Source organism: Artemia franciscana, chromosome 15, assembly GCF_032884065.1.
Source record: "Artemia franciscana chromosome 15, ASM3288406v1, whole genome shotgun sequence".
NCBI classification, from domain to species: domain Eukaryota; kingdom Metazoa; phylum Arthropoda; class Branchiopoda; order Anostraca; family Artemiidae; genus Artemia; species Artemia franciscana.
In genome coordinates, this window is record NC_088877.1 from 17060851 (window position 1) to 17132939 (window position 72089).

The window sequence follows — 72089 nt, forward strand, 5'->3', positions numbered from 1 at the left end:
TGTTTAGGGGACGATCGACGAGAGATTTTACGACACCTCTTTTAACTTGTGGGGGGTGGTTTGATTCAAAGTGTAAATATCTATTGTTTTGTGTTGGTTTTCTGTAAATAGTAAAATTGAGTTCATCTAAGTTACGAATAATTAGAACATCTAGGAATGAGATTTTATTTGCAATTTCAATTTCTAGGGTAAACTGTAAATTCCTGTCATATGTATTAAGGTGATCTAAAAAAAACCCTGAAGTTCATTTTCCCCATAGTTCCAAAGTGAAATTACGTCATCCATGTAACGTTTCATCCATGTAAGACCATGTTCATCCATGTAAGACATGTTTCAAAAAATATGAATTTAATGCCCGATTTTCAATACGCTCTACATAAATTTTCGCCAGTAACCCGGAGAGAGGCGCAACCATGGGTAAGCCATTTATTTGTTGGTAGAAAGAATTACAGAATTGGAAATACATTGAATACTTGTTACAAAGTTTAACCAAGGTCATTATTTAATCCTCTTCCATAACTCCCTAGCGGATTCTTCACACGCTAAAAAGAAGGTTTGAGAGAATTTCGGTGAGAATTGCTGCCACATCTACTTTATAGCCTAGACCTAATCCCAGCTCTTCCACCTGAGAAATGACACCAAAAGTAAGGATAAATGGCACCAAAAGTACCATTTTTAGTGCCATATGGTATGTAGAAAAAATATTTAAAACTACGTAGATATGGGCAATAGCTTCTAAATAAGCCATTAAACATCTCTCTATGATATTCTGGTAACCTGCCAGTCCTGGTCGGAAAAAAATATAAACAAAAAAAAAACCGAAAAAAAAAGTACCATCAATGCAAAAAAGTGAGTTTCCTTCTTGTTCAAGGAGGGAGACTGTAATTTCCCTTTAGAGGGTTTTTGACGAGGGACTTCGGGTTCTTTTTAGATATCACCATAAATTTGTTTTTCAAATAACTTTTACTTTAAGATGAACCGAAATAATTGTTACCATCCCTGAATCAGTGTCAGACGGGATTTTTCTCACAAGACATCTTTTTCAAAACGGGTTTGGATCTTTTGGTTGCTATGGGCTGTGGTTCACCTTTACTAGCCTGCAGCTACTGCTGCAGCCATGGTGGCACTTACAGGTGGTAGAATTTATAAAAAAAAAAAAAAACAAGTGGATATGAGCAATAGCTTTCAAAAGAGAGACTAGACATCTTTCTATGATTGTCTGGTAACCCTTTACCCCTGGAAGAAAAAAAGAGACACATCAGTGCTACCCATGCAAAAAAGTAGTTTTCCTTGTTGTTCTAAGTAGAAATGCACTTTTCTTTTACAAGGCTTTCGACCATGTTAATTCCCATAATGCATTTTTAATGCACTCACGGCATTTTCAAGGGGTTTTAGTTTCTTTTCGAAATCAACCATGAAGTTATTTTCGCAATAAACTTTTACTTCTAAGATTAACCGAAATAATTATTCCCATTCCTGAATCAGTGTTTACTCATAAGGCAGCTTTTTCAAAACACGTTTTTTTCAACTTTTGGTTACTATGGGCTGCGGTTCGCTCTTCACTAGGTTGCAGCTACTGCTGTAACCATGATATAGGACCTAAATATGATACAAAAGAAAGTTTTGCCGATTGGATCGAAGCTTTTAAGAAGTGTTGCCTGGACTAAATGAGCCAAATATTTTTTTGGGAATGAGAAAGACGTAAATCCGTCCAAAAGGGGACAAAAATAATAAGTGTAAAAAGTAATGTAAAATTGCTTATAATGTAAGAAAAGCTAGCTAGGAGGCATTGTCCCCCAAAAATCGGGCCCAAAAATGACCAAGGGTATTTTTCTTATCGTCTTTAAGCTTATATTCGTAAGTTCTTGAATCAACAGAACCCAAACGCACAAGAAAAAAGAGACAATAAAAATACTGGCTCCCCCAAAAAGGGCCGAATTTTTTTTTCCAAACGATTCGAAAGCTATACCCAGTTGTTTCTGCGCCAAAGAAATAAATGAAGACCAAAACAATAATTGGGGGCAGAGGCAGCCAAAATCTGGAACCAGTTTTTTTTCCAAATTGGCTTGAAAATTATTTCTGAAAGTCCTTGCGTCAAGGGGCCTCCATTTTTCAAAAAATGACAGTTCCCAGGAAAATAGGGCTAATTTTTTTTTTTTATTCTAAATGTCATAGAGATTCAAAATGCAAGTCCTTGGCCAAGTGGACCCTCCCAAATAAAAGTGGAGCCTGAAAAGGTCCATGATTGTTTTTAATCAGCTCAAAAAACTTCTCCTTTAGTCCTCGGACTAGTAGGACCCCAGTGACAAGAAGAAATAGAAACAAAAATTGGTTTCCCCTAAAATACCAAATATTTGCGTTTGGAACAGTTTAAGCCTCTAAGTTCTTGGGATAAGGGTCCTAATATACAAACAGTTAGATTGGGTGCATCGAACCCTTAAGATAAACAAAAACGTGGATTAAGCTACGTGTATGTTCAAGAATGTCAACAGGATCGAAATCAGATTGACTTTAGCCCTATAGTAAATCAAAAATTGTGAAGAGGGAATAACATCCGCCTTCCCTCCAGTTTTTATAGTAAAAATTGTACTAAAATATCATTACGCAATGCCATTACTGATCGATCATTTTGACAAAATATTCCAATTTTGCCCACAATTTAAGTTACAACCCGAAAGTTTGGTTCTTAAGCAGAAATAATGAAAAACCTTACAAAGAATGCCACAATTGACAGATAACAAAAATATGGCAACAAAAAAATCAACAGGGATAAATTTTAAAACTAGTGTTTTCCAGAAAAGCTGTTCAAAGAAAAGCATTGAGCAAGGTTAAAAACTATAATGAGAAAAAGTTAGGTCAGATAATAATTCAAAACTAACAGCAAAAGAAATTGACACAAGTAAGAACTGGACTCCCCATTAGCCTCCCAAGGCCAGAGCACCATTTGCACTTTACTGAAAACACAATATATTCTAACAGATTCTGTCTTATCGCTTTAACAATAATAATAATAATAATAATAATAATAATAATAATAATAATAATAATAATAATAATAATAACAATAATAATGAAAAACCAGGAATGAATATCAGTGCATTCAACAATCAACCCTGTTTCATTAGTATGACATGCAATAGACTTCTGTCCATAGTTTCTTATTTTTAAACATTTTTAAATATGTTCAATCTCTTCCAAAGGTAAAGAAAACCAACTGGTAAATCATTCATTGATTGTTAACTCAAAATATTGCTTCAACAAGCAAAACAGATTGCTTCAAAAATTGCCAATGTTCATTTTTCAAGTTGCTAATGCAATAATGTGTGAATTCAATAGAATAAATATTAGGAGTTTTGACAAATTTTTATTAGGAAGTTAATTTAAATATTAGGGCAATCAAAATGACAAAACTAGGTTGAAAGTCACAAATGTAATTTTTCCAGAAAATATTATTTCTTTCCCATAAGAAATAATCTTTTCTGTTCTTCCTATCATTGTTCTTGTTGACGTTTTGACAAAATATATCATTGAAAATACGTGTTGTTTTCATTAAACTGCAAGTGATATTCAAGCCTATCAAAAGCAATCAGAGGGGATAGCCCCACTCTTAACTTTACCCTTAACACTCTTAATTATTAGCTAGCTCTTAACTGTAAACCCAGCCTTGTGATGCTATTTTGTTGTTATGTTGATGTTGATATTGTGGCAAGTACAAAACACAGTGCTCGAGAAGCTCAGCAAAGCTCTAATAAAAGTCTGGCCTTTAGAAAGTTTAGAAAGCGGCAACCCTGAAACTGTTTCAGGTAATTTCTGTTCGTTTAATTTTTACTTGATCACTCATCTTAGTTTCTTCTCCTTTTAGGATTCATCTATTAATCCATAGCAGTATGCGTTATTTCTATGTTTCATACGATTAAAAGTATTCGTTCTAAATTTTTATTTGTTCGTTTATCCGCTACTAGTAATTTCTGTTCGCTTTAAGTTTGAATTATATGACTTTAGTTCTTTTCGTTTAGCTTTTAATATGACTCTTTACTTTTCTTTGAGATTTTTTTTTGGATAGCTTTTTTAATAATTCACATAAAAGAATTAAGCTGCCCCACACTTGACTGTCAATCGTAGGCAGCGCAATAGAGCTGCCTAATTAAAGAGTGATTTGGGTGCAGTATATTATTTATGAAAAAAAGGACCAAGGGGCTTGGCATCGAAGGAATTGTCGTAGAAACGTCGAAAGGTTCTGCCGATTAAAAAATGAAAGTTCTAGTGCCTTTTTTGAGTCAAAAGTGATCGGAGGGCAACCAGCCTCGCTTCAACCCATCCACGTCCAATCAAAATTTGCATCATCCAATCAACATCCAATCAAAATTCTTAGATATCCATTTTATTTAGCATAGTTGAAAGTTCCAGTAATTGTGTATTTGGGGATGATAACTGCCCCCCCCCCCACAACCCTCGGGGAAAGGGATATAAGTTATACTAGTTGTCTAGTATTAATATATAAGGTTTTTATGGAAGGAATGGCCGCATACACTTTGGAGGGGGCTCATTTGGTTAAAAATCAGAAGCACTAGCGCGTCCTGTAAGAATCAAAAGCTATCAAAGGGCTCCTAACCCCCCCCCTCCACGTCATCTTTTCCCCAAATGTATCCGATAGAAATTTTGAGAAAGCCATTTTGATCAAAAAATAGTCCAAACATCATATAAAAGGCCCTCAGGGTTGATACAACCCCCCAGAGCCCGGGGGCAAGGCATGTAAATCATTTCCCGGGGCCATATAAGTTTTTCTTCATGGGGTGGTCGTATAAACTTTGGAGGAGGCTCAGCTGGTTATAAACTGAAAGTTTTTGCTCCATTTTCCAAAGTAAAAGGTGATAGGAGGGCAACTAGCCCCCTGCCGCGCCCTCTTTTCCACAAATGGATCTGATCGAAATTTTTCGGATAGCAATCTTGTTCAAAATAGTCCAAAGATCATTTAACAATATCTCAAGGGTTGACACAGCCTCCCAGATCCCGGGGGCAAGGTTTGTAAGTTATGCCCAGGGGGATAAGGTTTTTATTGAAATTGAAACTTCTAATGCTTTTGTTAAAAGTCAAAAGTGATTGGAGGGCAGCCAGCCCTCCCCTCCCATCACTTCCCAAAACACATCGAATAAAAATTTTGAGATAGCTGTTTTGTTCAACCGAGTTGGAATCCGGTCATGTCCCGGGAACATTTGAGGTTTTTCTGGAAGGATTTTCTGAATTTTCAGATAGCTATTTTGTTCAAAATGGTCCGAAGGTCATTTAACAATGCCTCCAGGGTTGATACAGCCCCCCAGATCTCGGGGGAAGGTTTGTAAGTTATGCCCCGGGGGGATAAGTTTTTAATTGAAATTGACAGTTCTAGTGCTCGTATTAAGAGTCAAAAGCGATTGGAGGGCAACCAGCCCCCCCCCCCCACCCATCATTTTCCAAAACATATCTAATCGAAATTTTGAGACAGTTATTTTGTTCAGTATAGTTGGAATGTCCAGCAGCTCACCCCCTCAAGCCTTTGGGGCAAGGGCTGTAAATTAGGCAATTCGTCCATTGTTTACGTATAGTATATGTTATTGATAAGGTGGACATGTTTGACCTGTACTTTCCAAAAAAAAGGTATTCAGATGAGCCACTCATAGAATGTTAAGGGGAGTGCTGAGCAAAATCAAAAAACGTTATGTGCATACGGGTTGTCAAAAAGGTGTAACTAATTAATGCCTGAGTATATTAATTTGGAGCTTTCAGGATAAGGGAGACGATCAATTGACCAACAAGGCAATATTTGCACACTACTACTACTACTACTTCCAATGCTGCCGCTACTATTCTTACTACTACTTCTACTGCTACCACCACTACTCCTACTACTACTACTGCCATTACTACCACTAATACGACTGCTTCTGTAGCGAGTACTACCAAGGCTGAGAATATTGAAATGAGTATCTGAGGAAATGTTGAGGAGAAAGTTGAACTAAATCAAAAGATACTATGTACATACAGATGGTCAAAAGGGTGTATCAGCATTTCGAACTGCTTACTATATCAGGATGAAACTTCGGTTGCATCATGAGGAGGGGGATGTTCAACTGACCAAAAGCCAACATTAACATACAGCTACTGCTATTGGTGAACTGGATTTGGGATCCTTTGTCTAAGAGGACGAGGGCTCGAATCCTAGTGTACCCAATTATTTAGTTTGCGACGGGGGTCAGTGGCGTGACTCTGTGAGCTCAGCCAGAGTCGACCCAGCTCTAAATGGGTACCTGGAGAAATCTGGGAAAGTCAAACAGGAACGGTGTGTGAAAGCACATGATGATGGCCCCTAACGCTCAATTGCACTTCCTGGCTGAAGGGCCTAGAAACGGGGATCAGCACCGTCGGTAGGGACTGTAAAGTCTAATGCTATATTCTTTACCATCTCTTTTTTTTACTGCTATCATTACTACTGTCACTACTACTATTATAACACTACTACAGCTACTACTGCACTTGCTACTACCGCTGCTACGATTGTACTAGTACTAATAAGGCTAAGTGTATAAAAGTGATAATTTGATAGAATGTTGAGCCCAATTTTAACTAAATTAAAACACACTATATGCATGCCGATTGTCAAAAGGGCGTATCTAAAGAATGGATTTGGGTATTAAGCTGGGACTTTCAGATTGCTTAGAAGGGAACCTCAATTAACCAAAAGGTAATATGTGCATGTTACTACTAATACTAATACCATTATCACTTTGACTGCTGCTAATGCTAATACTAAATTACTCCAAATACTGCTTCAATTTCTACTACTTGTAAGGCAAAAAGTATTAAGAGGAAAAGGGCACATAGGCAATATTTTTGGAACGGCTTACCGTGTTAAGATGAAACTTCCAGGGTATCATGAGAGGGTGGGGGGGGTGTTCACCTGACCAAAAGTTAACGTATACATGCTACTGCTGCTGTTAATACTACTTCTTCTACTGTACTATTACTACTACTACTACTACTACAATAATATTAGTGTTTCTACTTCTCCTACTACTGTCATTACTACTATAATAATAGTATTATTAAGGCTAAGTGAATAAAGGTGAAAATTTGAGAGAATATTGAGGGGAAATTTGAATTAAACAAAAATGAACTATGTGCATGCAGATTTTTAAAAATGTGTCTCTCAAGAATGTGCTGGGGTGTTAAGTTGGGACTTTCAGAAAACACTTAAAGGTATTAATTTGGTATTAAGATGAAACTTTCAGCACCATTTGAGGGGGATGTCGAAAAAAAACATAACGAACTATAAGCATGTAGATTATCAAAAGGCTGGCACAGCAATATTTCCAGAACGACTTATGTTGGACCTTTCAGGGTAAGTTGTGACGGATTTTGAACTAGCCAGAAAACACTATGTGGGTACTATTAATGCTACTACTATGACTACTGTAACTAGTGACGCTAAGGGTATTAAAGTGAAACTTTTAGGGAACGTTTATGGAAGGGGGGTTCAATTAAACGAAAAAACTATATTCATGCAGGTTTTCAAAAGGGTATGTAAGTAATATCATAGGCAACGGAGTGCTATCATAGATATCAATACCATAGAAACTTTTAAAGGTACTAATCCAATTAGATATTAAAAGTTCTAGTGCTATTTTTAAGAGTCATATGTGATTGGAGGGTAAGCAGCCCTCTTGTCAAGCCTGTTAATTTTCCAAACACACCCAGTCAAAATTTTAAGATCACCATTTTGTTCAGAATACTTGAACGGTCCAGTAGCTATATCTCTAGGGATATTGGATATGTCAATCCCCCAAAGTTATGCAATTTGCCCATTATGCTTTAAAACTAAATCAAAAGGCACTTTATGTATTCTGGCTGCCAGTAAGACATCTCAGCAATATCCCAAAGACGACAGAAACTGTCAGTTGAAACTGTCAGGATTGCTACTACTTCTGCTTCTACAATTTAACTAAATCAAAAGAGTGTAAATGTATCCAAGTTGTCAAAGAGCATTCATGCACTTTTTTGAAATGGTGTTAAGTTTTATTTTTCAGGTAAATTTGAGGAGGTATAAAACTAAATTAAACAATACTAGTTGTGTCCAAATTTTCCAAAGGGTGTGTGTTGTTACAAATTGTTGAAAGTTTTTCTCCAATATACAAGTAGCGAGCCAAACTATGGATTCTTACAGTAAAAACGAAAAAACTTCAAATGTTATTTTCCTTCTCCATGAAAAAGACAATGTCAATAAGAAACGAAAAGAAATTAATTTAAAATTTTTTTCCACAAAATTAGTTTTTAAAGAAAAACAAAGAGCTCTAGCAAAAACTAAAATGAGCAGGGCTGTCACCCCACCCCCTTGCCTTCTGAAGACAAGAACATAAATTGTAATTTACTTTTAAAAAAAGAATGTAGATTGACAGCTAATATACATATACTGATATTTATTCCTTAAAGTCTTAATAGTTCTTGATTTATTAAAGTTAAAAAAGAGAAAACATTTAAAATTTATGTTGTTTTCAGTAAAGTCCAAATTATGTTCTAATCTTAAGAAGGCAAGGGGTGGGTCAGCCATACTCATGTTAATTTCTGCTCGTTTTGAGTTTGACTCGGCTATTTATTATAATTTATGTTCGTTGTGGGTCTCATTTATTCATAGACGGTGATTTGTGGTCGTTTTACACCTGGAAGACTAGTTGACTTTATTTCTGCTATTTTTTTGTTTAATGGAGCTCTTTACTTTTCTTTGAAAACCTCATTAATTAATATTTTTACAAGGTCATTGGTCTTATTAAGTGTCTAGTTACTGTTACAAGAGTTGCAAGTTATGAAATTTGAGATGATTGTCACATGAAAATGCGTTCCGACAATGCATCTTTGAAAACGTCAGTACAATCGCTTCGCAATCCACTACACCTGCATCCAATTACACACACCGCCGTTAAACATAAGAAGAATCGTTTGTTCATTCATGTCACTGACTGTAATATATTTTCTCGGGTAATTACATTGTAAGCAGTTGAACATCAAAATTTGTGCAAGGTAACAAGCAAATGAATCTACAAACTTACTACTAAAATTATTTTCGTCCAACCAAATTTCTGTTCAGTCACTCTGTTGGCTTTATGTCTTTCATTAGATTTAGACATGTTTTACCCAGGGGGTAGATACTCTTTTTGAGGTGAAAGAGTTCATACTCGGTTGTCCAGTTTCTGCAAGAATTATCAGCAAAAAAAAGGAAAAAAGTGTTCCCATTTATATTTATCATGTACGGTTACCCACCGTATTGTCTTGGCGTGTGTGGTCTGTGAAATTATTAGATACTCCCTTTAGAGTTAACGTCATTGGAAAAATAGCATTTCTCACCAGTTTTGAGGTAACCTTGCTACTCCAAATTGAAATTGCATAAAATTTTGTTATTTTCCATTCAATGTGCTTTGAGACGCAGAGTTATCTGCCGTAGGGTCTTCTGACCAGAGCCTCTCATGTAGCATAAAACCATATTCATATTTCTGAGAGATTCTCTACCAAAACGTGAACAGGGACGCCCATGACGATAGGGGGCAACTGCCCCCTGTAGATTGTGAAGAGTACTCCTTTTTTATTTCCATTGAAAAAGAGGCAAAATGTACCCTCCTTAGATTTTGAAAAATACCATTTTTTCTTCATTAAAAATACTAGAAGAAATCCTTGCCTTCCAGTGTTTTCGTGAATTGGCACCCCTGGACGTAAATACTGTTTAGAAAAAAAAGAAGAAGAAAAAAAGATTAATTTCCGGTAAAGCAGTCCATAAAAGCAATATCATTGCCAATGAGCGCCTGGCAACAATGATTTTGACAATATTAAAAGTTGTTACGACATGGTATTTATGTTATTGTGAATAGATCGGTATAAATTTTAACAGGGTCAAAATAAGTGACCCCCCCCCTTTCTTTTACCATAATTGGCAAAGAACTTTACTGGACTATACCTGAGGTATAAGAAATGCCAGTTGCCCTAGAGGTATTGCTCCATCTTAATATATATATATATATATATATATATATATATATATATATATGCTTTTATTTTCTTCCTTTAACCATACAACGGAAAGAACCTTCGACTTGGAACACGAAATATAAATATTATTAACGAGCAAAATATTTGACAATAATATGGCAAGTAAAGAATCAACTAAAAAGTGACATGGAATCAATAAGGGTTACAACCAGGAACTCACGTAGGGGGAGAGGGTTTCCAACTCTTTGACCCTCAAGATATCTGTTGTTTTTTCTTTAATTTCCATTGTAGACACTTTTTTCGGAGTTGTGCCTCCCCCTACCCTGAAAAATATGTCGGTTTTCAGAAGCACAGTCATGTTTATGTGTCTAATTATTATCTCCATTCTTCCTATGTATGCTTCGGTTCTGACTACCTCCTGTATCTGGTTCAATTGCCATGCCTTAAGCTTACCATTCGTATCTTGTGGTGAACACGAAATAACGTAATACATAGCCCCTTGTTTGAGTTTAGTTTGTCATGATTTATAATCACAATATTAAAAGTCTGCACTGAGCTATGGCAGCTAGACTAACTGTTAATCATTAAGAGATTGTTAAAAATTCATAAGATAATTTCAATTAAGGCACAAACTAAAATTCTCCCGGTGGAGGGGAAGAAGGTTTCTAAGAAGTGAATGAAAATTTTGACGAAAAAATCGTATTTTTAGTAAAAAGGTCGGAAATTTGTGGGCCATGATAGGTTTATTCAAAAACCTGAAACGCAGTTAAAGAGTATAAAAGTATTTGCCTTTATTATTGAGGCCAAACAGAGTCTTTGCAGCTAAAAAAAAATCCACCTCCATCACCATCCCAAAAAAAAAACAGGCAAAATTCAAGAACTATTCCATCGACAGAAATCCTTCTTTAAATACAAGAGCGTAGCCAAGGGTTTTTCCTAGGGTGCGACCGGCCAGCTATTAGGGCTATGGGGCAAATCTACTGACTTTGTTTGGATTTAGCTTCATAATCGCTTTTGAGTATTTTTCTTGGGAACAATATTTTTTGGGATAGGGGGGACTCTACACCTCTATCCTTCTACTACGTCAATGACAATATGCATTAGCTAGCGCATCTTCTTGGCAGTTTTCCTCTACTGGTTGTTTTTAGAAAGCTAATAGATTTAGCAAATGGGCAGCTTTTGTGGCACTCCAACTTGAAGGACAGTAACATGAATGCAGGTATTGGCCACTTGAAAGATGGTATGAAAGTAGAATGTTGGCAAAACCTTTTCACGAGACTGATTCATAACTATTAACTGTATTAATGACAGCTCCGTTTGTCAAAACGGATAAACTATCGATCCCTGTTGATCGATAACCATCTATTGTTGCTCTTGTTGTTTCTGCGTCTTTTCTTATTTTGTCTTAGAGCCTTAAGCGTCACATTATAGCTCCCACTCTCCAATGAGTTCGGTGAGTAGGTAAACAAAATTATTCATAAAAATTAGTCGCGGAGCGTCACGGTTTTCCCGATATTATACCGAAGCGTCGATCTCAAGCCCAGTAAATAAAGCCCAGCCACTTAATAGAGTCAGATGCCACATCCCTCTGAAGAAGTACTTTCCCTGGTTGTGTCTCGCTCAGAGTAGTTGCATGTTATATTATAAAAGAAAAAAACAAACGAGTTTTGTCATTTAAAACTCGTTATATGAGTTAAAAGCTTAATAAGGTGGATTAGTTTTTCTCGAAATGTTTCTTGTTCCTTGAATGTCTCTTTGCTTAGAGGACAGTTTTGTCAATTGGAAGGAGAGCATTTGTCCCCCCCCCCCTTAGAACCTACGTTTTCGTTAATTCGCATCACTATTGGAGAAACCTCCCAGCTTTTACAGTCAACAGTGAAACCAAATTATCTAGTTCAAGAATCCCCCTCCTATGTCACTATGGCATCCTATTGGGAAATTATTGCCGTATTTACAATCTTTTTTTTTTACTTTTTTAAGAGGCTCCTATTGGTTTTGCGTTAAGGACTGAAAAAGCAAAGAGCCTCTACATTCACTTCTACTAATATTCCAAAGAGGATGCAATTAGGATGGTTACAAGGGGGCATTTGCCCGTACCAGACTTTAAAAAGCACATTTATTATCTTCATCAAAGGAATGAAAAAGTTTTTGCTCTCCTCCCGAAATTTTCGTGAGTTCGTCCCCTCAATTCCTGAAAATGCTTTGCGAAACCAAATATGTTAAATGCCTTGGTTTAAGTGGTTTAAATGCCTATTATCCATTTTTACATAACACGATGGTGCTGTTGAAGAAATAACGCAAAATCCACCCTTTCAAATATCTGGACTCTGAAGAATAAGCGTTATTTTTTAAACATAAGCCATTATGTCTAGTCTGGTTTATTTTTTTTTTTCAAAAAGAAAATGTAGGCCTGCTCTTAAAAAAAAAAAAAAAAAAAAAAAAAAAAAAAAAAAAAAAAAAAAAAAAAAAAAATCTGTCATATTTTTCTTATTAAATTTATCTTAAAATTAATGAAGCAAATGTGAATGAAACAATGTTTCAGAAACTTCCCTACCACAGCTTTTATGTCGCCATTTCCTATTACAGCTTTTATGTCGCCACTTTAAGGTGAAATTGATAAAGCAAATGTGAAGCAAACACTGTTTCAGAAACTTCCCTACAGCAGCTTTTATGTGGTCATTTTAAGGTCAAATTAATAAAGCAAATGTGAACGAAACAATGTTTCAGAAACTTCCCTACCACAGCTTTTATGCGCCATTTTAAGGTCAAATTAATAAAGCAAATGTGAAGCAACCACTGTTTCAGAAACTTCTCTACCACAGCTTTTATGTCGCCATTTTATGCTCAAATTAATAAAGCAAATGTGAAGTAAACAATGTTTCAGAAACTTCCCTACCACAGCTTTTTTGTCGCCATTTTAAGGTCAAATTAATAAAGCAAATGTGAACGAAACAATGTTTAAGAGACTTCCCTACCACAGCTTTTATGTCGCCATTTTAAGGTCAAATTAATAAAGCAAACACTGTTTCAGAAACTTCCCAACCACAGATTTTATGTCGCCATTTTAAGCTCAAATTAATAAAGCAAATGTGAGGGAAACAATGTTTCAGAAACTTCCCTACCACAGGTTTTATGTCGCTATTTTAAGGTCAAATTAATAAAGCAAATGTGAAGCAACCACTGTTTCAGAAACTTCCCTACCACAGGTTTTATGTCGCTATTTTAAGGTCAAATCAATAAAGCAAATGTGAAGCAAACACTGTTTCAGAAACTTCCCCGCCGCAGCTTTTATGTCGCCATTTTAAGGTCAAATCAATAAAGCAAATGTGTGAAGCAAACACTGTTTCAGGAACTTCCCCGCCGCAGCTTTTATGTCGCCATTTTAAGGTCAAATCAATAAAGCAAATGTGTGAAGCAAACACTGTTTCAGAAACTTCCCCGCCGCAGCTTTTATGCCGCCATTTTAAGGTCAAATTAATAAATCAAATGTGAAGCAAACGCTGTGTCAGAAACTTCCCTCCCGCAGCTTTTATGTCGCCATTTTAAGGTCAAATCAATAAAGCAAATGTGTGAAGCAAACACTGTTTCAGGAACTTCCCTACCGCAGCTTTTATGTGGTCATTTTAAGGTCAAATTAATAAAGCAAATGTGAACGAAACAATGTTTCAGAAACTTCCCTACCACAGCTTTTATGCGCCATTTTAAGGTCAAATTAATAAAGCAAATGTGAAGCAACCACTGTTTCAGAAACTTCTCTACCACAGCTTTTATGTCGCCATTTTATGCTCAAATTAATAAAGCAAATGTGAAGTAAACAATGTTTCAGAAACTTCCCTACCACAGCTTTTTTGTCGCCATTTTAAGGTCAAATTAATAAAGCAAATGTGAACGAAACAATGTTTAAGAGACTTCCCTACCACAGCTTTTATGTCGCCATTTTAAGGTCAAATTAATAAAGCAAACACTGTTTCAGAAACTTCCCAACCACAGATTTTATGTCGCCATTTTAAGCTCAAATTAATAAAGCAAATGTGAGGGAAACAATGTTTCAGAAACTTCCCTACCACAGGTTTTATGTCGCTATTTTAAGGTCAAATTAATAAAGCAAATGTGAAGCAACCACTGTTTCAGAAACTTCCCTACCACAGGTTTTATGTCGCTATTTTAAGGTCAAATTAATAAAGCAAATGTGAAGCAAACACTGTTTCAGAAACTTCCCTCCTGCAGCTTTTATGTCGCCATTTTGAGGTCGAATTAATAAAGCAAATGTGAAGCAAACACTATTTCAGGAACTTCCCCGCCGCAGCTTTTATGTCGCCATTTTAAGGTCAAATCAATAAAGCAAATGTGTGAAGCAAACACTGTTTCAGAAACTTCCCCGCCGCAGCTTTTATGCCGCCATTTTAAGGTCAAATTAATAAATCAAATGTGAAGCAAACGCTGTGTCAGAAACTTCCCTCCCGCAGCTTTTATGTCGCCATTTTAAGGTCAAATCAATAAAGCAAATGTGTGAAGCAAACACTGCTTTAGAAACTTCTCTACCACAGATTTTATGTCGCCATTTTAAGGTCAAATTAATAAAGCAAACACTGTTTCAGAAACTTCCCAACCACAGATTTTATGTCGCCATTTTAAGCTCAAATTAATAAAGCAAATGTGAACGAAACAATGTTTCAGAAACTTCCCTACCACAGCTTTTATGCGCCATTTTAAGGTCAAATTAATAAAGCAAATGTGAAGCAACCACTGTTTCAGAAACTTCCCTACCACAGCTTTTATGTCGCCATTTTAAGGTCAAATCAATAAAGCAAATGTGTGAAGCAAACACTGTTTCAGAAACTTCCCCGCCGCAGCTTTTATGTCACCATTTTAAGGTCAAATTAATAAATCAAATGTGAAGCAAACGCTGTGTCAGAAACTTCCCTCCTGCAGCTTTTATGTCGCCATTTTAAGGTCAAATTAATAAAGCAACTGTGAAGCAAACACTGCTTTAGAAACTTCCCTACCACAGATTTTATGTCGCCAATTTAAGGTCAAATTAATAAAGCAAACACTGTTTCAGAAACTTCCCTACCACAGATTTTATGTCGCCATTTTAAGCTCAAATTAATAAAGCAAGTGTGAAGGAAACAATGTTTCAGAAACTTCCCTACCACAGGTTTTATGTCGCCATTTTAAGGTCAAATTAATAAAGCAAATGTGTGAAGCAAACACTGTTTCAGAAACTTCCCCGCCGCAGCTTTTATGTCGCCATTTTAAGGTCAAATCAATAAAGCAAATGTGTGAAGCAAACACTGTTTCAGAAACTTCCCCTCCGCAGCTTTTATGTCGCCATTTTGAGGTCGAATTAATAAAGTAAATGTGAAGCAAACACTGTTTCAGGAACTTCTTCACCGCAAATTTTATGTCGCCATTTTAAGGTCAAATCAATAAAGCAAATGTGTGAAGCAAACACTGTTTCAGAAACTTCCCTACCACAGCTTTTATGTCGCCAGTTTAAGATCAAATTAATAAATCAAATGTGAAGCAAACACTGTTTAAGAAACTTCCCTATCATAGCTTTCATGCCATTTAATCCACGTTTAATCGTAACGATTTTTCTCGATAAGACTGAGCTACATCCAAACCACGGAGGAGGGGTTCAAGCCCTCGGGTTAGTAGGTTCGTATAAATACAAGTAAAAACTCCACAAGATTAACTTGCACCCAAGCCACAGAGAGTACAACATGTACATGTCCTTCGTTGAGCTCAATTCCAGTAATCGGTGACTGGCTGGTAAATATCATCATTATAAATGAATAATTAAAAAATAAAACTTTTCGAAAAAGAAATTTTTCAAAGAAAAGTAAGGGGCCGTATTAAACTTGTGACCATCAGAAATAAACTTATATAATAATTCAAACTGAAAACGACCAGAAATTACTAATAAAGAATAAATGAAATCTAAAACGAACAAAAATCAAAATAAACGACCATAGAAAACAGAGATAGCAGTTACTAATGTAGATGAATAAATGGATCTTAAAAAGAGTAAAAATAAAAATGAATATTCAAATCAAGCTTAAAAAGAGCAAAAATACCAAAAAATATGGAATATGAAGGAGGCTATTTTCCCCCTTCCTGAAAGTCTAAAATCTGCTGCGTCATATGTTTTATCATTTACTGTCATGTATTTTTTTATGGAAGCCATGATCAATCAGTTCATGGTAACAAATCGCAAATAGACAGCGACCCTCGCCTATAGTGGCCTGAATTGTAAAAACGGGATTTCTATAATAACAAGGCCCTATGTGTGGAAATAGGGATGACAATGTGGGTCATCTGATGGGTGAACAAAGAATTGAAAGCTGCGAAAAAAATAGCACGGAGACTAGAGAGTGTAGGCTTGATGAGAGACAGCTCGTGAGTATTGTTAGGGATGAGTTAAAGTGCTGAAAGGTTAAGAAGATTTCTCAGGCTAGCATTGAGCAATAGGAATAGATTTATCTAATTTGTGCAATCTTTTTTCTTGTGTAGTTTGATTTAATTATAATGTAAGTTCTCATTTCGTATTGTCATAGTCATGTGGCTTTTAGAGCATTAAAAGTTATTATCATTATTGTTATATATTGAAAAAGTGAACTTCTATGACAAGTCCCAATGTATAAGAATCTTTAAAAGGTTAAAGCCAACCCTTTTGAATTAAGCCCCTATTGAAATCGAAAAATTGAGAACTGCCAATTGCCCCATTTTGTGCGGCAGTGCTGTCAATAGTAGTATTGGCCAAACAATATTGCATAATAGCCCAACATGTTTTAAGAGGGGGGCTATTCGATTTGCTAATTAGGGAAGGGATTAAAAGACTAAAAATTATATTTCAGGCAAAAATTTTCCAGCTTTTAGTAAAAGGCCATTCAGGTATTTATATGACCCTAAATAACTTTAAAACGAGCACAAATTAATTCAAAACAAGCTTCTTAAATAATATCAAAGAGCAACATTTGAAAACAAAAACAAAGAGAAGCTATCCTTCATAAGGTATATGAGGAGGCTGATTTTGCAGTTTTAATGCCTTTATTTTATTCGATTTTTTTCTTTTAAATATAATTTAGCAAAGAATCCAAGTCGTTTGAACTGCAGGAACCCATTGAACTTAGACCACTTTTCACAGTGATTCTAAAATAATTATATTTTCCACATATTGCTTAGTATTTCCCCCAAAGAGAAAAAGAGATATTACAGTTTTATAACATATGCATTAAAAAGTATGTTTTAATTCCATTGGTTTATGTTTGTGACTCATTTTCATGAAATAGCCACACTATTCCGGTAATGTGGAAATCACAAAAAGAAGTCAAATATTTCCTATTTTCTACCCGATGTTGTATTTACCCTTTCCTGATACATCAAAGTTGGAGCCATTTCTGCCGATTCCTCCGTCCAGTTGTACAGGAAGAGAAAATTAAAGATAAAATTCCACAGCGCAGCATAAAAAGACAAACCTTAAAACCATATCTATAATAGAAGAGTTCTTCTAAATCTCACGTCTTTATGAAACGACTGTGTTTCTCTATGATTTGTCCGACCATTGTTTGATTCCACCTATGAACTAACTAAACTCCAACGCATTGCCATTAAGGCCGCATCAAGGGGAGAGGGGTTCAACCCCCCAAATTTTTTTGAATCGCAAAAACGTACAGAAATACATAAACAATTTTTTAATGGTTTTTAATTTTTTGCCCCCCCCCCCCCCCCCCGAACAAAAATATAGATACACTTTGGATTTCTATAGAAGGTGGCTTTGAGAGTTTTTCTCTTCTCCTCATTAAGTCTCATATATATATATATATATATATATATATATATATATATATATATATATATATATATATATATATATATATATATATATATATATATATATATATATCTATATATATAAAAATAAGTTGTCTGTCTGTCTGTGGATGGATCAGGTGACGTCACCTGAAAAAACTGGATCAGGTGACAAAACTGAAAACTGAAAAAACTAAAAAAAGGCAAAAACTACAAAAAAAACTAAAAACTAATAAAAAAAATAAAAAAGCTAAAAAACTAAAAAAACTAAAAAAAGGCAAAAACTACAAAAAAAACTAAAAACTAATAAAAAAGCTAAAAAACTAAAAAAACTAAAATAAGGCAAAAACTACAAAAAAAACTAAAAACTAATAAAAAAAATAAAAAAGCTAAAAAACTAAAAAAACTAAAAAAACTAAAAAAAGGAAACTAAAAAAACTAAAAACTAAAAAAAAACTAAAAAAAAGGAAAAAACTGAAAAATAAGCTAAAATAAAGGTAAAAACCAATAAAAAACTGAAAAAACTAAAAAAAGGCAAAAACTACAAAAAAAAACTAAAAACTAATAAAAAAAGTAAAAAAGCTAAAAAACTAAAAAAACTAAAAAAAACTAAAAAAAGGTAAAAAACTAAAAAAAATAAAAAATAAAAAAAACTAAAAAAAAGGAAAAAACTGAAAAATAAGCTAAAATAAAGGTAAAAACCAATAAAAAACTAAAAAGAAAAAAAGAAAAAACAAAAAAAAATTTTCATCTAAAAAACTAAAAAAAAACTAAAAAAGGTAAAAACTAAAAGAACTAAAAAAGAAAAAAATAAATGACGACACTCAAAGAGAAAGCGACCAGGACAAAAGGAATGTTCGATTAGCAATCAACAAAGCACCGGGACACAGGGAGTATAAATGAAAAAAGCTAAAAAACTAAAAAAACTAAAAAAAGGCAAAAACTACAAAAAAAACTAAAAACTAATAAAAAAAATAAAAAAGCTAAAAAACTAAAAAAACTAAAAAAACTAAAAAAAGGTAAAAAACTAAAAAAACTAAAAACTAAAAAAACTAAAAAAAAGGAAAAAACTGAAAAATAAGCTAAAATAAAGGTAAAAACCAATAAAAAACTAAAAAAAAAACTGAAAAAACTAAAAAAAGGCAAAAACTACAAAAAAAACTAAAAACTAATAAAAAAAGTAAAAAAGCTAAAAAACTAAAAAAAAATAAAAAAACTAAAAAAAGGTAAAAAACTAAAAAAAATAAAAAATAAAAAAAAGGAAAAAACTGAAAAATAAGCTAAAATAAAGGTAAAAACCAATAAAAAACTAAAAAGAAAAAAAGGAAAAAACTAAAAAAAATTTTCATCTAAAAAACTAAAAAAAACTAAAAAAGGTAAAAACTAAAAGAACTAAAAAAGAAAAAAATAAATGACGACACTCAAAGAGAAAGCGACCAGGACAAAAGGAATGTTCGATTAGCAATCAACAAAGCACCGGGACACAGGGAGTATAAATGACGACCAGGACATAAGTAAAAAAAAAAACTAACAAAACTAAAAAGAAGGTAAAAACTACAAAAAAACTAAAAAGAAAAAAAAACTAAAAACTAATAAAAAAACTAAAAAATCTAAAAATCTAAATAAACTAAAAAAGAAAAAAAAAGGAAAAAAATAAAGGAGAAAAACAAAACTAAAAAACGAATGTATATACAGACCGGGACACCGGGATAAAAATGACGACCGGGACACAGGGAATATAAATGACGACCGGGACACAGGGACACAACTACAACGGGGACACCGGGGGAAACAGGGGGATATAAATGACGACCGGGACACCGGGACAGGGAATGGTCGATTAGCAATCACCATCAACAAAGCTCAAGGGCAATCATTAGAATCATGAGGTATAGATCTGAATACAGATTGTTTTCCCATGGACCATTATATGTTGCATGTTCAAGAGTCGGTAAACCTGACAATCTATTTATATGCAAAGACAATGGGACAGCAAAGAATGTTGTATATTCGCAAGTTTTACGTAGTTAAAACCATATATATATATATATATATATATATATATATATATATATATATATATATATATATATATATATATATATATATATATATATATATATATATATATCTATATTCACAGGTGGGACATAGGGACACAACTACAATGGCGCGTAACTATTATGGCGCGTAACGACTTACGCGCGCGGGGGGGCTTGGGGGGGGGGGGCGAAGCGCCCCCACCAACTAGGTGTTGGGGTTGCGCGAAGCGCCACCCCAACAGCTAGTATATATATATATATATATATATATATATATATATATATATATATATATATATATATATATATACCGATTGCCTTATCATTATATTGAGATTCCAATAAAAATGGATGGAACTCGCAGTAAAGACTGCTGCGCTTTGCTCTAAATTTCACGGTCGCAATTTTTACCGACTGGCCAAATATATTGGCGAAGACACTCCCTGTCGACAAAATGACGCCTCTACATATTAATCAATAGTCGTCACTTCTGCTTGTCGAATTTGAACCAGATTCTCTGATCAAGTTTATAGTAAATTTACACCCCTCCCCCCTTACAGATTAAAATTACAAGAAAACTACTGGTGTTTTCAATCCTCAAGTTGATAGCCCCTAACCATACACGCGATGGACATAGGCAGCTAATAAACTTGACCCAAATCCAGCTCAAAAAGCATTTGGTGGAAGACATGATGCTTAACTCAATTGGCTGTTGCATTAGGGCCACGTCCAATTCAATAAAACGAAATTGCCTCATAAACTTAAACCTGCAATAAAGAATCTGTTTCCATCTGTCCAAAATTCAATTTATTACGAAAATTACAACTTAACACGACAATAAAAACATATTTCTCACAAAACAGGAGGTAGATACGTAATTACATATTCCATTTGATTTTCACTATAGCACTGCTATGGTGGCGATATATAGAATATCAAATATTCTAAAATACACTTTTGCAATTCAACATATCGAAGGTCGGTTATAAAACTTCGCTTTTTTATGTTGAGCAAGCGTTAACGCTAACTATTTATATGAAAATACTAAATTGTAAAAAGTAACTTTCACAAGTATAGAAGATACAGACTAAAGAAACTGGATCTATAAGGTTTGTCCCCCCCCCCCATTTTCCTTGAAAGATATTCTTATGATACATACCTGAGACTACATGACATCTAAAAAGAAGATTTTAGAGAGATGACTTTTTTATTCTTTGAGCACTACCGTATATGCCTTAATGTGATACCTTACTATCAAAAAGGTGCATCTATATCTTGACGAGTTAGTTATGAGATACAGAATATTGCATGATTTAAAATGCGGTTTCCACATTTTCCAAGATGAATATAAATCAGTTTTATTTTGAAAACATAGGCTATTTTATGCAAAAAGGATAACTTTATTCAAGTTACAAGTCAACAGCTTTGATAAATTTTTCAATTTATGAAAGCAGTAGCCTAAATGTGATTCATGTATTTTTTTTAACCTATATTATAGAACACGCTAATTTTATTAATATTTACCCCAAATACCATTATGTTTTGCTTAAACTTGCTTTCTTTATACGATTTCAACAAAAAAAGTGAACATTTTTGAAGCATTATTTAATTTCTTGGTTTCAATATCTGTCAGACCCCATAGAAACCTTCTTACATTTAATCTTTTATAGCGCAATTTTTCCTCATTATTCAAAGCTGATAATAGCTTTTTACATAAACCTGAAAATATTGAGCAAGGCACGTACCCATTTGAATTAAGAACCTTCATATACGTGTTAGTTTTAGTTTTAGTCAAATTTAAAATTTTGTCTTCACTTTAATGACTTTACCTTTGTTTAATTTGCCTTTACTTCGAATCAAGGGGGCCTGAAGGATTTTTTTTTTTTTTTTTTTTTTTTAATGGAACAACAAACCTGCAAAATTATTCTAAGCGTGGAAATCGTTGGATACGAAAATTGACAGAGAAGGGTCTCTTTTTACAAAAATTTACATCTGTCTATATTTTTGTCCTCGAAGGGTAGAGCGAATGTCTGTCCCCCCATCTTCTTGCGGCTGCCCCTAACTCAAATAACATTTTAAGTTTTAAATTACTTTATCAGTTTCCTCGCTGGAGCCAGTATTATGAATGGTAAAATGCTGTTTATAATACAAAATTACTGTTTCTAGCAATACAAAAGGGACTGTTAACAGTGTTCCAATGATTTCTTCGATAAATTCTTTAAAATGTGTCATTAAGTACCCCTCAGGCCCGGCTGCATTCGTGCATCTATAAAACATCCTTAATAACTTTCTGTATTCATTTCTCAAAGATGAAACACATTTCAGTAAGTTGAAGTAGATAAGACACTTTCAAGGATAAAATTTCAAGACTCCACAATGAATTTGATAAAAGGCTCTAAGTAACCGACCTTCGATATGCATTTCTCTTCACTTTTTAAATAATTTGTACCATTTAATTATCATTTACACGGAATTATAATTTCAATAACAGGCAGCTTAAAATCAGAAATATTATGAAAAACAAAAGATAATGATTGTCCCAGTGTCAATACGTTTAAAAAATATCAACAACTAACTAAATAAATCTCAAACAATATTCATAAAATTTTAGAAGTGTAACGTTATTGTTATGACTATTAAGTGCAACTAGTGTTTAAGTCATTGAAACCGAAATCGAACAAAAAAGTATTTAGCTTTCAGAACGTTGGCCGATCTAAATCAAAACACATTCTCTGAAAAAGCATACTTTGAGTTAAGCCACCAGTCGTTTTTCACTTGTGTATTTTTTTTCAGGCACTTTCAAATGGTACAAATTTCTGACCTCAATCCCGATTACGAGCAAGGCACGTAAACAGAGACGGAATACTAAGATCTCAACGATTTTTTTTCTATATTTTTCATGTCTCATCAGTACTAAGATTTCTTTTCGGAAAAACGACAAACTGGAAACCGCTTGAGAAAGTGAGCTAAAGCTTCTTCTTGTGAACTAGTCGAGCTAGTGAGTGAACGACACACTAGCTCTTTGAACTCACTAGATAGCCCCGTTGTAATCTTCCCGTCCTTCGAAGCATAATGTTCCCTATCATTTTTATGCAACTTAGTAAAATACCTACAGATGCATAATTTAGGTTAAAACATCTGTTAAAATTATTTTATATTTTATTGATTCAGTATTTCAGTAGAGCCTTAGAGGGTGGGACTAAGCTGCTGAGAATATGCTCCGCTGGAACGAAGACACTAATAAAGATCCGGTGTAATGGAACCATTAGTTTATTGTTGAAAAACTCACCGTTAATAGATCATGTGTTTTGTCTTGATAGCCACTTATGCTGCACATTTCTAAGAAAAGAGAAATGACCAGATTCTTCAAAATACTATAAAGTGAAAAAGACAGCACAGAAACTAGTTAAAAAGGGAAAATAGGAAGACATTTCACAATTTACCCCCTCTTCCAACTTTCGGAATAGGGCGTTATAAGGAATGTTATATATGTTAATAATAAATCTGATTTTCTATGGTTTTATTACCATAATACACGTAGGAAAAACTGCACCTATAAACTAAAAAAAATGAAAAATATTTCAACAAAATGACACAAGGTCTAAAAATATTGCCAGGAAGTACATTTAGGGCAAGAAAAATCGAGTTTTTAATATTCGGCACAAACTCCCAGGTACCCAATTTAGTTCTTGGCACAAAAATAATTATCAAAGTTAACAAGCTCGTAAAGGAACTGATGAGATTCACTAATTACACCATAAACTGATCACAAGGCTGAAAATAGTTGCTCCTTATTAAGCTGCAGGATATCTGCGGCTGCAGATTAAGCTGCAGGCCGCTGCGGAACTACGTCTCTCCTCTTCTATTCACTAAGGTGAGTGGATCTTCCGCTTTTGCGTTATATGAGTAGCGATATGTTTATGCATATGATCTTTTCGAATAAATCCTTTTTGACAAACTCGACAAATATATGGCTTTAAACCAGTATGCACGCACATGTGTCTATTTAGATCTGTTTTATGATTGAACTGCTTTGGGCATTGATGGCACTTATATGGCTTATTGCCAACATGTTTAGACTGGTGATATTTGTAGTTTTCTTCATCGCAAAATCGTTTACCGCATATTCCACATTTGAAGGGTCGATCTCCAACGTGGTAACTGTTGCAGTGTTGTGTGAGGTAGCAAGTGCGATTGAAAGTTTTGTCACAATATGAGCAGCGATATTTCACTTCACCCCCTCCAGTGATGGCGCTGACATCAGCCTCAGTAAGGGAGTTCAAAAAGATGTTGGCTGGGAAGCGTTCAGGGCTGGCAGGTTCACTGTGGGTTGATAAAACCTGTTAGAAAATTAGTATATGAAAATAATGGAAACATGATACATAAAAAACACTCAACAAAACAATTTCACTTTTTAAATTATCCTCTTCTCATATTGATATTATCTGTTATTCAGACTACAGAGGCGCTAAAAAATTATTATATACATATATATATATATAACCTATATTTTATGAAGATTTACTACACCCTATGTAGATATGAGTGTAAACTATATTTTCTATAATATAGGGCATGACACTGTATCAGACATTGGTTTCCAAGAGAGCGGAATTAAGTAAAACTATAGCAAACCTAATACTTTGCGCATATATTCACCCTTTGGCGTTCATTAAACTGAGGATAAAATAAAGATAAACCAAAACCAAAATTTAAAGGAACAACAAATAATATTAACAGCTTTTTCGTCCCTTTCCCTCCACTCTAAGCGTTTTCCAAGATTTTAAGTCCCCCCAACTCCCCCAAATGTCACTGGATCCGGTCGGGATTTAAAAGAAGAGCTCTGAGACACGATATCCTTCCAACAATCAAATTTCATTAAGATCCGATCACTCCTTCGTAAGTTAAAAATACCTCATTTTTTCTAATTTTTCTGAATTAACTTCCTTCCCTCCAACTCCTTCAAAGAGAGCGGATCCGCTCCGGTTATGTCAATCACGTATCTAGGACTTGTGGTTATTTTCCCACCAAGTTTCATCCCGATCCCTCAACTCTAAGCGTTTTCCGAGATTTTAGGTTCCCCCCTCAATTCCCCCCAATGTCACCAGATCCAGTCAGGATTTAAAATAAGAGCTCTGAGACACGATATTCTTCTAAACTTCAAATTTCATTAAGATCCGATCACTCCTTCGTAGGTTAAAAATACCTCTCTTTTTCATTTTCAGAATTAACCCCCCAACTCCCCCAAACAGAGCAGATCCGTTCCAGTTATGTCAATCACGTATCTAGGACTTCTGCTTATTTTCCCTACCAAGTTTCATCCCGATCCCTCCATTCTAAGTGTTTTCCAAGATTTCCCCCCAATTTCAGCGGATCTGGTCGGGATTTAAAATAAGAGCTCTGAGACACGATATCCTTCCAAACATAAAATTTCATTAAGATCTGATCACCCGTTCGTAAGTTAAAAATACTTCATTTTTTCTATTTTTTTCGAATTAACCGACCCCCCCACCACCCCAGATGGTCAAATCATGAAAACGACTATTTCTAATTTAATCTGGTCCGGTCCCTGATACGCCTGCCAAATTCCATCGTCCTAGCTTACCTGGAAGTGCCTAAAGTAGCAAAACCGGGACAGACAGACCGACAGAATTTGCGATTGCTATATGTCACTTTGTTAATACCAAGTGCCATAAAAAACGATCAAAAACGGGGTATTCGTTAGTATTGTCGTTGGCAGTTCAATTTTGTTTGGATTCTATGCAAATCGCGGATATTGGCGAATAGCTCACTTTACTGTTCGTTAGGTATTTGATTTTAATTCTTTTAATTTTTGGTCTTTTATTGAATTTTATTTAATTTTTTAGGCGGTTTTTCTTCATTGGTTTTGTTTTACTTTCCGCACTTGGTTTTTGGCTTTTGTTTTTTCCTTGATCTTATTAGTTTGGTCGCGCTGAAGAAGAGAGGCGGTCGTACTCTCGAAACATTCGCTTTCTGTGTTTGCTTCAGTATTTTCATTTGGTCTTTAAAATCCCGTTTTTGATCGTTTTCTTTCTTTGAATTGTTATATTATTAAGTTACACACAAAAAAGCCAAAAAATGCTAGATTCCCAACCGAATCAGGCGGATTATACTCCTTAAGCAGCAAATACTAGCGTATCATTGAAACTCCTATAGTTTTCAAAAAAGTTTTCCTATAGTTTTATTAATAACCCTTCGGTAGCGTATATATTGATGCTATGCTTGGCAATATGGTACCCGAGGTTTAACCCCGCTGACGCAAAGTTGGGCTATAGGCTTGTCCCTGAAGAAAAGCAACTAAAACCTCAATTTGATGCCCTACGAGTCATCAATGGCCTAGGAGGATCTTTATAAATTCTTATTTTTTGGCGCCTAATTAATATATAACAACAGCGAAGGAAGTTTTACCTGATGATTCACTGTTAAAAGACGTCAGACATAGGACCGATATAATTCCAACAATACTGAACATTATACTGCGCAGTGCATATTTGGGTAATTACGTGTTATAGCAACCACACTTTATTCTTGATCTGTAATGAAACCGGTTTAATGTGTCCATTCGGAGATAATCAGCTTAGCCTGAGCGAGATAAACGGTAACTGCGGCTATTTTGTAATTAAATATTTAATATATATAGGTGTTTAGGCTAGGTATTTAATATAATGCGTTCTGGACGGTCTGCTCTCCATAATTTTCTGTTGTATTTTCCATAATTGTGTTACTAAAAGTATTATATTTTCATAATATTTTGGAATATTTCATTAGAATTAACCTAACTTACTTCTTTGATGTGGTCGCTATTACAAGTAAGTACCCATATTGGTTCTGGCATGACAACTGACAGCAAAAAACAGATAAAAAAAAAAAACTAAAAAAAAAGCCATGATACAATGTATTTCGGTCTCTGGATTTTTGAACAGAAATTTTCAAAAAAACCCAACTGCGTAAAAAGGCTTCAATTTTAATTGTATTTCAATGAGCCTATTACAATAACATAGTTCCGGTTTCTGTACTTTTTAGTAATTTCCCTTAGGTATTTTGTTCTTTTCATCTGCATAATTAGAAACATTTGTGTTACGGAACAAAAGGCAAAATGACATGGTCACTCTAAATTATGCTTCCTTTCGATCAAATTTTGTAAAGTTAAGGTGATTTAAAATCAACTTAAATCAAATAAAGTCAAATAAATGATAAAATTCTGAAAAAATTAGTGAATCTTGCTCATATCTTGTTAGTACACTACGTAACAAATTAATATGAAACGAAGATAACGATGGCAGAACCTTGTCACATTTCCCCATCTTCTCATTTGTCAAAAAGAAATCATGGCAATTTTGGTAGTTTTGGAACTAAATTAATTTACTCATAAGATTCTTTTTTCCCCGCTTTTCAACGCTAAATGACTAAAATACTAAATATGCGAAAATCACTTGATCGAGACCAATTTAAGGCAAATGTTTTTAAACATAAGCAAAAAGAGGTACTTGTCAAGTTATCCCAACCACACTCAAGTTCTTGATCTGAGATAAACAGGTTTCTCTGTCTGCATTCGAAGATAATTAGCGTAGTCTCAGTGAGATAAACTACAATATATCTATATTTTAATTAAATATTTAACATATAGAGTTGGTTAGGTTAGGTGTTTAATCCAATGCCATCTGGGCGGCCTGTTTTCCATAATTCTCTATTGTAGTTTTCATAATTTTGTTTCTAAACTATTATACATTTTCATCATATTTTGGTATATTTCATTATGATTAACCCAACTTCAGTTCTTGAGTGTGGTCGGGATAACTGACAAGTATCAAAAAGATAACTTGTTGGGAGTGCACATCCCCCTAAAGGGGGTACACAAAAAACTTAAAATTTTAGATGGGAAACAATAAATCGTAACGTTTTTTGAACAAATATAGAAAAAGAATTGTTTATTGACAAAAACACTTTATCTAAAAGTTTGAAATCTAAAAATTAGAGCTTCAGATGGATGAAGGCATGTTTTGCAAGCCAAAAACTTTATAAGTATGAAAAACAAATTTCAATGCAAGGTTGTCCGTCGTCAAAAACTATCTAATTATTTCACCCTTTGGAGTTTTAGACCTCATTTTCTGTGAGTAAGGGAGAGAACATCGGATACAGCTTCAAACTAGCTCTAGAATCACACTGGCAAGGCATGATAGACGGGGGAACATAAAGAGTAAGAAAATTCAAATAAGGAAAATGTTCTTTTTCTTCATGATTAACCGATATAGATAGCACCAATTTCAACCAATCAAATGGTTCATAGAATTTTCTTACAGACAAAAAAAAAATTCTGATTGGCCTAAATTACCACTAGCTAAATCCCATTAATAAAAATATCATTATGAATGGGGCATTATGGGGCGGCTTAAAATTTTGAATGACTCGATGACTTAATTCATACATGTGTTGGAATTGGCGTATTACTAATTGATTCAAAGTTGCTTTTTCTTAGTTTTGTAGAAGTTTTTACAGGAATAGGCTATTTCCGAAAAAACACTACTACCTTCCTTTTTGTGTATATCCACAAAACATAACATTCATGTAGCATACATAAATCAACGAAACAAAAAACGTAGCTGAACTAAGAAAAAAATTACTAATTATGAAAATACATCGACTATGGAAGCTCTCTTGGCGCGATGGAATAGCGCATTCGGGTGCAAAAGGCTGACAGCCTTCATCCGAATAGAGGGCCTTCGAGTCTCTCCTCGGCCATTTTTTCCTTAACTGTTTCAAGTTCTATTTTGAATTGTAAATCAAAGTAATTGCTTATAGATACAGTATGCCGTTCCAGTACTTAAACTTCCCTTAAGTTTTTTGGGTATTCTTCCGAACAAAAACTGGTCTCATCGAAAATTAAAGTTAGTGACATGTATCACTCGAATCTACACTTACAACTTTTGTCAATCATATTCTTATTTTTTGTGCATATTTTTAGTATAGTAAAAAAAAAAAACAAGATAGAGGGATTTTATTAGACATAAAAACCAAGAAGTCATTGCTCGTTTGCTCGTGAAATGAGATAATATCATTTGCAAAGAGAGCGAGAAAATGAAAAAGAAATTCAAAAGAAAGAAAAGAAACAAAAAAACAAACGTGGAAGCGGAATAGAAAAAACAAATAATCCTGACTTACCAGCCAAACAAACAAATTAAAAACTAACTGGTGATTTTAAAATGACTGTTGTGCGAACAAAATTATAATTATATTATAGACTTTTCAATCTTAATTCCAATTTGAAAGTTTTAACTTTGGATAACTTAATATACTTTGTAGCCTATGCTTTTCTCATCTATCTGCGCCACATATTAGACTCTTAAAAACATTATTAAAGTCTCGCTTTATAACAAAACAATATTTAGTAACGATTTACACAAAACACAGTTGATGGATGATAGGGAACAGCAAAAGCGTATATTACATAGTAAGGTATTTGTCCTTGTTGGGTAAGTATATAACCTATTCGGGTCTATGCTTCAACCTCAATTACTAAGCAACTAAATTAAACTTCAAGGAGTCAAATAGGATTTATGTAAATAGAACAAAATAAATAAATGAGAACAAAATAATGAAAGTTGTTCTTGGGACAAATAAAGCAGGGACTTTGACTTCAGAGCCTTACCTTGTCAAAGCACAAGACATATGTAGCCAAACTGAACGAATGGACTGAATCACTAATGAACAGCAAAATTTCTAAAATAATCTTACCTACGTGAACTTACAGAGGTAGACGACTCTCCGTCACTACTTCCACTGGCTCTTCCAAACATCGGCTTTTCACCAATATCCAACGTATTATTATTATTAAAGCCTAAGCTGGCTTCATCATAAGGCCCCGCTCCTCTAGTACCTTCCGAGGGCGGGGCCTGAGAGTTTGGGGGAAGCGCTGAATAAGAAAAATTAGGAACATCTTGATTGTAGGTACTTGAAAATGGAGGATAAATCGGACCCGAAGCGAACGACGCTAAGCTGCGAAGGGGTTGAGTGGGCCCTGAAGTGTACTGACTAGCTTGTGACTGAAAATGAGGTAGGTCAGAATATGATGGAGGTCCATTGGATGGTGATTGGTTTGAGGCAGGGACAGTCATAGAGGTTGAATTTGTTCCATTAGTCGTACTATTCGTAGATGTATTTTCAGTTGAAAATGGGGTAACTTGCGAGAATTCAGAATTATTAGAACCTAAAAAATTTGAAGGGCCGTTTCCGTTGGTCCCTGTAAAGCCAGCTGAATTGCTAGTGGTAACTGAAAAATTTGAGGTACTTCCAACATTTCCTTTGAAACTATTTTGGCTACTGCTGTGGAATTGACCCTGCTGCGGCATTGACTGAAAGTCTTGACGGAAATGCCCCGGTGACATTAGCCCTTGAGATGCAGTAGCAGGAGGTGTCCCTTGAGAATCTTCGTAGAACTGACCACTGACGTCACCTGAGCTAGTTGATGACTCGGGACTTCCGGGAGCAGGACTCGAAGAGGTTTGAGGTAATGATGTTGTATCAGCAGCTTTCATTTTGTTCTTTTCTGAAAAGGAAAATGAATCATTGATAAAAATGAGGATCCAAATTAGTGCTTCCAATTTCCTAGATTTTTGCGGGGATTTCACGGAGATTATATGCCTCGCCCCAATAAAACTCGTCCCTTCCTTGATTCCCCAAAATCATCTATCTTTTCGAATCTTAATGAGAACAAAAAACAATATTATTACACATAGAGGGCAACAACTATTATCAGCGTGACATTATGCCCATTATGACATATGCCCATACGTTTTCGTAAAGCAAGGATATACATCAAAACAACTAGACCGAAAGAGCATACTATGGTAACTACTAAATTTTCAAGTTTGAATTATTTATATTTTTAGAAACAAGCAAGTGGTTGCAGGATTACCGCGGACATAATCATACTCTCTGGACACATTTTGAACTATTAGGTAATAAGAATTCAACAAGGCCAAGAGGAGTACATTTATTATAAATATAGGACATATATGGTTCATAGAGTAGGCTTGTGTCGAAAACAGCGTATATCCTAGCACGGAATATTGCTATTGATAGGTATAACAAGCCTATTCCAAAAAATATACTCTATCCAAATTTAAGTGGTAATGTAACAAGGGCTCTCTAACCCCTTAAGGCATCTGGCCTTTATGAGTCGTGAACACATTCCGTAAGAGTAGTATACTTCTTATAATATGGTTCAATTTTTTAAATTCATTTTTTTTAATTTATAAAATATCACATTTGAAAAAGCTATAGGTCGAAAGTTATTTTAATTTTACTGAAAGCACTATATTTGCTATACGGTTACGTATGCACATAATTAAACCAAACATACAGGAGACTATGGGGATGAAGTATAAAGCTGAGGCTTTTGTGCGTCAAGAATAGACATTGTTGACATAGGGGGGGGGGGTTATTATCCTGCGGATGTCCAATATTTACACAAGTCGGTCGAACACACAAAACAATGCGTAATTTTTGTTTTGAATTATCAGATAAACCATATCTATATATATAAAAATAAGTTGTCTGTGGATGGATGGATGGATGTGTCAGGTGACGTCACCTGAAAAAACTGGATCAGGTGACGTCAAAACTGAAAAAACTAAAAAAAGGCAAAAACTACAAAAAAAAACTAAAAACTAATAAAAAAAATAAAAAAGCTAAAAAACTAAAAAAACTATAAAGGTAAAAACCAATAAAAAACTAAAAAAAAAACTGAAAAAACTAAAAAAAGGCAAAAACTACAAAAAAAACTAAAAACTAATAAAAAAAGTAAAAAAGCTAAAAAACTAAAAAAACTAAAAAAAGGTAAAAAACTAAAAAAAATAAAAAATAAAAAAAAACTAAAAAAAAGGAAAAAACTGAAAAATAAGCTAAAATAAAGGTAAAAACCAAAAAAAAACTAAAAAGAAAAAAAGGAAAAAACTAATAAATGACGACACTCAAAGAGAAAGCGACCAGGACAAAAGGAATGTTCGATTAGCAATCAACAAAGCACCGGGACACAGGGAGTATAAATGACGACCAGGACATAAGTAAAAAAAAAAACTATCTATATATATAAAAATAAGTTGTCAAACTAAAAAAAGGCAAAAACTACAAAAAAAACTAAAAACTAATAAAAAAGCTAAAAAACTAAAAAAACTAAAAAAAAGGCAAAAACTACAAAAAAAACTAAAAACTAATAAAAAAAATAAAAAAGCTAAAAAACTAAAAAAACTAAAAAAACTAAAAAAAGGTAAAAAACTAAAAAAACTAAAAAAACTAAAAACTAAAAAAAACTAAAAAAAAGGAAAAAACTGAAAAATAAGCTAAAATAAAGGTAAAAACCAATAAAAAACTAAAAAAAAAACTGAAAAAACTAAAAAAAGGCAAAAACTACAAAAAAACTAAAAACTAATAAAAAAAGTAAAAAAGCTAAAAAACTAAAAAAACTAAAAAAACTAAAAAAACTAAAAAAAGGTAAAAAACTAAAAAAAATAAAAAATAAAAAAAAACTGAAAAAAAGGAAAAAACTGAAAAATAAGCTAACATAAAGGTAAAAACCAATAAAAACTAAAAAGAAAAAAAGGAAAAAACTAAAAAAAATTTTCATCTAAAAAACTAAAAAAAACTAAAAAAGGTAAAAACTAAAAGAACTAAAAAAGAAAAAAATAAATGACGACACTCAAAGAGAAAGCGACCAGGACAAAAGGAATGTTCGATTAGCAATCAACAAAGCACCGGGACATAGGGAGTATAAATGACGACCAGGACATAAGTAAAAAAAAAATTAACAAAACTAAAAAGAAGGTAAAAACTACAAAAAAACTAAAAAGAAAAAAAAATAAAAACTAATAAAAAAACTAAAAAATCTAAAAATCTAAATAAACTAAAAAAGAAAAAAAAGGAAAAAAATAAAGGAGAAAAACAAAACTAAAAAACGAATGTATATACAGACCGGTACACCGGGATACAAATGACGACCGGGACACAGGGAATATAAATGACGACCGGGACACAGGGACACAACTACAACGGGGACACCGGGGGAAACAGGGGGATATAAATGACGACCGGGACAAAAAAACTAAAAAGAAAAAAAAACTAAAAACTAATAAAAAAACTAAAAAATCTAAAAATCTAAATAAGCTAAAAAAGAAAAAAAAAGGAAAAAAATAAAGGAGAAAAACAAAACTAAAAAACGAATGTATATACAGACCGGGACACCGGGATACAAATGACGACCGGGACACAGGGAATATAAATGACGACCGGGACACAGGGACACAACTACAACGGGGACACCGGAGGAAACAGGGGGATGTAAATGACGACCGGGACACCGGGACAGGGAATGGTCGATTAGCAATCACCATCAACAAAGCTCAAGGGCAATCATTAGAATCATGAGGTATAGATCTGAATACAGATTGTTTTCCCATGGACCATTATATGTTGCATGTTCAAGAGTCGGTAAACCTGACAATCTATTTATATGCAAAGACAATGGGACAGCAAAGAATGTTGTATATTCGCAAGTTTTACGTAGTTAAAACCATATATATATATATATCTATCTATATTCACAGGTGGGACATAGGGACACAACTACAATGGCGCGTAACTATTATGGCGCGTAACGACTTACGCGCGCGGGGGGGCTTGGGGGGGGCGCGAAGCGCCCCCACCAACTAGGTGTTGGGGTGGCGCGAAGCGCCACCCCAACAGCTAGTATATATATATATATATATATATATATATATATATATATATATATATATATATATATATATATATATATATATATATATATATATATATATATATATATATATATATATACATATATATATACATATATATATATACATATATATATATACATATACATATATATATATATATATATATATATATATATATATATATATATATATATATATATATATATATATATATATATATATATATATATATCTCCTGACGAATATACTAATCAAAAAAGGCCATACAAACTTCAGCCTAAAATCACAAGACAGAGCAGAGGAGATAAAAAGCAAACGCAGAGGACCTTTTGCCAGCTAAAACCCCGGAAAAGCCAATTCTTAAGCTAGTATTAATATATGCTGACTATTAAATTTAAGACTGTATTTTGAAACAGGCTATTTGATGAATTTGAGACCTTTTTCCTGGGAGCTAAATGTATCATGTTACCACTGGGGCAGTGTTTGCACTTTCTAATCGTTCTCAATAAATGGCTACACAAAGAAGTTTGCACGATGTCACATTAGGCCCAAGGTATAAAACTACAACAATACTTGAGCGCCATGCGATCGGTTTCAGCTCTTGAAAAAGGCAACAGATCTGAGAATCTGTAACCAAGTCAGTGTCCCTTCAATTTTCTAAAAGAATCCATTCTCCAGGACGAATATATAAAAAAAAAAACAAGAAACAATTCACGAGACACATAGGTCTTCACTCAGTCGAAGGGACACAGATCATACATAGGTCACTCACTCAGTCAATTGCGTTGAACTTGATTAGAGAAGTAACTGCTGCTTGAAATTCAGCCTACTAAACCTAGTCTAATTCAAAAGAACAATGAAGTTATAGTATAAAACTGCAGAATTAATGAATCGAAGACGGAGACGCGTCCTTTGGAGGAACCGTAGGTATTGTTACCGCCGTAGAGATTCTATTATTATATTCCCCATCTAAAATTCGAATCATGGCAACGCTCTTATTAGGTCTTGAAAACTCTTCTTAATATACCGGAATACCATTTTCTGTAGTTGCCTCACGACAACATCAAACGAAAAAAAAAACAAGTTGTAACCCCTACAATTTCAAATTAAACAAAACATTAACATCAAACATTTATCATTTGGCTTCGACTGCCCCCTTTGGAACCCCACATTTTTCATTATTTTTATAATTGAGCATGTGGGAATAAATCCACTTAGGTACCATCCAATTACGTTCCACGACTGACATTGGAGCCGCTTTTCTTTTCGCATAAACTACCCAAATTCTAGGAAGTCACAACATTAAAAAAAACTAGTTTGGCAACTTACTTCTCGTTGGGTACTGCAATGCTGGGTCGGGTAATCCACTAGCTTTTACGGCATTCTGATGGATGTTTGTAGAATAATGCCGTTTCAAATGTCCACTAGAAGTGAATCCCTTATTGCACGCTGCGCAGTAGAAAGCTTTGGGACGAACATCCCTGCTGGAAGTGCTGGTTGGCATTTGTCCCTGGATCATAATGGAGCTTGGAAATCCTGGAACTAAAAATTTTGTTGATGTCTTCTTCAAAATATGCAAAGAAAATGTAACACTTTTTATATTCAACTGCACATAGGAGGAGGGACTAGTAAAGACGAAAGTAAAACAGTTCAAAATAGGGATGAAACCTTTTAACTGACAGTGAACAGATATAAAAATTTTTAACTGGATATTTCGAACACATATACAGTGTTCATCATCAGCAGTAAAATCAGCAGTAAGTTTTTTTTTAGTTTTACTGATGATGATGAACACTGTATATGTGTTAGAAATACTCAGTTAAATAATTTTATATCTGTTCACAGTCAATTAAAATGTTTCATCCCTATTTTGAACTGTTTTACTTTCGTCATGGAAAGGCAGTGTGGTCTTCGAAGTTATCTACGACTTGTAAAGAGTGATCAGGAATATATCCCGATGGGAAGTTTCGACAAATATGACCGGAAAATGTGTTTGTCTGACATTTCAGAGCCTTTACCTTAAAACACTAGTTGTGTGAACCACTGTCTGCACAGATAACGTTAGCGTAAAATCTGTCTGAATCAAAGGAAATATCTAAAGCGTGTGATAAGTAAATACAGTAAAATATTCAATAGGTCAAAGCACTCGACACAAACTGAAAAGGACATGTTGATTTTTGAATGAACTTGTACTGTTTTAAATAAGAACATTTATGATTGCTAGTAATGGTCATCTACAATGAAATGCTGGTTCCAGCTATATGGGGCAAGCTCTTACAGGTCAACACTTTTCTAAGATTAAACAAAAAGATCCTTAGCATATAAAGCGAGACTAAGTCTCCCAGATATAAGAGATCGTAGCGATTATTCAGTTGTTTTGCAAGAAAGTCGTAGACAACTTTCTACCATGGCAAAAAAAGCACGTTAAATGGGAGCCATCCCATACATCTGTTCTAGCACTAAAAAGAGAAGCCCTAAGCTTCTGATATTTTGACATACTGATAAACTGACTTATTTGAGATACACTGAATTACATACAGGCAATGTTAGTTTAATTCTGGCTCAATAATTACAACACTAAAAGCAGGGCCCATTTTTTTAGGTCACACAACCGTCGTGCTTAGACACAAAAAAGAGTACATAGCGACCTATTATCAAGGTTGCGGCATCAGACGCACCCTAGTAAAGAACGAACTCTAGCCCATCGTACGCGAAAATTTAAAAGTGTCTTTAAAAAAAAAAACTCCCAAGTGAAGAAGAAATGTGATTTGAAGCTGATTAAGGAATGATAACATTTATTTCGATTGGTCTTAATGGTGAAAGTTTATTGCGAAAACACGTTTATGGAATCTTGAAGAAAATTCCTTAAAGCCAGGGCTGTATCTAGAGAGGTACCCGATTCGAACCCTTCTCCTTCCGAGATTTCGCAGGGGAAGCAGTGACACGTCTCCTTTTTTTGTGCCAAAGCGTCCTCTGGAGGGGCATTATACACTGGTTGCAAATGTAGCATAATTATTTTCACTTTTACAAGAAATAAGGGAGAACAACCATTACTGGGAGAAAAAATGTCTATGTAACTCTAGCCTAAAGAAAATCATAGACAATTGGATGTACCCTAATATATGTACATGAAGCAGTTATTCAGCTACATGATGTAAATTTTGCAAATTTTGGGCGCGGCGTCCCGTCCTAAAGTAGAAGAGCTGTACGGATCATCACGAAAACAGCATTATAATTTATAAGCCCATTACAGAAATTCTAAACTCAACAAGGTATCTAAGTTCGGTTTTCATTTGGGCCTCTTCGGACCTAACGAAAAGGAAATCACCCAATGAAAGAATGAGAAAGTGGTTTTCATCTAATTTTCAGAGTACTGGTCTTCCAATTGGCTCACTCAATTGACATTTCGTCATGTAAAATTCCAAATGAAAACGAAAATAAGTTCATCAACAAGACGGCTCAATACCGTTTACTGAAAAGCCCATAACTACCACCCCTACCCCCCTATACAAAATGGATGACAGACTGTAAAAGTTCAACACAATTCATTTTTAGAATAGGTTTATATACAGGAATCTAATAAAATTTAAACGAACAACCAAATTTTACAGAAAACGAGGATGAAATGACAAAGGTTCAAATGAGCCAAATCAATCTCTCCTGACAAAATTGAACCTCAAACTTCAAAGGAAGAAGATGTAAACAACCAAATTTAAATTTGTGGGTGACAGAAAAATTATGTAGTCAAGCTCAGTTGCTCATTAAATGGACATACACAGAATGTGGTACACACTTTTGGATAAAGTTACAACCCCATTTTTATAAATCTCCAGAGACTAAGCTTATACGGCTGTCAATCCAGCTTTTAAAAGGTGTCAGAAATTCCGTTACTTGCCAACAAACATTCATAAGCAGACCTGGTAGGCCTGATTGTTTATGCGTTTGCTGCTTGGTCGATGTCTTTACTCTGTTGCTTAGACGTATATACTTGTTTACTGCCTCTGATCAAATAAAAGAATCAAGCAAATTGAATTTACAAATCAAATTAATTTCATATTCAACTCGACTGTTTGGAATCAAAAAACCTTTCCTTTAAGAGCACTTTTTTTAATTAGAAATTATTGAAAGATACAAGATAGAAATAAAACGAAGGCTAATACCGAACATGGCATGCTTAAAGGTCGCAAGCACACAATTTAGAATTTGGAGCTCATTTCTACACGTATAAACAAGATAGGAATGTTGGGAGCGGGAGGTGGGCCATGAGTTCTTGTCCGCCGGAGTCTGGTGATTTTCTAAAACATTTGCGGATTTAGTTTTTTTAGGTAGTTCCCTTTTTTCGAACTTATCCTCTGAACCTTAAATTCAACCCTGAAACAAGCCTGACTGATATCAAGGCTTCAGTATCTGAAGCCTTATCTACAATAATACAAAATTTGGGTTTTTACCAAACTGCCAAGATCATTGATAGTTGTTAACATATATGCAAAGGGAGGAAAATATACAAAATTTATTTTATATTTATAGATGGATGCACAGTCTCTGAAACATCTATAATTATTTGCAAATCATGAAAGACTATGAGACGTGTGTAAGTCGAGGGGCGCTCACTTTCCACCACCTGGTGTAAATGTCCGAAGACCACGTGCCCCATTTAGCCCCCCCCCCACTTGGCTTACTTTCTGCCATATGAGTGGATTTACAATAGACCCACTCAGTTGAGTTACAGTCCAGTGAAATCAATTGGAACTTTGGCTTCCCATGATTTGTATGTCCACTATATTAAAAAAAAAACAGCTTTTTTGACATTTTCATTGAAAATTGATTTTATTATAAAACATTAAACTGTTCTCTAGATTTTGAAAAATAAACTAGCCTCTCCCTCTAATTCTATAAATTCACGCACCTCCTACAGTCACAGGGGTAAATAAGGACTGATGAAAACACTTCTTTTTGAGACGCTTGTGTTTTGAAATGAGGGTAAGTGGAGAATATCTACCCTTTCAAGGCGTTACCAATCAATTTAGAAGTATCAGAACCAAATATAAGCATCAAGATTTGACTAATTTAAAACTGTGAAAAGTACACATTAACATAGCTGCACACTAGAGGCGATGCTCCCCTCACCCTTTTGCAATTGCTCTGATAGATATCCAACAAAACACTTCTTTTCCTTACCGACACCCCCGAAGATCTGTGTGTATTTATGTACTGATGCTTGGTCAAACCGACTCTTCTTCAGTTGAATGAAATTGCGACGTTTTTAGGGATTCACGAATGTTCCGCAGTTATCGCCTTTTCATTTAATTATTGAATCAATATTCTTTGAATTGAATCTTACAGACAAGAAAAATTTCTTGGAAGAAAGGAAAAAAATAATGGATCAGAATATTAACAGCAATTAACTGCTAAAAATAAATTTGCAATGCATATTTAATTCTATAGGGTACCCTATCCATATTCAAGCATAAGATTTGCAAGTATTAATTATGCATAGCCATTTTGTGATTGATCTCGTTAGTCAGTGTTGTTTTTTCTTTCCTTGTCAAGACATGATTGACAAGGTGTTAAAACAAAGGGTAACAATCCCATGAGACAAACATTGTGATGTGTACAAAATAATCAAACAAAAAAATCGATAAGTTTACACCCTCCTTTGTTTAAAGTGGCAGCCGCATAACTTTATGAAATGCTGCCTGCCAGCTCAGGACAAAAAATGATGCCGACTCATTAGGTACTAACAGGCAAATACAGCAAGTTTACTCTCAGATACTCGAATATTACCCAAATAAATTTTGTATATGGGATCCAGAAAAACGAACAAAAAAGGCCAGGTTCAGCCGAGGGATTAAACAGTAGGCTACGTCACGAACTATTTTGACTTTTGATAAAAGGAGGCCCCCATCCCACGTACCTGTCTTTCTGCTTGTATAATCAGAGTCGTAAAAAAGAAGAATAGAACAAAAAAAACATAATACCCAAATTTCGCAAAAAATGCAAATTTTGAAAAATGATTCCGTACAAAAATTTGAAGCTGATTCTGTGTACTGACTGTGTATTCAGATACTAAATTACTGCGAACTTTAAAACTGGATTATATAAAAAATATTTCCAGTATACATGAATCTTCCTGAAGCCTTCCGGCTTCATCTATTTTTCAAAATGAAAATGTTTCAAGTAAGAGTAAGCAGCCTGATTTGTTTCAAGTAAGTATATTTTGGCCACTGTTCTCGAATTTTTCACTTTGCAAGGACAAGACTAGATTGAAATGCTTCGTTGAATGTAAAAATGCACATTACTCATGTATGTACAGAAGAGGAGTGCTTTGAGGCAGTTGCTCAAAATATCGATGTTTGTTTGATTTATAAATTACCTATATTTTAGACCTGGGTTAATTCACTCTGGGACAGAGGGGGGGGGGGGTAACAGCCACTCCCAGACCTCGGTTTCCCAGTACCTAAAGTACCTTTATAGTACTAAATAGCATCTTTATGGTACCATATGGCTTATTTTTAGTTTTTATTGTCATTTCCAATATATTTGGGAAAATAGACTCAAACTTTACCCCCCTCAGGATCTTAATGAAATTACACCACTGAAGTGTAGAATTAAAAACTATAGAAGCATAGAATATTTCAGTGCTACCCCTAAGAGCTTAAATAATTGAGCAAGTAAGAAACAAAACAGACCAAAGAACAAAGAGCAAACGAATAAAACAACAGTAGAAAAGAAACTAAATGTTGTGGTACAATTTAAAGCTAAAAATATACAAAATGAAATAAAATAGAATATAAATAAGCTTGCATACACAGGACCGTTTTCAAGATCCCAATCGCAAAGTAAAAACTCAGTTAAGCTACTCGAGGAATTTTCAACTCCGTTTTTCATCCTCGGCTTTTCAAATTGTACCCGTCATCGAACACTTCATGGTAAAAAAAAAACTGTAGCAAGGAGTGGCCCGGCTCAATAGTAACCAAAACTCTAAAAAATGGAATTTTGATACCAATAGTTACATCAAAAGAATCACATATTCATGCTGTTTTTAAATATATAAAAGTTAAGATCCTGAGAAAACTTATCTTATTTTAGAAAATAGGGGGAAACACCCTCTAAAGTCATAGAATCTTAACGAAAATCACATCATCAGATTCAGCGTATAAAAAAACCCTACTGTAGAAGTTTCAAGCTCCTATCTACAAAAACGTGGAATTTTGTATTTTTCGCCAGAAGACAGATCACGGATGTGTGTTTGTTTTTTTTTTTTTAAGTTTTTTTCTCCAGGGATGATCAGAACGACCCAGTGGTCCTAGAATATCATGAGATGGTTCATTCTAAGGAAAATTAAAAGTTCTAGTGCCCTTCTTAAGCGACCCGAAAAACTGGAGGGCACCTAGGCCCCCTCCCACGCTAATTTTTTCCCATTCACCATATTAAAATTCTGCGATAGCCATGTCTTTGGGGATAACTTAATCCCCCACAGTCCCCGTAGGAAGGGGTGCAAGTTACAAACTCTGACCGGTGTTTACATATAGTAAAGGTTATTGGGAAGTGTACAGACGCTTGGACGATATCTAGGTTGGGGGAGGGGTCAAGAAGAGGGGGTTTTGTGGGGGGAGCTTTCCATGGAGGAATTTGTCATTGGGGAAGAAAATTTCAATGAAGGGGGCGCAGGATTTTCCAGCATTATTTAAAAAACAATGAAAAAATAAACATGAAAAATTTTTTTCAACTAAAAGTAAGGAGTAGCTTTAAAACTTAAAACGAACAGAAATTATTACGCATTTGAGGGGTTCACCTCCTCCTAATACCTCGCTCTTTACGCTAAAGTATTTTTATTAATTTCAACTATTTATTCTACGGCCTTTGAGATCCAGGGGTCATTCTTAAGGAATCGGGACAAAATTTAAGCTTTAGTGTAAAGAGCGAGGTATTGACCAGGGGGTGACCCTTTGATATACGTAATAAGAATATACGATATAATATAGAAGTTCGTTACGTAAGCTAATTCGTAAGTTACGTATATCTTTTACTAATAAAAATATTCATAAGAAATTCAAAGCTCTAGCTGCCTTTTTAACAAACCAAAAAATTTCAGGGCATCTAGGCCTCCTCCCCCGCTCTTTTTTCTAAAAATAATTCGATCAAAACTATAACAAAGCCATATAGCCAAAACAAATAAATATGCAAATTTCGTTTTAATTATTCATGTGCGGAGAGCCACAATCAAAACATGCACTAATTCAAAAACATTCAGCAATTAAAAAAAAACAAGTGTTTTAACTGAAAGTAAGGAGTGACTTTAGAATCTAAAAAGAACAGAAATTACTCCCTATATAAAAGGGGCTGTTCCCTCCTCAACGCCCCGCTCTTTACGCTAAAGTTTTTTACTGTTTTAAAAAGTAGAGTTGAAAGAAAGGGTCAAACCTTAACGTAAAGAGCGGGGGTTGAGGAGGGAACAGCCCCTTTCATATATGGAGTAATTTCTGTTCGTTTTAAATTTTAATATCGCTCCTTACTTTCAGTTAAAAAAAACTTTTTTTTTTTAATTTAATATCATAGAAGGACAGCCGAAAAATTGTTGTACAAATTTGCCTTAACTTTACAAATTTTGGTTTTAAAATTGTTAAATGTGGCATTTTACAAGTTGCCTACCTCTATGTCCTTGACTAGGCTGCATCCACCTCGGAGGTTGCTGGTTTGGATGTTGCATTTGAGGACCTAACATAACACCGGTTTGGTTTGAAGGATATCCAACCACTGGAGAAAAACTACTCGGTGGTTGAGGTGTTGGTACACAAAACTGCGAAGATATCCATGCTGATGAGCCATAAGAGCTCCCAGAGGTGGCACTTGAATTTTGATAATTTTGTCCCAGCGAGATTAAAGGAGGTGGTGCCTGTCCCGGCTGATACACATGGACTCTTTGTGAGTCTAGATCTAATATTTCAGACGAAGAGTCTGGCATTTCACGAATAGGTGGAGGGTGTATGCTATACCCCTCATTTACTTCTCTGTGCATAATGTTAATATGATCTGACAGAGCGTACGGCGAAGGTAGAATAACTCCACACCGATCACAAGGAAAATTGGCCCCGTTTGACATGAGGCCATTTTGGTGCTGTTGAAAATTCTGATGAGAATGATATGAATTTAATCTAGTGTCAAAGCTATTCTGTCTATCTTCGGGTCCATTTGAATAGGTGGGTGGACCATGCTCTAATGCCCAGCGACTCAACAGGTTGCCTTGATGATAATGACGATGAACCTCTAATGATTGAACACTTTCAAATGCTACACCACATTCGTCACAATTTAAACTTGTTTCGATGTGTCTACCATCATCAGGAAGAACAGTTTTGGGGCTTCGGGCGTTTTCTGATGTCATTTCACCATAAGTTTCATGCTTCGCTGTATATCACAGAACTCCTAGAAAACATGGTCATTGTAATTTAAAATAATGATACTATGAAAATATTATGATTAAAAATTAAAAAAATAAATATTAAAAATAAAAAATCTTAAAAAAAGGTATTTAAAAAAGGTCAGTAATAACCACACCAACAGTTACTAATTGGCTGGGCTCAAAAGCACGAGTCAAACTTTAACTAAAACAACAGGGATCTCAGGGGTGGCAACCCCCTTCATCATTTATGTTTATTCACAGTTTTAATGTCACTTTTAACTTAACTTTGAAAAAAGTTCTTCAAATTTAATTCTGGCACAAAACAATGGTAGTTAGAAGACATTCTGAATTGGCGGGATCCTAGCTGTTTGTCTAAGTCTATGGCGTTAAAACTAATACTTTTTAGACGATTTTCTGCGTTAGATCCATGGATCTACCCTTAAATCATTCTGCCCAGATAAGAACAAAGGAAGAGGCTTCGGACATCATCCCCCACGAAACTTGACTTACCCTACATGCAATTCACAAGTACTTTTCATGATTTGTAAAGTAGCCTAACTGTAAAGCTTTCAGTCACAATGCACATACAACCAAATTGAGGAAAAACAACCTCCATTCGTTGAAACAATACATAGCTAAGCTCTACTAAATCGTAGGTAAGGTTTGGTAGAAAAGTGTTGTTTTCCAAATTTCTATCAAACCTTAAGACGAACTTCGTAGAGTTTGGCTATAAATCGACGTAGAAATATAAAGTACTGATCATCATTCAAGTACTGATCTATATAAATTACTAATGTAGGAAAAACAGTCTTCTTTTTTACTTAAGTCTTTTTTTGTGTATATATATATATATATATATATATATATATATATATATATATATATATATATATATATATATATATATATATATATATATATATATATATATATATATGTATAAATATATATATATATATATATATATGTATAAATATATATATATATATATATATATATATATATATATATATATATATATATATATATGCATAAATATATATATATATATATATATATATATATATATATATATACATATATATATATATATATATATATATATATATATATATATATATATGTATAAATATATATATATATATATATATATATATATATATATATATATATATATATATATATATATATATATGTATATATGCATAAATATATATATATATATATATATATATATATATATATATATATATATATATATATATATATATATATATATATATATGCATAAATATATATATATATATATATATATATATATATATATATATATATATATATATATATATATATATATATATATATTATTTTCTTATCCCCCTATCAAACGGCGTCTTATATAAATATATAAGATTTTTGCATATTTTACATTTATTGATGGATGCAGTCTCTGAAAGCTCTATAATTGTTTGCAAATCATGGAAAACTGTGAGACGCATGTAAGTCGAGGGACGCTCACTTTCCATCACCTGGTGTAAATGTCCGGACTCCATGTATCCCATTTAGCCCCACTCCCACTTGTCTTACTTTCCGTCACGCTTAGAACAAGTCCGCCTCGCCTAAGCACGTGCAAACTGGTTTACATGATTCCTGAAAGTGGCTGCCTCTTCGATGAGAGCCATGATAGGAATACTGAATTTCCAACCTGAAATATACACATCCCTGCAAATGCAGCTATTAGGCATTGCTTTACGAGTTGGCCCCTCTAAAACTAGTGTAAACCAACAGTGTTTTCTTAATGTATAGACCATCCCTAAACTTTCAAGAAGCCAACTTGTTATGTAATACCAGCAACCAATCAAAAAACCCCTCGATGAATCTCTCTCTTGCTAGTGAAAGCGAACTGATACATCCTTTGGTCTTAGGCCTCAGTACATATCTCGTGCTCTAGTGTATACTATGCACATTTTCAGGTGTGAACATGATTCTCCACAAGTGACATTAAATGTTCCCATTTTGATGACTAAAGCGTCAATTCACGGAAAATTGGGGGGAGATTTATTTTTCATAGTCAAGGGGTAGGGATGAAATTCGTCGTTTTTTACTTTTTCAATGAAAATACACAAAAAGCACTTTTAACGAACCCAAACAAAAGGTATTTTCCAAAAATTCGAGGGCCAGAGTAAATATATATTGGAAGCACATCCCCCCTCAATTGCAAGCACTGTTAAAGAGTCTAACAACAAATTTCAATGGTCACTCTCCATATATCCCACTAAGTTTTTCTGTAGGTGAAATTTAAAAAAAAAGTTTTTTTAACGGTAAGTAAGGAGCGAGATTAAAACTTAAAACAAACAGAAATTAATCCTTATAAGAAAGCGGCTGTTCCCTCCTCAACGCCCTGCTGTTTACGCTAAAGTTTAGCTCTGTCTCTCAAATCTACTTTTTAAAACAGTAAAAAACTTTAGTGTAAAGAGCGGGGCGTTGAGGAGGGAACAGCCCCTTTCATAAACGGATTAATTTCTGCTCGTTTTAAGTTTTAATGTCGCTCCTTACTTTCAGTTAAAAAAAACTTTTTTATTTAATTTCTGAACGTTTTTGAATTAATGCATGTTTTGATTTTGGCTCTCCGTACATGAATACTTAAAACTAAATTTGCATATTAATTTTTTTGGGGGTTAAATGATTTTCTCTTAGTTTTGATCTGACAATTTTGAGAAAAAGGAGGTGGGGAAGGAGGCCTAGTTGCCCTTCAATCCTTTGGTTACTTAAAAAGGCAAAAAGAACTTTAAATTTGTTACGAACGTTTTTATTAGTAGAAAATATACGTAACTTACGAATTAACTTACGTAACGAATTTCTATATTCGTATATTTTTATTACGTATATGAGGGGTTTGCCCAATCTTTAATACCTTGCTCTTTACACTAAAGCTTAAATTTTGTCCCAGTTCTTTAAGAATGACCCCTGAATCGCAAAGGCCGTAAAACAAATAGTTCAAATTACTAAAAATATCTTAGCGTAAAGAGCAGGTATTTAGGAGGAGATGAACCCCTCATATGCGTAATAATCTCTGTTCGTTTTGTTTTAATACTGCTCCTTATTTTCAGTTGAAAAAACTTTTTCATATTTACTTTTTCATTGTTTTTTTTTTTTAATAATGCTAGAAAATCCTGCACCCCCTTCATGGAAATTCTCTTCTCCCATGACAAATTCCTCCATGGAAAGATCCTCCCACGTAACCCCCTCCCCAACCAAGATAAAAATCCCCCTGAAAACGTCTGTGCACTTCCCAATAACCATTACTATATGTAAACACTGGTCAAAGTTTGTAACGCACAGCCCCTCTCCCGAGGACTCTGAAGGAGTAAGCCCTCCCCAAAGACATAGTTATTAGATTTTTCGCCTATGCTGAACAACATGGCTATTTCAAAATTTTAATCCGTTGACTTTGGGAAAAATAAGCGTGAGAGTGGGTCTAGGCGCCCTCAAATTTTTTTGGTCACTTAAAAAGGGCACTATAACTTTTAATTTCCGTTAGAATCAGTCTTCTTGCAATATTTTAGCACCATTGGGTTGATATGATCACCCATGGGAAAATGAAAAAAAAAGAACAAATAAATAAACACGTACACGTGATAGGTCTTATGGCAAAAATACGAAATTCCATGTTCTTGTACATACGAGCTTGGAAATTCTACGATACGGTTCTCGGATACGCTGAATTCGATGATGTGATTTTCGTTAAGATTCTGTAGCTTTTAGGGGGTGTTTCCCCCTATTTTCCAAAATAAGGCACATTTTCTCGGGCTCGTAACTTTTGAAAAGTATGACTAAATTTAATGAAACTTATATATTTAAAAATCCGATTCTTTTGATGTAACTATTAGCATCAAACTTCCATTTTTTTAGAGTTTCGTTTACTTTTGAGCCGGATCAATCCTTACTACCTTATTCTATCCACCAAGCTTCATCCCGATTCCTCCACTCCAAGTGTTTTCCAAGATTTCCGCCTCCAACTCCCCCCAATGTCAAGAATCTGGTCGGGATTTGAAATAAGAGCTCCGAGACATAAATTCCTTCTAAATATTAAATTTCATTAAGATCCGATCACCTATTCGTAAGACAAAAATACCCCAATTTTCCCGTTTTCCAAGAATTCCGGTTTCCCCCTCCAATTCCCCCCCCCAATGTCACAGAATCTGGTCGGAATTTAAAATTAGAGTTTTAAAGCACAAGATACTTCTAAATATCAAATTTCATTAAGATCTGGTCACCCTTTCGTAAGTTACAAATACCTCAATTTTCAAAATTACCCCCCCCCTCCCCAACTCCACCAAAGAGAGCACATCCGGTCCGGTTATGTCAGTCATGTATCTTAGACAGGTTTTTATTCTTCTCATCCAGTTTCATCAAGATCTCACCGCTTTAAGTATTTTCTAAGATTTCCGGTCCCCCAACTGCCTCCCTAATTACGCTGGATATGGCTGAGATTTAAAATAAGAGATCTGAGTTACGAGGTCCTTCTAAATATGAAATTTCATGAAGATCCGATTACTCCTTCGTAAGTTAAAAATACGTCATTTTTTCTAATTTTTCAGAATTAACAACCCCCCCCCGATAGAGCAGATCCGTTCCAATTATGTAGATCACGTATCTAAGACTTCTGCTTATTTTTCCCACCAATATTCATCCCGATCCCCTCGAATCTAAGCGTTTTCCATGATTTTAGGTTCCCCCACCCCAAACTCCCCCCAATGTCACCAGATACGGTCGGGATTTAAAATAAGAGCTTTGAGACACGATATCCTTCTGAATATCAAATTTCATTGAGATCCGATCACCCGTTCGTAAGTTAAAAATACCTCATTCTTTCTAATTTTTCAGAATTAGCCACCCCAACTACCCCAAAGAGAGCGGATCCGTTCTGGTTATGTCAATCATGTATCTAGGACTTGTGCTTATTTCACCCACCAAGTTTTATCCCGATCCCTCCACTCTAAGTGTTTTCCAAGTTTTAGGTTTCCCCCTCCCTACTCCCCTCCAATGTCATCAGATCCGGTCATGATTTAAAGTAAGAGCTCTGAGAAACAATATCCTTCTAAATATCGAATTTCATTGAGATCCAATCACCCGTTCGCAAGTTAAAATTACCGTATTTTTTCTATTTTTTCAGAAATAACCCCCCCCCCCTAACTACCCCAAAGAGAGCGGATCCGTTCCGGTTATGTCAATCATGCATCTAGAACTTGTGCTTATTTTTCCCACAAGTTTCATCCCGATCCCTCCACTCTAAGTGTTTTCCAAGATTTTAGGTTTCCCCCCAACTCCCCCCTCCAATGTCACCAGATCCGATCGGGATTTAAAATAACAGCTCTGAGACATGATATCCTTCCACACATGAAATTTCATTAAGATCGGATCAACCGGTCGAAGTTAAAAATACTTCAATTTTTCTATTTTTTCCGAATTAACGGGCAGCCCACTCCCCCTTCTCCCAGATGGTCAAATCGGGAAAACGACTATTTCTAATTTAATCTGGTCGGGTCCCTGATATGCCTGCCAAATTTCATCGTCCTAGCTTACCTGGAAGTGCCTAAAGTAGCAAAACCGGGACCGACAGACCGACAGAATTTGCGATTGCTATATGTTGTACCAAGGTTAATACCAATCTTGGTTAATACCAGGTGCCATAAAAATCCCCCCTGAAAGCGTCTGTGTACTTCTCAATAAACAATACTAAATGGGCCATAGTTTACAATTTGTAGCCCTTCATCCTAAAAAAATATAGTTATTAGACTTTTTGGCTACCCTGAACAAAATGGCTAATTTTGATCGGGTGACTTTGGGGACGAAATGAGAGTTGGAGGGGGCCTCATTGCATTGTTTTTTTTTATTTAAAAAGGGCACTAGAACTTTTAACTTGCGCTTGAAAGTCGGTACGATCACCTCTGGAAAAAAAAAACAACAAATAAACACGCTTCCGTGGTCTCTTCTGGCAAAAAATAAAAATTCCACATTTTTGAAGATAGGAGCTTGAAACCTCTACATTAGGGTTCTCTGGTACGCTGAAATTTAACGGTGTGAGTTTCATTAAAATTCTATGACATTTAGGGGGTGTGTCCCCCTTTTTTGAAAATACGACTAATATTCTCAGGCTCGTAGCTTTTGATGGGTAGGACTAAACTTGATCAAACTTTTAACCTTGCTCCTTACTTTCAGATGCAAAAGCTTATAAGTACGGTTGTAGCCACATACTATTTGAGAATTCTAAACAAAAAAAATATCCCTCATCAGGTTGTTCAAGTAATCACAAATAGACCTACTAGCAAGTTCATTTGATTGAGTCAGCAAATTGATTTAAAATCAGGCTTCCAAAACCAGTTCAACAATTGAAAGCAAAACAAAGGCGCCGGACAGGAGAAATCTAAGCTGCCATCTTAGCACAGGTATTGTCATGTTACTTATACATTTTAATGTGTTGCGATGTGGAGATTTTAAACCCATTTCTTCGAACTTATATCAAATGCAGATCTCTCTTAATAGCTAAACCATCGAGATAAGGAAGCGTTAATGTCTTATATTTAAGAAGGGGATTACTTGTTCCAAATTATTGTTGCGGACGCAAGTCAATACCGTGGAAGTATCATTTTGGAGCAAGTCGGCCCTCTAAAATCTAAACAAGTTAACAACCAATATAAAGGTAACTCTCATAGATAATGTCAGACATAATAAAATTTACATAAAAACACACATTTGCACTTTTTTGTCGGGTTAAAGGGTATAAACATCCCAAACAGTGCCCTGTATCGAGACCATTCCACCGCCAAGCCCTTGATTAGCCCAAAATGCTGCTCCCATCAGCATCTGTGATTTCAACATTTATGCCTTTTTTCATCAACTTCTACTTTAATTTTTAGAAGTTTTATTTACTAAAATTGGAACCGGTTGAAAAAGCGAGATGAAAACAACCTATTTATCGAAGTTGTGCTCCAAATTCATTATTGAAGCTATAACCCACATCTTCAGCTAAAGCTTAAGAGTTTTTTTCTAGACCGTAGATCCTTGCTGAAGTCAACCCAACACCACCATCCCAAACCCATCCACACGAAATTTCTAGCAGTAAGGTAGACATATTGTCTATTGTTTGAAGTGGAATAGTAAAAGGATTTTCAAACCGTATGAGGCAGGAGGAGGCCTTTGGGCCCGCTCGACCTCCTGAAAATCGTAAAGTTTCTCGAATTACTGGACACTTCTTATTCAAACTATTAATTAAAATTTTATTTGTAACAGGGCGTCCCCCCCACCCTCCCAAAAAATTCCTTTGTGCGTGCGTCATAGGAAATTAAAACAGAAATCAACTGGAGGACGGGTTGAAAATTTGCTCATTAGGTCCCCCATCTAAGGTTTTGAACAATGCCTGTATTTGATATTTTTATTGTAAAAAAAAAAGATCCCCCCTCCCCTCTCAGATTTGAAGAAAACGTTTTGCCTCCTCCCACAACATTTCTATGAATTGACACCAGCGGATATAATAGGATAATACCACATAGGCACCAACCCCGTCGCCAACTTTTCAACAGAAAGGTTTGCACATTTCTGGTAGGTTTCACTTCTTCAAGGCGTAGACGTCTTTTCTAGCTTTCTAGAAAAGTGTTCCAGACTTCTGGAAATCTCTGGGACAGAGGGACGAATTTTCAGCAACTTACACTAGATCTAGATTTCGCTCATCTTCAGCAATAGTTCTTGAATACGCTTGAAATTTGGAGGACAGATAGCTACAGTTTAGCAGACTTATCACAAGAACTTTTTGACTACTGGTATTTCTCAGTTGAGGCGCTAGCTGGCTTCAAAGTCTTAAAAGCCGAAGATACCCTAATCTTTGAAAATTGCTAACGCTTGGACTGTGAAAGTCAGCGGTCTAACGTTTATTGAAGAAAGTCTCTTTGGATCTAGGTACCTGTCCATTAAGATCCAAGTAAATCTCAGGACTTCTGAATTTTTATTATTTCCTCGGCTAGCTACCATAGAGGCTACTAATCCCAGATAAATCTATGAAATATTTGAAGTCACGACTTTTGTCCAACATCCCCTTGGTGCGTGTCGACCAGCACCTCGCATCTTTGTGTAAAACGTCGATAGTCGGTGTACATTCTGGTGATTGGATCCCTGATTGTACCCTACGATCGGAAGCAACGAGGCTGTTTGACTCCTCTACCTCCCCTTCCTTCCCGACACCAAATTCGCCATTTACTGATTGACATCTCTGCGATAGGTTCAACTTAATAGGAATCAGGGGCGGATCTAGAGCTAAACCTTCGAAAAAGGGGCAATGTGACAAGGCCACCAATAAGCAAAATTTTGGGGGAGGGCAATGTGACAAGGGTGCCTATAATTGACCAAACTGACACAATTATTCTAAAAGTGAAAAACAAAAAACAAAGAATGAGGGCACCAGAAAAAATCTTCAGGACCGGGGTCTCCCCGCCCTCTGGATCCGCCACTGATAGGAACCGAAATTAAAACAAACAAACAAGCTTAACTTCATACCGACAGAAGCTGTATAAATAAGAGAGTGGCTATCAAAGGCTAAAGTGCCACGTAAACATTACTGAAAACTTTATTTATAGTGAATAGTTTGTTAATCGTTTGTCATCACACCATTATAAATACACATAAGATTGCCATCCATACTCGAATATATAAACAGTAAAAACCAGAAGACTGTCCTAGAAATTCATCCGGGTGATTCGTCCATTAAAATCGAAACGAACATTGAACGATCTCATTGCGTTTCCGAACTTCCTCCAATTGACTTGTGAACAGTGCAACACATACATTTTCTTCGTTGAACCATCCCAAAGTGCGTTAGACCTTTCCAAAAAAATTCTGGCTACTCCCCTGCTCAGCCAGCCAGAAATTTCTGTGTACCATGCTTCTAGATGGTTATTTTGAATATTGGATTCAACCGAAAAACCTCCAATCATATTAAATGTTACTGAATAATGTAAAACACGGGTAAATTTAAAGTGGTGTCAAAAGTAGCAAACTATTTGCAAAACCTTGATCAGGCATGTAAGCAGGATTTTCTTTGGAGGGGGATTAATAAACGTAAAACAAAATTTATACAGAAACTATTTAAGGAATTGTCAGGAAATGGCCCCCTTAATACATGCTTGACCTCAATATCTATTATATGATTCAAAGCAGTTTAAGCACCTTTTATATTTTGGGGACAAGGGCCCAAAGACTGAGCCCCCTCACTTCGTCAAAGCAACTGTGAAAAAGTCGCAAAAGTTGGATTGGCGTCTTCCTGGCATGAGAAAAAAATGATATGTCGAAAGTCTTAAAAGGGGTGTGGCTAGATTACTATCGACAAGGAAAAACCTAAATGGCTTCAAATGTTTTCTTCATAGCAAAGGGCTAAGATATAAATCAAAGACCTTGTAATTTACCACGAAAAGAAACATTTCTTAACAACTCAGAGTAAGTATAGTAATATAGGATGTGACCCTATGCGGAAGAAAGACAAGTGGGATTTCATTCCTTGGACCGGGTGAAAAAAAAAACAAAAAAAAACTGGAAACTATCTTAGATGTGTAGATAAAATGATAAAAACTGTGACAGCATCGAGATATCAAGGAGGGAAGACCCAAAATCCCGCCCTTCCGTACGTGCCTGTTACTTGGCATGCCATTTTCATTGCGTTTGTTTAAAACATTATATATCCACCTCCTGCGTAGTTGTCAAATCAATATGGAAACACCATATGAAGACCTTTCACGAGATAAAACTAATCAATTCTAATGGTATACATCCCATTTTCACCACTTTGGCTAGCCCCCTGAGAAAACTGTAAACACACCTGTAAACTGTAGATATTTGATCCCGAACAACTGAATATTTCCTGGGGTCAAGGAAAAGAATGACAACTTCTTTTCTATTCCCACTGTCCCTTATGGAAGTCTCTCTGAACTGGTTGTCCAGTTAGAAGTCCTCAATTCATTTGAAACAGGTTGTAATAACGAGGATTCTTCCACCGTATCCTGGGGCAGGTGCAATTACAGGTGAGGTAATAATTTCCTTTTCTATATATTTCAATTATTATTGTTATTTAGCTATCTATGTGTTGGTAGCGACCACGTGTATCGAAAAACCAGTTTTAACAAACACATTTAAACATCAGTGTTAAAAAATGATAGGGTGGAAAACGAGTCCTCATCCCTGCCCAACTTGGATATTCATAAAAATTTCCTCTCTTGCTGAGAGTCTAGCCTCACGATATGCGATCTGCCATCTGTTCTGTTTTATATTGTTTCTTTAACCTTAGCAAATCCGTACTTCAACAAAATACTGGAGAAAAAGCCATTTAGATATTAGCCTGGCCCACCATTAGCCTGGATATTTGACATTTGTGGCCAAGGGCGTGCAATTTAATGTTCAAGGGACCGACTGGGGCTACAGATCTTCAATTTTATCAGGTTCAAGTATGTAATAAACAGTATCGATTTATGGACTTAAAGGACTGTTAAGTAACTCTTTTGTAACGGCTTAGCCCCTCACAGGTGTTTTGGAGGAGTTTTAGGCCGCAAACTCTGACTTTCATATTTAGGATTTGCATTTTCAGCCTTTGTTTGTGCTTTGGCCTCCCTTGATTTAAAGTGAAACTTTGCTTTGTGAGAAAAGAAAATTGAATATGGCCTTGTCTAGTTGAAATGTATCGAGAAGGACCAGAATAGAAACTATTAAACCGACTAATCTCACCCCTTTTTGGGAGAAAAGGATAAAAGTGAACTTTTGTGGCTACAAACTGTTAAGATATTCGACAAGCATTTTTTGTGAGAAATGCTGATTTTTTCAATCAAGTTCTCTCTTGAAACCTAAATCTGCTCATACGAAATGCGCTTAGAAACCAATTACAGAACCTAACCAAAGAAGGTTAAGGGAACTAGGATATATATCAGGAGGTATGTGAAGTGAACCACTCCCATCGAAGTTTTTTCAGGTAAATAGCCCTTGATCTTCAATGATTAGACCATTTCCCTAGCACCATTACTTGAAGGATTTTCACGGGGGAGAGGGGTGTAATAAGCTAGTCAAAAATTATAAGACATTCTGTCCATTGAGCAAATATTCGTACAGACAAAAACCTTCGTCCCTTCATGCAGATATTGTAGTTATTTATTCCTGGAATAAGTTAATGTCACAACCCAGTTCCTGAGTTCATTCAGAAAACATTCAGTTTAAGGACTACAGCGATAGTTAGGTACATAAAGCCTTTCGGCTAAGACCTACTCACCTCCCCTAATCTTAAAATTTTGATAAATATACGTACTGAAACAGATAAAACATTGAAAAAAAAAATACCGATTCTCATTCATTTTTTTTTTCAAATACAATAATTACTGCCGTCCCAATTTCGTATCAGTCCTCTCCACCCTGAAGGTCTTGTTTAACTGATTTTGTGGGTTTGCATTAATTTTTGGGGTAATCTGCACCTTCATTTCTATTCTGAAGGAAACACTATGATAACAAAATAGTATTCGATTTCAAATATAACACAGTTTCGAAGTGTTAGGGTCGCTACCGTGACAATTCGTGTCCCAGCCTCTACCCCATTAATGGGAATGGATATAAGCATAGATAGTAAAAGAAAATTGGCTGTTTTTTCATATTGGATGCATTTTGTACTATGAGCCGACTGTTGATGAGAAATAAGTATATAACATAAGGTACTTTAGTGGTGGAGAACTTCTAAAACATGATAATAAAACAAAAGTAGCGCCATTGGATTCTTCATTTATACTGTTTCCAAATACCAAGGTCACTATTCTCACAATACACCCCCCCCCCCTAATGGTCCCAGATATAGTACTATATAAACTTTTATTTGTTGTCTATCATTTTGCGATCTGTCATGTCTTTTTTTGTACGAGTCTCCTGCATTCTTGATCCATGAAAACCAGTCTGCCTAAGTGATTTAAGTGAAATCGTCGGATAAAAATATCAGTCAAATATGACATAAAAATGTGGATAACAATGGAAGGAAACATTATCTGGGTAATATAATAATGACGCATGTTATAAAATTAGGATTTCACTGTTTTAGCGTTTTGTGCTAATGTTTTATGTACCCTAAGGCTACAGGGACCATCAAGGGGGGGGGGGTAAATTGTGAAAAAAGTGGCCATGACATTTGGGTAGAGCATAGAATAAGAAATCTAATAATACTAATTTTATCTTGAAAACATGTATCCTTAGAAGCATTTACCACTATAGGAGGGCTGGGACACTATTGTCAGTAGAAACCTCTAAATTTGGAAAAAGTGTTGAACTGGGAATCGAATGATGCTAATTTTTTGTTATAGGGTAGCCTATGTTTCCTTCAAAGTATGGATGGAGGTGCATTAAAGCTAGCCTATATTTTTTTTTTCTCTTAGCTGATTTCTGTCCTATTAATAGGCTAACTTTAACCGCGTATGCTAATTTCACATCAATAGTTGATTCATAATAGCCTACTGAAAAAGCCAATCGAAGAAAACAACAACATGTGCTAATCAGCAAACGTTATTATAGCCTATAGAAAAACATGACAACTGCTTGCCCCCTAATAGGGCTAGACGTGGCCCTAAGCTCTATACAAAACTAAAGGAATTCCTATTTAATAATGAAACTTGAACTTTGTAACATGCCTTTAGTCTATATTAATGACTCCATGCTCCCTTCAAATTCATTCATGTTTTTAAATAATATATTCATCCAATAGTTCTCCTTATTTCACAATGACGTGAGACCATAGATCGGGCTAAGAACAGCTCGTTTAACGAAGAGACGTGATAATTCAAGCAATGTAGAATAATGGGTAAATATAGGCCTATTGTTTAGGGCTATATCTGGCACTATTTGGGATCACGGGGAGTGATAACTTACTATTAAGTTATTATAGACTAGTCTTCCGTTCAGAAGAGCTCACAGACAAGACTCCTACCTCCACACCCACTGCAGGGAAGGGGGCTGGAACACAATTGAGACGGTAGTGACTATTATATTTGAAAAAAATACGGAATGGGGATTCGGGTGGGATATTTCTTATTGTGGTATACTCTTATTGTTTCTATCTTACAGTCAGTGGTGTAATATCATCAAATGCTGGAGGGAGGGGGGGAGTTGGAGCCAATTTTTCTAAATCAAGCAAAAATGACAATGAAAAAGGAAAAATTTGCTATTTAGTAGGCCTACCATAAGGTCAAAGGTATACTAAAGAAAACTGACTTATTTCTCTAGATACTAGAATTATGCAGGCTTATTTTAGTTTTGACAAGTTTTTAGCAGAAACTGAATTTCAGCTGGGGAACGAAATGAGGTTTGAGAGGACAGTTGTCCCCCTAACCAATAGCAAATTACGCCCCTGCTTGCAACAGAAATTTACCAAAAAGAGAGGCTAAATTGCGAGATCTTACTGATTCGGTAAAATTCTAGTTAATTGACTTCTTGCTATCTCGGAAAGGGTTTAGGTTAGGAAAATAAATTTTCAGGGATGGGTCTACAGGCTAAAGTATGTCCCGGGAAGGTATTTTAAAGTACCCACCTCCACTGCTCCCTCTAGAGGGCCCTGAAATTCGCGTACATGACAGGTCTATACCTATTGAAATTTTGACAGAACAACATTATACCTTAATTTTAAGTTAGGCCTACTAGTTGCTTTTTCTCTGCCTTTAGTTCTGAAAATGCAATTCCTGTTATTTGAGTAGATTTCTGAGCCATATCAATGTTTTTTTTCAAAATTTATGAAGTGTATTTGCATATCTTTAAAACCTTATAAAATGGAATTGAGCAAAGTTATGAAGCTGAAAACAATTTTGTGGTACTTCAATTAAGCAGAAGATCTATTTTGCAAGGTTCCACTTTTATAACACACATATCTTTAAAGGTCATCAAAGGTCAGCCCTCTAGAGGGAAAAGGAGTGGAGGTAGTTGCTTCAAAATACCTTCCTGGGACATACTTTAGCCTTTAGACTCATCCCCGAAATTTTCATTTTCCTAACCTAAACCCTTTCTGAGAAAGCAAGAAGTCAATCAACTAGAATTTTACCACTGATTCTTAATATATTCACCAATAACATAAAACATCACTGAAGGCTTACCGTGAGTTTATCTCAAAATTTCCCTAAAAATAGTGCAGAATCAGTTTGCACACACAACTCACTTGTATATTAGTTGGCGTGTTTCAAGCACTGAATACAAATATCTACGATGGAATTCAAATCTTGTTCTTTCAATGCTCCGATTGGTGGGTAGCAATACCCGGAGGGGGTTTCCAAAACTGTCCTATCTCAGTGGACAGTTCCGTAATTTTTGTGGGGCATTCTATGTTTGCTGAGAGAAAAAAAAATGATTTTAAATTAAATGAAGCACTTTCATCTGCGAAGCTAAAAGGGGGCAGAAAATCTGGGAGTGCTTAGTTTATAAAAAGAAATAAATCCTCTGCAAGTACACCATCCTGACTTTACGGTGTGACACCTAGGACTGAGATCCTGAAAGGGTCTGTAAACGTAATTTATAGTGCTTTTTACATTCTTCAACCAGGGTCGTATCCGAGTTTTTTTTTGGGGGGGAGGGCTACTAAAGAATTTTTACAGGAGGTTTAAAAAAATTAAAACGTGCCAAAATTTCTCTATACTCATTTTTGTTATGTTTTTACAAGTCAGATAAACATTTCTGAGGGATGGGTTCAAACTCTTTAAATCCCCTGAATACGGTCTTGTCTTCAACAGTGTATCAGACTAAATCAGATCATTCGACTGTAATATCCGAGTTAATATCTTCCACAGAGTAAAATAACCTAACTCTCAACAGTATTAGGGGCCCTCAAGTTTGTCATTTGGTCCGGCTCAACTTTCGACGGCCTGTTTATGTTTACGACAATCAGACACACACTTGCATATCTCTTATAATGGCTATTAAAAGCTTTGATTAAGGTTCCACTGTCTCTATGATTTTGGTACACAAGGATCAGATTCAATTTAAATTGGCGAATCCCATCGCTATCTAGAAAAATGAAATCCTGATAGCAGTGTTTCCAGCAAGATGTTGTTGCATGTCATAACTATTCGTCCTAATCAACCAAAAATTTCAATCTCCAAATTACTAATGCATAATTTCATGATTAGTAATCTCCTTAGATTGTGACGAAAAGAAAGAATTCCAGTGTTCATTTTTCCCCATTAGTCCATATTCGCACACACATTGAAAATACAGCATCACAGAAGGTGTATTATGGATTTTTCAGATGTCCTAAATCAGCAATAACGACTAAAAATGTGTATATATGTTCTGAGACCACACTGGCTACAAATAACGTACAAGAAAATGAAGAACGAAAAATGATGCAGATAGGCAAAGCTAAACGGGATAGTTTTAAGGCTAATGAATAAACGAAAAACAAAGCAAATATTTTGGCAAAGACTTACACTACGCCGCCCTCAACGCAAAATAATCAATATAAACATGTGTACATACTACAAAAGTAAAAAGTTTTTGTTTCCGAAATGTTGGTTCGATCAGAAAGCTAATAATTTTTTTCAAAAAAGCTCGAAACTTGTATCCGTAAGTCCCTGAGTCGAGGAAACCCCTGTGCACAGTAGCAAATTGAAAAACAGTTTTGTTTCACCTAAAAATTGGCACAAGAAAGGTCAAATCGATTTGGAATTATAACACTTTTGTTCAGCCCAGACGAATAGAAATGATTGGATTGTGAATGTTTTTTATCATTTCAGGCCAAAAGAATAATAGATTCTTGACACACGGAAACAGGTCTATAAATTTTGGAATCTTCAATTAGAGTTAAATTACATTCATAGATCCCTGGGCCAGGCGGAATCTGGGCTATATACTGGGAAAAAAAAGTTGAAACTAATACTGGCTGTACATATACAGAATATGTAGCTAGGGACAAGAGGGGCGTCAATGAAGACATAAACTATTAATACAGATTGTTGCATTGAATTGTGATACCCAAAATAGGCCTAAGCTTCTTTTGTCATCGATCAGATTGGGATTGGGCACACAGGGCAAAATGAGTTAAAGAGAATTAAGAGGCACAAGTAGAAGCACCGTTTTAATTAGCTCTGCCTAAACAAAGAGCTAAGTGCCTTCATTGTATTATTTTTTCTCCGCTTCGTATGCAAGGGATAGTCATCGAAGCTCTGGAGGGGGCCCATTTGACTTGAAATCGAAAGTTCTAGTTCCCTTTTCAAGATTCAAAAGTGATTGCAGGGTAACCAACTCTCTCTACTGTTATTTTACTACCTGGCCTCCCATAACCCCCAATTAACAATTCTTCCGATTTTTCTTGATTTAGGAAACTCAAACACCAATAAAATAAATCAATTGGCAAAAAAGCAAAAGCAAAGCAATACATATAACTCAATGCAATAAGAAAGTATGGGTGGATGCTTAACTAAGCCCCAATATTGAATCTCCCTTCTTCACAAGTTGAGCTCGTAGTCACAGAGCTGAGGGGGCCTTCCGAGCAGGTCTGCGATGATTTTCAACAGGAGATGGACGCTTGGCAAGAGTTCGGGTTCGGTGAATTGTCGGCTGTGAGGTAGAGGTAATGTTAGTGAGACCAACCCCGCTGAATCGCGACTATTGGGAGGATCTGCTTTTTTTGATTTTCAGAAATAGGGTTGAAACGTGCTACAATTTCTTTCATATTTCCAGAATCAGGCTTGGGGCACGGGACAATATCTTTAAAGTTTGTCCAATACATATTCCCTACTTCTGTTTCGACTTGATAGGATTTGGGGGTATCAGATGCAGATACAACTTTTGGTGGCTCCCATTTTTTTTCCAGAAACAACCTTTATCCAAGCGGGTTGGTGGGGTTATATGCTACGCGTATCCTTCGATCCAATGCCATTTTTTTGTAGATTCTGGTGGCGGTATCTAGCTTCCTTGAACTGTACTGGTGGGACAGGTTTTGGCTTATACAAATTCGGGTGAGCTGGCAGCACGGGCCTTAGCTATCTGCTTATGTGTAGTTGAGCAGGGGATACCAGGTTATCAGCTGGCGTATTCCGAAATTCCAGGAATGCGAGATCCGCTCTGTTCCGCTCTGATAGGACTTCTCGATAGTCCCTTTTGATGTTTGTACAGTTTTTTCTGCTAATCCATTCGACTGTTAGTGGTGTGGGCTGGAGGTAATGTGTCTAATTCCCCGCTCTTTCCCAAATGTGCAGAAATTAGGTGAATAAAAACTGTGAGCCGTTGTCGGTCATTTACATCGTGGGAATGCCAAAACGTGCGAAATGCCGTTTAATATTTTTTGAATGACCGTTTTCCATGTCATGTTAGTGAGTCTGTCAGCTTCAAAATTCAGGCTATAATAGTTCACTACAATCAAATTTTCCTCCCCCTTGAACGAAAAATGTCAACTCCAGGGTGTTTGCAGGGGCAATTAGGTAGCTCCATGTTCATAAGCAGATGTTTCTGAGGTTGCATCCGTAAGTCATCACAAGTGGTGCACTGGATAACTATTTCTTCAATATTTCGATGGATACTGGGTCAATAGACAATTGACCTGGCCTGTTGTTTGTTTTCTCCGTTCCCTTGTATGGGCAGTGTAGTTGTTGCAGGATCTCTTTGCGCATGGTCGAGAGAATGACGACTTTGTCTCCTTTGAGAACGATACCGTTGGCTGTTAATAATAGTAATTTATTTTTAACCCACTAAAATACAAGACAGATGGAGTAAATAAAAGATAATGAAAGAAAAACAACACAACTGTACCATAGATAAAACACATACAACACAACCATAACTCAATTAACGAAAGAACCTCTAAAAGATAACATAACTATAAAACGAAAACAGGTGAAAACTAACAAATAAATAATCGAAGTAAAGGGTGGAAGGAGTCCAGAGAAAAAAAAACTTAATCCTTTTCCAATTTTGAGCCTAACATCCGCAAAGAATTAATAATGTCAGAATCTCCAAAATACCGAATTATTTTCTTGTTGCTAGAAGACCGGGGTAAATAAAGCAGAAACTTACAATAGATGAAATATAATATACGGAATTCAGCCAGATCCTTTTTTTCAGGATTGGTGAAATACCGGACAGGAAAAGAATTGAATGATTACAAAAGCTACTATATAGCAATGCAAGCGCTTTTCGAGAATAATGACCATAATCAGCCACTATTTTACCATAGCCCAATTTAAGTTTTTCTGCCATCCCTTACAATATTGGTCCTAAAAGTTAATATATTCGAACAAATACGAAATCCTAACCACCGCAATTCAGAGACACAATGGACAGAGAAGTTAGAACATGGAAGACAAACGGGCATAGACTTTGCAATAAAGACTAGGTACTCAAACTTATCAATATTCAATGACAGACCAACACCTTGGAAATGTTTTGAAATAGATGACACAGAATTCAAAAGGCTATATCTAGAACGGCTTAAAAGAAGTATATCATCCGCATATGCAATATAAGATACATTTACCAAATCACAAAAAAGAGAGGGCATAATTTCGGATAGCACACTGTGGATACAAATACTGAAAAGATACGGTGAAAAAACACCACCTTGACGTGCTCCCGAACGAACTGGAATATTCCCATAAAAATTAAAGTGAAACTTTAACTGAACATGGGAATGACCATACCAAAACTGAAGAACCCGAACGACAGAAATGTTGACTCCAGAACTGATAAGGTAAAACATAACTTGAGCATGAGAAACACTGTCAAAAGCTTTAGACAAATCCGGGGCACAAAAATACACCTCAGATCCATTGGCTTGAAATTTTAAAAAGACAGAAGTTAAAACACGGTGGGCGTGCTGGCAACCAATACGCCACCTGAATCCAAACTGATTTTGACTGTTATCTATGACTTCTGTAATATAAGGTAACAAAAAATACTCAAAAAATTTGCTAACATTACAGGCCATAGTCATGGGTCTATATGAATCTCAACTTATCCTTTCCACGCTTTAGCACCTAGGTTACTGCACCGCTTAGAAAGGAGTCAGGCACCAGAGAGGATGTCAAGTACATTTGGAAGGCCAGCTGCAGGTGGAGCACTAGATCTCACGACTCCGGTCGAAGATGGGAGGCATCAATACCATCATGATCAATAGATTTCGATTTAAATTGTTTAATAGTCTTAAGCACTTGTTCCTAGGAGACTGGTATTATATGCTTCTGCTTCAGCTTCAAGGGAAATAAATCGCTAAGGGTATACGAGAAACGAGGGTGCATAGCATAGCTAATGACAGTGAAAATACTAGAATAGTGCTTGATTCAATAAGCCACAGGAATAACATCACCAGAAGTTTCTCGTTCAAAATTTGCATTTTTATCAGAGATTGGAAGGCGTGATAGAGCATCTGCCACATGGATGCTTGTTCCAAGAACATGTACCGCTGAAAAATTGTACGGCTGTATCTGTAGCATCAGACATTGCAGACGTGGTGGTGCAGTTTGAATGCCTCGAGATAGGATGGATTCGATTGGTTTGTGACCGGTGAAAACTTTGACTGACCGCCCATAGAGGCATTGCTGGAAATACTTGTATGCGATTGTAATTGCAATTGCTTTTTTCTCATTTTCTGAGCACTTTTGCTTGGCTGATGACAGCAATCTAGATGCAAAACACAGATTCCACTGTTGCATGTCAATGTAGATCCAAGGCCATGTTGCGTTGAGTCAGCATCTAGTATAAAATCCTCAGAATTTCGGCTGAAATATGTGATTTTTCCACAAATACTGTCTATGATCTTGATGAACGCTCTGTCATGCTCTCATGTCCATTTGAAACCACCGTCAGTTCTGTGTTCTTTCAGAACGGCTCTGAGGGAATGGCTTGATATCGACAGGTTTGGAATATATTTCCAAGGTAGTTAACCATACCTAGAAGTGACTGTAGCTCTTCCGGTCCCATAAGGTTGGGAATTTTGTGAATGGCACGGACTTTCTTTGGGTCTTGTTTGATTCCTTCTGAAGTCAATACGTTTCGAAAGCAGGGGCATAATTTGCTATGGGATAGGAGGGGGAACTGCCCCCCTCCATCCTCCAGTTTTTATCTCCCAGGCATCAGTTTGCCCCCCTCCCCCCAGCTGAAATTTAGCTTCTGCAAAAAAATCTTACCAAAACTAAGATAAGCCTGCATAATTCAAGCATCCAGAGAAACAGGTCAGTTTTCTTTAGTATATCTTTGCCTTTATGGTAATATATGGCTCATTTTTCAGTTTTCACTGTCATTTTTACTTGATTTAGCGAAATTGGCTCCGACTTTACCCTAGTTTTTGGGCAATTTGTAAAGTTTTTTTTAGAATGGTGTCGTGATCTTCATCTGTTGCTCAATGAGCAACAATATCATCGATAGGGAGGCCCAGTCCAGCCTTCTCGATAAGCTCAGCGAACATTTCTTCCAGTTTTCGTTGGAAGTCACCTTGGGCACAATTTAAGCCAAAGGGATATCGCCTATAGCGAATCCTTCCAAATGGTGTATTTAAAGCAGTTACATTGACTGAGTCATCATCAAGTTCTATGGTCCGATATGCATACCGTGCATGAAGCTTAGAAAATTTCTTGGAATTTGCACATTTTATGAAAATTCCTTCAAATGTGGGTATTGGATGGTATGGTATTTTGATGTACTTGTTCATGCTTTAATAGTCCAGGTACAACCGAAGACTGATGTCAGGCTTCCCAACAGTGACTGTGGAATTAACACATTCTGTCAGTTTTTATACTCTCTTGATAACGCCATGCACTTCGAGACGGCTAAGCTATGCTTTGAAACGATTTTGCAATGGATATGGGGATCCTTTTAGGTGGATGTACTGTTGGCTCACAATTCCCTTTTAGGTAGCTGTTGTATTTACCTTGGAACACGTTCAATTCCTTGGAATACATCCTCATACTCAAAAAGTATTTTGTCGGCAGTTTGATCTAGCTTCTTGGTAACTTCATTCAAGAATTTGTTGAGACGTAATGAGACGCTTGAATTTTTGCACAAGTACGGCCTTTCTGATTCAGGGGTCATTCTTAAAAAATTGGGACAAAACTTAAGCTATAGTGTAAAGAGCGAGGTATTAACGAGGGGAGAAACCCCTCATATATATAATAAAAATATAAGAATATAGAAGTTTGTTATGTAAGTTAATTCTTAAGTTACGTATATTTTTACTAGTAAAAACGTTCGTTAAAAATTAAAAGTTCTAGTTTCCTTTTTAAGTAACCGAAAAATTGGAAGGCAACTAGGCCTCCTTTCCCACCCCTAATTTCTAAAAAATCGTCTGATCAAAACTAAGAGAAAGCCATTTAGCCAAAAAGGAATTAATATGCATATTTCATTCTAATAATTTATTTGCGGAGAGTCAAAATCAAACATACATTAATTCAAAAACATTCAGAAATTAAATAAAGGTTTTACGCTAAAGTTTTTTACTGTTTATTAAAGTGGAATTGAGAGAAAGAGTCAAACTTTAGCGTAAAGAGCGGGGCTTTGAGAAGGGAACAGCCCCTTTTCATACACGGAGTAATTTCTGTTCGTTTTAAGTCTTAATGTCGCTCCTTACTTTCAGTTAAAAAAAACTAGTTTTTTTCTTTAATATATCAAAAGAATTGGATTTTTGTGCTTATTTCAAATATATAAGTTTAATTGAGTTGAATCTTGCTCGTCAAAGGTTACGCGCCTTATAAAATTACCCTTATTTTTAAAAAATGGGAATCTTGTTGTAACATTTTTGAAAAGGGGAATTACTTATGGTCACTAAACCCATAAAATATTGTCTACAAAACATCAAAAGTGAAGAGATTCTCGGTGGTTTTTATGACTATGATCTTCAAAAAGTTGAAAATAATATTGAAATCGATCCAATTGAAAAAATAATAAAGAGTCAAGCACACAAGGGCAAGATGCAGTTGCTTGTTCGTTTACTAGGATATAACTTTGATTTTGATTCTTGGATAGCAGTTGAAGACACACAGTGCCCAATGATTTCTATGTGACATTCATGTCCAGCATCTCTGATCCACTCTACAATGATTTGAATAAAACAAGTGAATTTTGGGCAAAACTCTCTCCCACCATCAAATTCGATGGCAAGTATGAAGTTGCTCTTGTCAATTGTGCTGTCATAAATACATAAGATATCCTGAAAAAAGATCGTACATGTGACATAAAAGTTGGACCACATGATTGGCCATTAGTTCGTGAACATTGGATAGTGTTTCTATCCAATGTTTCGAGTTTGTTGTTTACAAACTCGGGTGAATATCACTTCGTCACATTATCATAAAAAGAATTTGGTAGTATGAACGATTTGTGTCGTGTTTTCAATAGATTGATCTCCATTCGTAAAAATAGTGCCTTTCATTTCAACTATTCGATGGAACAGGGCAAGATCTACATTAGTTCTCCCATTGACAGTGAGAATGTTATGTAAACAGACCACTTATTTTCACTAGAATATATTGTCAAATAAAACCTGATGATAAAGACGATATCCAAACTATTCTCCCTCTGAATTCAACTTTCTTACTAATATGAATTAAGTTGAAAATCCAACCTTATATTGGATCTGGTTGCTATGGCTGGTTGCTAGGGCCTTATAGCTATATGCAAATGAGATTCTGATGGTAATATGCAAAAGAGATGTACCCTCTGTAGTTTCACCTGATATTTAAGTAGGGCAAGCTGCAGGCAGTAGAACTAGGACTATATGTAAGCCTTATTACCCAAATAAGGGTGTAAGTTCGGTAGTATAGGTAAGCGTTAGTGCCCAAGTAAGGGTTTATTCCCTGTCTCAATGTCATCACCACTACTCCTGTCGGTGAATTTCCAAAAGGAAATTAGGGGATTTGACAGAATTACTGTACAAAAGTCTTTTTAATTGTCTTGCATTCTCTTTGCCAGATTTTTCATGTGGAGATGTTCCGGGGGAATTATCTGGAGGCTCTTTTCTGCGTGTTTTGATTTTTGGGAAATAATTTCCACGGAAGAGGATATTTCTGGAGTAATCGAAAAACCGATTAGAGATTAAAGTCTTATTTAAATGAAAAGAAGCTAAGGGGAATTTTCAGACTAAATAGTCCACAAGCAATTTTACAGTGAGCGGGGATTCTCAGTAAGGATGGAGCTGTCTGGATGTAATTTTGCTGGGGTGGGGGCTGCACTTTACGCTGGATGAAATTTCTACGGAGGAGTTTTCTGTGAGGGGTAGGGTTATATTTCATAGAGGGGGAGCCAGATTTACCGGCATTATTTGAAAAGGAACATAAATTATTCCATATATGAAGGGTTGCCCTCTCCTCAGTTTCTTGCTGTTTATGCTAAAGTTTGACTGTTTGTCCCAATTTTTAAGAGCTGCTACTGAAACACAGGAGCCGGTTAATCAGAATAGGAAGTTTTTTTTTTTTAAAGTGCTAACGTCTTTAGCTTAAACTGCAAGGTTTTGATGAGGGGGCAACCCATCATTTACGGAATAAATCAGCCAAAATTAATATACAAATTTCCTTTTAATTTTTCATGTACGGTAACCCAAATTTGAACCTGTATTAATTGAAAAACGTTCAGAAAATAAATAAAAATCAGTTTTTAACTGAAAGTAAGGAGCGACATTAAAATTTAGAGTGAGGCGTTGAGAAGGGAGCAATCCCTTTCTTATAAAGACTGATTTCTGTTCGTTTTAAATTTTAATATCGCTCCTTACCTTCAGTAAAAAAAACTATTTTTTATATAATTACTAATAAAAGCGAGCTACATAATCAAAACTTTATCTGTCGTATTTTAAATGAGAAATATTGCTGCCAACAAACTGAGCATGGAAAAGGCTTTTCTTTTAACCTGACTATTTCCTATTATCTGAAATATGAACAAATGAGAAATATTTTAAATGAGAAATATTGCTGCCAACAAACTGAGCATGGAAAAGGCTTTTCTTTTAACCTCACTATTTCCTATTATCTGAAATACGAACAAATGAGAAATATTTTAAATGAGAAATATTGCTGCCAACAAACTGAGCATGGAAAAGGCTTTTCTTTTAACCTGACTATTTCCTATTATCTGAAATACGAACAAATGAGAAATATTTTAAATGAGAAATATTGCTGCAAACAAACTGAGCATGGAAAAGGCTTTTCTTTTAACCTCACTATTTCCTATTATCTGAAATACGAACAAATGAGAAATATTTTAAATGAGAAATATTACTGCCAACAAACTGAGCATGGAAAAGGCTTTTCTTTTAACCTGACTATTTCCTATTATCTGAAATACGAACAAATGAAGTATAACCTTTTATCCTGTCATTTATATATAGTATTCAAGGGAAAAAATAAAACGAAAATGAGAAGTAGCTGCGAAGTTAAAGGAGAAAACAATTGACACTTGTATATAAATAGCAAATTATTCTACTACTACTACTACTAACAACTCACCGCAGTAACAGGCACCTAAGGTCAACATAGCTACGCCAGCTCTTCCTCCATCCTAATCTATTCAAAGCCTTCCTCTTTACACCCTCCCAGGAAGTTCGAATTTCCCTTAAATCTTTCATTGCGACAGCCTCCCACTTCAACCACGGACGACCTGCTTTACGGTTAGTCCTAGACGGTTGGCCGAAAACGACAATCTTTGGTAATTTTTCATCCTTCACCCGCAGAACATGCCCCACCCATCTCAAGCTTTCTCTTAACATAGCCCTAGAAAGAGGGATAGAACCACTCTTTTCGCACAGTCTACTGTTTGAAATACGGTCAGTCGGCTGGTTACCCAAAACAATCCGTTGGCAATTTCTCTGGAAAACATCTAGCAAATCTTCATCCGTTTTTTGGAGCGTCCATTCTTTGGAACCATATTTGACCACTGGTATCACTGTAGCCTCCCAATATTCTAATCTTGGTTTGCAGACATATCTTCCCATTCCTCCAAATTTATTTCAACTATGAAAAAACACCCCGAGTCTTGGCTATTCCACTTTTAACATCTTCACTGCTCCAACCGTCTTTACTAATTATGCTACCAAGATAGGTCTAGCCTCCAATATACTAATCTTGGTTTGCAGACATATCTTCCCATTCTTCCAAGCTTATTTCAACTGTGGAAAAAAACTCTTCTTAGTATTAATTTTCAAGCATATTCTAACACCCTGAACTCGCAAAACCTCTAAAAGTTTATTTATTTTGCTCAAACTTTCATCTAGGATGCTTAAATCATCAGCATAATCTAAGGCAAGGAAAGTTTTTCTTCAACATTTGATTCCGTGTTTTCTCATTGTCTCTCCTGTGCTCCTCAAGAAAGTCCATCAAAAAGATCCATAAATAGTAGATAAAAAAATATATAATATTAATTATCCATCAATTTATAAACCATAATTAACTTATTATAATCTGTAATAAATGGTTATTTATTAAAAGCCTGGACGGTTTTTACACCGTTAAAAATTAGCTTACTAGCATGAGATTTTTAAGGCATTCTAACTAATCTAAGATTTAACCAAGGCTGTATCTATGTCGTGCAACATAGAATATTTTGACTTACAACAGTCATTTGACACCTTTAGGTACAGTTACATTAAAAAATATTTTTGGTGTCTATTAAAGGGATGTCCACACGTTTCACCCGTTTGGGTGCACTTACGTCTAAACCTCCCATATTGCCCCTCGAGCTTAGCTACAAGAATCTATGTATATTTGAAATCTCTGTTTAATGGTATTGAATTTTTCAGTATAAAATATCGTCTTTTTTTCTAGTTTAACAGCAGCCATCTGTTTGAACCTCTTAACTAATAAAATTTTATTGAGCTATTGGAAGTTGCATTGGTAATACAATATTCGTCGTAAAGTTTTTATTGTTTAATTTATATTGCCTAAAGAAACTTAATGGAAGTCTCGCAGTCAAAGATGACCAGTTTTCTGTCGAAGAAGAATAAGACTAGAATGTAACTAGGGGATTGAACTTAGTCCCCAAAAACTAAAAAATAAATTAATTAAAATTATTTGAAAATGTTATTTTTCTTTAATTTTACCACGCATTTCTTAGATTATGTGAATATACTTATCCTTTGATGCGTAAAGGTGAAACATAATATTCTAATAAACTTCCCACTAGTAATCAAAACCTTTACTAATGATCTCCCCATCCAAAGGCATGTTATGTATACCACTATTTCTTTTCCTGAATACAAATTGTACGATAAGCAATGAACAATAAGCAAAAGGTCGTAATAATCTTCATATGCTTAGAGGAGTGGTGTTTAGAGGAGTGGCCCCTTCCCCATTCAGTAGGTAAATCCCTTAGATAGCATAACATCTCCATACTAGTAATGGAGAGAGGAATGGGTGACAATTATCCAATTTGGAGCAACTGCCTCTTCTTAGGCTTTCCCATTCTTTACTTTTTTAATATATTATATAGCTATATCTGGTGTTCTGTGAGTAGTTTAAAAAATAAAGAAAAAATAATTTTTTTCAAAGGACAGAAAAGAGTGACATTGAAATTTAAAAAGAACAGAAACTATACCGTATATGAGTGGTGTTGCTCCCTCTCCAAAACCCCGTCCTTTACGCTGAAGTCTTATAGCGCATTAAAAATAATTCTTGTTCCGAACCAATTTCCCTTGTGTTTGAGCTGTCGTTCTTGAAGGGTTAGGATAATTTCCATTTTTCCAAAAATTATACAATTTTTGTGGTACTTGCTTTTAATCAACTACTTTAAAATCAATATATTTTGCATATTTAGAATCATCATAAATAATATATTCTGTTGTTGTATTGAACTCAAAACTTGGCTCTTTAAAGTTTCAGTTTCTATTGAAAAGGGTCACTCTTTACTTATACTTTGTTGCTATGAGTTATTTGAACCAAGACTCTGTTCCATGTGAAGGAGGGTTACTATTCTGCCTTTCAACCCTCTTTTTACATTTAAGTAAAATATTCTTTTAAAAAATGCTTCGAGGATGACAATCTAGATTGCACTTCATTAATTAATGCAAAAATTAATTATAAGGTTATCATTTCTGTAATTTTCAAGTCGAATCATTCAAACAATTTATTTTTATATGGACGTTCCTGGTGTAGGCCAGCAAGACAGGGGTGGGGGTGAAGCCCACTGGGAAACAAGAAGACATTAAACAATGTATATAAACGAGAAATATTACCTTTTAAATCTCCAATACAACAAAGCTTTTGGTAGCAATTGCCCTTCCACAGAAAATTTCCTTGGTTCACTGATGATCCCCCCTGCCTCTCCACCTTTGTGCCGGTGGACATGAAAATGTATTTTATATGTTACATAGGAAGAGATTCTCTGCACTATAAAGGGTTATACTATCCCCCAACACAAATATTACACATGCAGTCCAAAAATATTTTCGAAAATCAGTGAGGATTAGAGATGAATTTCTATCCCTCCCCCTTAGCCTTTTATTACATTTATCTGAAGGCATGTGGAGATCTGGAAAATTTGGGCAAGAAGCAAACTTTTTGAAGTTTAATCATGCTCTCCCCACCTGCACAAAGATCCACCAGCCATCTTCCATGATGACTGATACACAATTTTAAACCACTGTACATAAAATTATCGATCCTCAAATAAGTTAAATTAGCAAACGTATTTTGGAAGTAATACCTTAAATTCGTTTTTTTCCAAAACTAACAACTAACAGCTTTATCCCCATTTTTTTCTGTTTTTGAATTAGTTTTCGTAAATTAATACTTTACTTCTCTCTACATAGCCTATGGCTACATAAGACCAAACTCTGGCGTATTTTTGGCGTGTTTTTCAAAGGTTCTGACGTATTTATGTTTCACCTTCTGGCAACACTGTCAGAGGCAGGAATGCAGTGCAGTGGTACGTTCAGTCATAAAGATTTACACAATCCCTTTGAAATTAACGACTTCTATCGGCACTTGTTCAGAGTTTTGTTTGACTAAGAGATTCTCTTGATATTTGATAAAATTATGTAGGGTGATGTATAATTACACATCTACTATTATCGAGGAGTAGAGCTGAGTCATTGTCTGTGGGGGAGAGGTGTGTCTGATGCCTCAAAAAGTGTATTTTTTGTGCCCAAATTTTTTAACTTTCCACGATCTCTCGGATAAATTGTATACTTCTTTTTAGAGTTTTGGCTTCCATTAGCATCAGTCACTCCTTAATTACAGTTCTTACCACAAATTGGGGTGTTTAATACATACAAAACAAAAATAAAGGCAAATTTTTCTATTTAAAAGTTAATAAAATCAAGTTTCGTGGTAGTGCTTGCCTCCTTATTCCTGGGAAATCCCTGACGGTAATCATGATCTCCCATCTTTCCACTTTTTGACCCGGTAATCACATTAATGTCATCTTTTATGCTAGATAGTAACATTTTTCTGCAATAAGAGGGCAGAGCAGCAACCATATTCACATTTAGTACAAATAAAGATAGATCAGAGATCATTTTCTACCTTCCCTCTCCCCTCCCCCTCAAGACCCTCATATACAATTTATCCGAGGGACTGTGGAAAGTAAGATAATTCGGACATAAAAAATATACTTTTTGAGGCATCAGACACACCTCTCCCCCATAGAAAATGACTCAGCGCCAATCCTCGATCATAGCAGATGTGTAATTATACATCTCCCTACATAATTCTATCAAATATCAAGTGATTCTCTTAATTAAACGAAGCTTTGAATAAGTGCCGATAGTAAGGGCTAATTTTATTGGGATTGCGATTTGAACACTAAAAGTACCAAAAACATAGAAAATGAGATGAGTATTTGAATCAATTCGATCAGTTAAAGTACCTATAACGCTGAAAATGAAATGATCAAATGATCAAAAAATGATCAAATGATCAAATGATCAATGGTCAAAATGAAAATGATCAAACTGAACAGTTTGATCAGTAAAAGTAGCAAGAGGAACGAAAATGGAATAAGATTTGAATCAGTTTAATCAGTAAAAGAACCGTGAAAATGAATAATTATTCTCGTTTCTAATTTGAATTTTAACAGGTATTTGTGTCTGCTGAT

At 35.2% G+C, this 72089-nt stretch overlaps 1 protein-coding gene across 7 annotated transcripts; it reads right to left on the reverse strand.

The window, feature by feature from the left end:
* Positions 1-21739: 21739 nt before the first annotated feature.
* Positions 21740-57288, reverse strand: LOC136036110 (transcription factor Zelda-like). Of its 7 annotated transcripts, none has more exons than XM_065718119.1 (5): positions 57188-57288; positions 42293-43066; positions 34970-35176; positions 29633-30429; positions 21740-24205 (listed from the first exon to the last, which is right to left on the reverse strand). In XM_065718119.1, exons 2-5 carry the CDS (start codon positions 43023-43025, stop codon positions 23735-23737), a joined length of 2208 nt encoding a protein of 735 aa, XP_065574191.1. In that variant the 5' UTR covers positions 43026-43066; positions 57188-57288; the 3' UTR covers positions 21740-23734. The 7 variants fall into 7 exon arrangements, with proteins under 7 accessions (XP_065574191.1, XP_065574188.1, XP_065574190.1 ...); XM_065718116.1 differs by having other exon boundaries at positions 34970-35182; XM_065718118.1 differs by having other exon boundaries at positions 21740-24188; positions 29619-30429; positions 34970-35182.
* Between the last annotated feature and the right edge of the window lie 14801 nt (positions 57289-72089).

Coding starts and splice junctions, on each gene's coding strand:
- LOC136036110 (XM_065718116.1), bottom strand. CDS start 43,025: ATGACATCAGAAAACGCCCGAAGCCCCAAAACTGTTCTTCCTGATGAT. Junction 35,183..42,292: donor GCCTAGTCAAGGACATAGAG/GTAGGCAACTTG, acceptor CAAAATTTTTAG/TTCCAGGATTTCCAAGCTCC. Junction 30,430..34,969: donor ATTGCAGTACCCAACGAGAA/GTAAGTTGCCAA, acceptor TTTCCTTTTCAG/AAAAGAACAAAATGAAAGCT.